This window comes from Podarcis cretensis (assembly GCF_951804945.1).
Source record: "Podarcis cretensis genome assembly, chromosome: 4".
NCBI classification, from domain to species: domain Eukaryota; kingdom Metazoa; phylum Chordata; class Lepidosauria; order Squamata; family Lacertidae; genus Podarcis; species Podarcis cretensis.
The window spans coordinates 21,598,617-21,663,759 of record NC_137173.1 but is presented as its reverse complement, the minus strand read 5'-3'; the positions used below and the strand labels follow the sequence as shown (position 1 = coordinate 21,663,759).

The window sequence follows — 65,143 nt, the reverse complement described above, 5'->3', positions numbered from 1 at the left end:
CAGGCTTTTTGGCTTATTAATATTCTACAGCTTTTAAAATGTGTTTGTGGGAGGGGGGTTCTTGTTTTGCTGTTTTTGTTTTACCTATTTATTTGTACTTTTGTATTTTTATCTTGTGAACCGCCCTGAGATCTTGTGATGAAGGGCGGTCTATAAATCTAATAAATAAGAGGATTTCCAAGAGTGATCACCCCTCACAGATTTGAATAACTGTTTTATTTATTTAAAACAATTATTTATTTTTCTAAGCCCACCCGTCGTCATTAAAAATTCTGCGGCACTTGGCAGGGTGCATGCATAAAAGTACAACATCATGCAATGTAATAAAACTTTATCATAAGATAATGAGAGCAATAAAACGCTAAGTCCAATCACAATTCTTATATACACCAATGTTGCAGACAGGATGTCTGATACGTAAGCCTATCTAATTACATAGCCGTAAATGAACAGAGAAGCCCTGAGCAAATCTCTTGAGTTTGCAGCTGGTGCCAGAATGCACAACATGATGGTGCCAACCAGGGGTAGTGCCTTCTGTTTTGCCGCCTAAGGTGAGATCTTGCCAGAAACCAGCACCCCTTCTGCAACGGAGGTGGTGTGTCCATGGTGGTACCACCTCTTGGGCTTCCTCTGACCAAGGTGGCTTCCTCACCCAATGGGAACGATTGTGGAATATGGATATAAAATTTACAGCATGTTATGGTCTAAGAAAAATGTATATGAAAATGATAGATCAACAGGTATCTAACACTGAGTAAATTGGCAAAAAATGTATAAATCTATATCAAATAAGTGCTGGAAATGTAAAGAGAAAGAAGGTTCTTTTCATCATATGTGGTGGTCCTTTAATAAGGTTAAAGCTTACTGGGAAATGCTATATAATGAATTATGTCCCCCGTTCCGTCTCCTTCTCCTTTTTATCATTACAAAGCCCTTAGTCTGGGTCATAAGGCATCACAAGGAAAACCAGGCACAAAGGTGCAAGCAACACATCTTAAAATATGACTCTCCACATTAAAGACCTATTGCGTTAAACACTGTTATTGCAGCACAAAACAGAAAACTCAGTCTCCAAAATGCTGGTTTTAATCCAAGAATCCAGCAATCTATCAGAATGCAAGACAAAATAGTCCAAGTCCAATGGTCCAAGACATTTCCCCTGGCTGCCCCCCTCCCCCAGCACATATTATTACTGTGGGAGTTTGGATTGCAGTAAAAAGTCATCAAATATTTAGGACTCTGGTTAGTCTCTAATCAAGTAGAAAACACGATCAAATTAAAACTAGGAAGTAAATAGGGGGGAAATCTGTTGGGTCTTAGAAAGATGGACAGTTCTCCAATTCAGTCTATGGGTCAGAGTTAATGTCCTTAAAACGAACATTACAAACACTACATTATACTTGGTGTACATGCTTAGTTGCCTCACTACCCCTATTCTGCAATATCTATATCTATCTCTCTATGTTTCTATGTTTCTATCTATCATCTATCTATCATCTATCATCCATCTATCTATCTATCTCTATCTATCTATCATCTATCTATCTATCTATCATCTATGTATCTATCATCTATCTATCTATCATCTATCATCTATCTATCTATCATCTATCTATCTATCTATCTATCTATCTATCTATCTATCTATCATCTATCTATCTATCTCTATCTCTCTCTCTCTCTCTCTCTCTCTCTCTATCATCTATCATCCATCATCCATCATCCATCATCTATCATCTATCATCTATCATCTATCATCTATCATCTATCTATCTATCATCTATCTATCTATCTATCATCTATCATCTATCATCTCCTGCCAACTGGACACAGTTTTCCTTTAAAATTGCTCTTGAACTGCACTCCATAAAAGACAAATGGCGTTGGGAGATGGAAGAGTCCAACAAAACAAAACAAAAAAAATTCATTTTCATAATGTTTTTCTTATATCACCATCTCAACACTGGTGTGTGGACTGAAGGCCACAAATATTTTTTTGAGTGAAGATTGAAAAGATTTGGTTTACCCTACCAAAGAATACTACGCTCAAAGCATGTCACTGCATTCCAGGAGAAAGCACCCACGAGTCATGCCCCTACAATAGCCCCACATTCAACTGCAGTACCCTTGCAGCACTTTGAATCATAGAATCTAGTCCAACTCCCTGAAATGCAGGAATCTCAGCTAAAGCATCCATGACATATGGCCATGGATGGCCTAACATTTACTGTGGCATAAAAGTTCATCAAATGTATGATGTGGTTGCTGCAATAGTTCCATGATCTGGTTGTCCTGTGTGGTGTCTGTTTTTATTGACTGGTTGGTTGGCTGGTTGAATTTCCTCCCACTCTTCCTTGGAGGCAGAGACCTCCATAAACCACCATACACACTGATGGTGCTATACACAGATGAATAGATAAAGCAAACTTCTCTTTAGAAATGCTTTGTAATTATGCCCAGGATCCATTTTTGATGTGTCTTTAAGAGAAAGTAATTGCATGACTGCTAGGAAGCCACTGATAACATCCTCCTATGCTTTCCTTATCCTCTGCAGAGCGGAATATACTTTCCCCCACCCACTGAGCCCACAACACCCCACACAGATGTCAGCATCACACACAGCTGTGCTGCCACCTGCCCAGCATGAAGGGTGTGTAGCACCATGAATGAGGCAGTGGTGGTATCTTGTCTCCCGACAAGCTGGAAACTTCAGTGGAATGGAGCGACAGCAGAAAAGTTACCACATTTAATAGGTCTGACAACATCCATCAGTATATTTCATGAAATAATCCATTTATCAACCTTTTGTCAACTGGAGCTCACATGGAAACTGATGAGCCTTGCGAAATAGTTTCAGCATGAAGGCTCCCTAAAACAAACAAACATATATGAAACTCTCAATTAAGGCAAGTTACCAAAGACAATTTGCAAAAGGGCACAATACTGCACTCAGATATCTGTGAGTATCCCCTGCTGTTTTAAGTGGGATTTCACACTTTGTGTGGCTGTCAAATTATTGTAGCCTTGTATTATTAAGGAGGGAACGCAGGTGGCGCTGTGGGTTAAAGCCTCAGCGCCTAGGGCTTACCGATCGAAAGGTCGGCGGTTCGAATCCCTGCGGCGGGGTGCGCTCCCGCTGCTCGGTCCCAGCGCCTGCCAACCTAGCAGTTCGAAAGCACCTCCGGGTAGATAAATAGGGACCGCTTACCAGCGGGAAGGTAAACGGTGTTTCCGTGTGCGGCTCTGGCTCGCCAGAGCAGCGATGTCACGCTGGCCACGTGACCCGGAAGTGTCTCCGGACAGCGCTGGCCCCTGGCCTATTAAGTGAGATGGGCGCACAACCCCAGAGTCTGTCAAGACTGGCCCGTACGGGCAGGGGTACCTTTACCTTTACCTATTATTAAGGAAGTTTGAGTTCCTTAACCATTCTCCAAATAACACCAGAGGTTTAGGATTCATGTTGGTCCTTCAGGACAAAGAGCTAGTGAACAGAAACCTCTATTAAACCAACTCTATCGGATGAACAGAAGACAACAAAACTTCCAGGATGTCTGTATTTTATTGTGAAGGGTCATGATGAGGTCGCATTTTGTAGTGTGATCCTACATGTAAAACTTCTTAGCAGCTTTCACTGCCATCTCCTAGGCCATGGGTAGGCAAACTAAGGCCTGCGGGCCGAATCCAGCACAATTGCCTTCTAAATCTGGCCTGCGGACGGTCTGGGAATCAGCGTGTTTTTAAATGTGTAGAATATGCCCTTTTATTTAAAATGCATCTCTGGGTTATTTGTGGGGCATAGGAATTCATTCATTTCTCCCAAAAAATATATAGTCCACCCCCCCCCCACAAGATCTGAGGGACAGTGGACCAGCCCCCTGCTGAAAAGGTTTCCTGACCCCTGTCCTAGGCTTTCATAAGCATCCTATAAGATGTTCTTGAGGCTCCGTCGCGAGCATGCCGCCATATTTGCTGTAGCTGTCTGAGGTCCCGTTTCATTTTCCAGAGCTCCTCGGTAAACCAGGGGGCCCAGTTTCGGTGGGGTCGCAGAGGGCGCTTAGATGCGATCTCATTGATGGCCGCTAAGAGCCGGTTATTCCAGTTCTTGACAAGCTCATCTAGTGAGCTGCCAGGGGGAGCAGGGTCCCGCAAGGCCTGACAAAATCTATCAGGATCCATCAGACTCCATGGGTGAGCCCAAATAGGTTCGCCACCCAAGCGAGAGGGGGGCAGGAAGTCAATCCTGGCTCTCAGAGCGTAGTGATCAGACCATGGCAATTCCACAAAGGGGGACATGATCACAGCTATACCTGCCCCAAAGATCAGAACCAGCATGCGGCCTGCTTGATTGTGGGACCCAAAACAAACTGGGAGAGCCCTAATGTCACCATGGAAGACACCAGGTCCAGAGCCCAAGAGGAAGGGATGACATCGACATGGACGGTGAAGTTCCCCAGAATCGATACGTTAGGGAACTCCAAGGCCCAGCCTGCCACCATCTCCAGCAGGCCTGACAGGGTGGCTGCTGGTGTGCTAGGTGGTTGGTACACCAGCCAGACAGCCAAACTCTCCTTGGTGCCCCACACCAGGCCAAAACATTCAATGCCAGAGATTGATGGTGCTGGCAGAGCTCTGAAAGAGCAATCCTCCCGGATTAACACTACTCCTCCCCTCTGACCCACAGTCCACGACTGGTGGAGGATGGAAAAACCCGGGGGTGCCATCTCATTCAAGGTGACTACTTCGCCTTCACACACCCAGGTCTCCGTCACACAAGCCAGGTCAACCCCCTGTGAGATAAAAAAAGTCTCATATGATGGTGGTTTTATTGCCTATAGACCTGGCATTGCACAACACCAGTGATGGAGGTGAGTAATCCCTGCTCACCCTACCCTCGTCCCTTGGGATGGGGTGTAGATTGGAAGGGGTTCGAGCATCTCCGCATCTCAAAACCTATAACATCTACCCCCCACCACCATACTTCCCTATCGCTTCAAAGGTGGTGATCCCAAACCCCGTACTGGCCTCCCCCATAAAGGAATGATATTCCCCCATATAACATATAAATATAACAGTATACAGTGGTGCCCCACAAGACGAATGCCTTGCAAGACGGAAAACCCGCTAGATGAAAGGGTTTTCCGTTTTGGAGGTGCTTCGCAAAACGAATGTCTTGTGAGTTCCTGCGGGGTTTTTTTCCCTCCCCCCCCCCCTTTCCTAAGCCCTAAGCCGCTTATCAGCTGTTCCACTGATAAGCCACTTATCAGCTGATCCGCTAAAAGCCGCTAAACCGCTAATAGCACTAATCCGCTAAGCTGTCAATGGGCTTGCTTCGCAAGACGAAAAAACCGCTATACGAAGAGCCTCACGGAACGGATTAATTTCGTCTTGTGAGGCACCACTGTAGCTTGTACTTCAAATAAGTAAGCAGGGCTCTGCATTCTGGCAGCCTTGAGGCCCAACTGTATTTAAACCCAGAAAATAATCTGAAGTAAAATGGCATGCTTAAGCCGGTCAGGTCAGGATGGGGGGGGGGGTCATAGAAAAAGTCTGAGCAAGCTACCTGACAACAAGATAGCCATGGATCGCTCTACTCCCTTGCCAAGCATGGGATTTGATGTGCTACCTTGTTCATGGTACAAAACAATGTAATAATTTTTTGGATGATCTTTGTACTGTTTGCACCTTGCCTGCTAATGTGGACATATAGGCTCAGGGACCTGGAACTTAATAAGAAACCTCAAAATGACTGGGTTGAAATTCAAAATTGCACTGATTACATAGAGTGCTTTGTCCAATTTGAAAAAGGCAGATCAGTGCATACATTAGATGTACCTGGTACATGCATGTTCCATGTATGGCACAGGAATTCTGTGCTTGCAGGTTCTTCATCCCCTTATTGTGTGGAGAGTAGTTACTGGATCTGGACGTCATTTTTCGGTTGAGACAGTCCCTAATGAAGGGGAAAGGTTGCTAAAGTAAGGAAAACCAGGAAATAAGGGGGAATAACTTTGTCCTGACCCTAATGGGCCTTAGAGGCTAACGAGAAGTCTATTAAAACATTCCGTTATCTCACTAACCAGGACTACCGCATGATTTATCCGACATTATTTTCAGTCCATCTAAAATAACTATAGGCCTTCCATCACTATCAAAATTCCATCCCATCTGTTCCACCTTAATCCTAAAATTATTCCTTTCTCCTTCCTGATTCCTATGAGTTTTAAATACAGCACATTACCCAGGCTTCTCTTTCAGGTTTAGTCTTTTATATCTTTCATGATCTTTTTCTTGTTTTTTGTGTTTGCTACATTGTTGGCCAACCACCATTAACTGGCACACATCACAAAGGCTTGTTCTGGTGATTATAGCCTTGATCTACCGACTGAGGTTCTTTAAAGGGCAATGTTTTCTTTCGGTTCATTCTCCTGAATCATATAAGATAGGCGAACGGCCAGAGGACATCTAATTTATATAGAAAGGCAGTTTGTCATGGTGGGAAAGACTGTGACCTGTGTGTGCCTGCTCATACGTTGCTAGTTGTTGATGGACAATTTCAAAATTTTCTTGCTCCCCTTTCACATGGTTCTTTATCTTTAAGCCAGTTTCTATATTTTGCATACATTTAAATGCTAATTGAATTGTCACAGAAAATACTTTTCATATTCCATAACTGACAACTGAGGATCATAACCCATCCACGGTATAAAGTTGCCTCATGTCCACTGACTGATGCCAAAATAAAACTTGTCAGTCCATGGGGACTGACTCCTTTTTTGCTCTTCTTTCTGCAACCCTCTCAGGCAGAAACTTCTTAGGAACCTTCTCTTGCTTGCTCTTCCTCTACCATTCTGTTCCATCTTTGATCCTCCAAGCTCCACCCCCATTCCACAGATGGAGCACACTGGCAGTTGCTAGGCAACGTATCTTCCTCCTCTTGTGATTCACATATAGCCTCCTTCCCATCTATCTACTAACCTGGTAACAACTGTTTGGGTCTTCCCTTTCAGGGAAAAGATGCCAGAAGTGGTGCTTCAAGAGCCTCTGACCTCTTTCTGGGAAAATGAGTGGCCACCTGGCATGGCTGCTCATTATGTTCTTGAGGAATCTCCTGAGTGAGACTGGTGGCCAGACACCACCTCAGGGCTTTAGGTATGCCTCTTATGAGGTGACCATCCCAAGGAAACTGAGCTTCAGGTATGGACTACAGGAAACCCAGGATGTCAGCTACCTGCTGCAGATTGAGGGAAAGGGCCAGGTGGTGCGCCTAAGGCAGAAGAAGGGCATTGTTCCTAAAGACTTCCCCATCTTCACGTACAATAAGGAAGGGGACCTCCAGGTTGACTATCATTACATCAGGGATGACTGTTTCTACAGTGGTTTCATACAAGACAAGCCTCTCTCTTCAGTCACTCTCAGCACTTGCTCAGGGGGACTCAGGGGCCTGTTACAACTTAACAATGAGACATATCAAATTGAACCTGTCCAGCCATCTGCTACCTTTCAGCATGTGGTGTTTCGGCTAGAAACGGAGGAGGGTGCCATGCACATGAGGTGTGGGTTGACGGAGGAAGAGCAAAGGCGTCAAGAGGCCATGATCCAAGACAGAAAGCATGTGGCTGTCAGAAGTCCTCCAGCAGATCTCTGGTGGCCACACAAGAGACATGCAGAAGTGGCATTTGTGGTGGAGCATGAACGATATGTTAAGTTTAATAAAAATGAAACTGATATAGCTATGAAACTTCTCGAGACCATCCACACAGTAAATTCATTTTTTGAGCCATTTTTGGTTGAAGTGTCTGTAGCAGGACTGGAGATATGGACAGAAAAGAACCTCATAGATATTGGTAAAACTTTAGGAAGGGCACTTAAAGCTTTTACTGTATGGAGACATGACATTCTACTTAACCATCTAAAGAATGATGCTGCTCACTTAATTGTATACAGGTCGTTTGGAAGGAATCTTGGACGAGCATATGTAGCACAAATTTGTAATAACAGGGCTACTGGTGTTGAAGTATCAAGAAACTTCAATTTGTTTGATTTTTCTGTACTTTTTGCCCATGAATTTGGACATAATCTTGGTATGAGCCATGATGAACCAGACTGTACATGTGATCGACGTGCCTGCATTATGTCTGCTTTGTACTCACGGACTGATAAGTTTAGCAACTGCAGTTACCAAAAATATTTCAATCTAAAGGACTCACCTTGCTTGTTGATTCCACCAAACCCTGATAAAATGTATAAACTGAAATACTGTGGGAACAAAGTAGTAGAAAAAGGAGAGCAATGTGACTGTGGTTCAGCTGTGCAGTGTCAATCGGATCGATGTTGCAGGCCAGACTGCACGTTGCGTCCATTTGCCAATTGTTCTTCTGGACTGTGCTGTGCCAGGTGCAAGTACCGTCCCGCTGGATCCATTTGCAGAAAGAGTATTAGCATCTGTGACCTGCCTGAGTTTTGCACTGGGACTTCGGACCAATGTCCAGAAGATGTTTATGTACAAGATGGTGCCCCTTGCGGTGATGGAGTCTTTTGCTATCACGGTCGTTGTATTACTCCCAATGGGCAGTGCGAAAAGATATTCGGCAAAAAAACCGTACGAGCTTCAGAGGATTGTTTCAGAGGACTGAATGCTCGAGGTGATCGCTTTGGCAATTGTGGCCTTGAACATGGTATTTTTAAGAAATGCAATGCTGAAAATATTCTATGTGGCCGAATGCAGTGTAGTAATATTTATGGGCTACCTACCTTGGAGGAACACCAAACCATCATTCAAACCACCGTTGGCAAAAGTAACTGCTGGGCTACCGACTACCACAGTGGAATGGAGGTAGCTGATATTGGAGCAGTGGAAGACGGTACACCTTGTGGCACTGGCATGATGTGTATGAATAGGGAATGCAAGAACGTGTCCCTCTTGCAGTATGATTGCAATGCCACAAAGTGCCATAATAGGGGAATATGCAACAACCACAAACACTGCCATTGTTCTTATGGTTGGGCCCCTCCTGACTGTCGAAAGAAAGGATATGGGGGCAGCATTGACAGTGGGCCAATTGCAAAAAACTGGAATGGTGTCAGTGTAGGTAGCATTGTAGGAAGCGTGTTGGTCCTTTCCACGGTGACTGCTGCTGTTGGCATGGGTGTGTATTACAGGTTTGTGCTACGTAACAAGGTTAGAAGAATGAGTTTAAGAATCTCTCCCTCAGAATCAACAGAGGAATGAAAACCACTCTAGATCACAGAAGCGAACACTGCAGAAAGTTTCAAAAGGGTATGATGGGTATAATGAGCACTATTATAGAACATATTTTTGACTCTGTAAGCATTGGTTCAGTTCATCTCAAAGGGAAATATTCACATATGAAAATATTTGCCTATACTTTCACTTTATGTTGAGAGTCTCTTTGTTGTTCAGGACAGAAGTCCTATCCTATGTTGAGTGGGAGAAATCTGTCCAGTGGAATGGAATGTTATCATACAGGAGGATACCATGCTAAAGAAATGCATGGAAGCCATGTTGGTATTTTGGATATCTCGTATTCTCTCCCAAAGTAACCTTGGGTGTACACAGAAAGAATCATAACCTAATCCTCTAATGCCATTGAAATGAAATATTGGTATGTTTGTGAAGTGAATTCACATCTGTATAGAAAGCCATTGCAAAAAATGAACTGATAATTATGTCGACACAAATGTTAAATGTTGAAATGAGACAGCTTATTAAAAATATTACAAAACCACCAACACATAATATTTCAAAAAGCTATAATGGAAATATTGGCGAATGTTACCGGTATGTAGCATATTTGAGGGTGCAATCTTTTCATTAAAGTTTTATTTTTGTTTAGCACCTTGTTTATAAAATTTGCCACACAGGATAATCTTTAATTTATCCACAAGGGTAAAATATTTCCATATATTTAGAGCATCTCTCTGTGCTTTAACACAGAATCATGTCCTTTAAGCCATTGGAAGGTGGTCAGTGGGTGGAAACCTGTCTTTTAAAAGGAATGCTACATCGTTAGAAGATCTTTTAAGAAGAAGAAGAAGAAGAAGAAGAAGAGTTTGGATTTGATATCCCGCTTTATCACTACCCGAAGGAGTCTCAAAGCGGCTAACATTCTCCTTTCCCTTCCTCCCCCACAACAAACACTCTGTGAGGTGAGTGAGGCTGAGAGACTTCAGAGAAGTGTGACTGGCCCAAGGTCACCCAGCAGCTGCAAGTGGAGTAGCGGAGACGCGAACCCGGTTCACCAGATTACGAGTCCACCGCTCTTAACCACTACACCATGCTGGCTCTTTTAAGAGAAGCCAAAGCACTTTTGGATAAAAGTAGCAGGTAAGGGTGCTCTCTGATAATGCTAGATCCCCTTTCTGAAATGTTTCACGTGCCCCTGAGAGTTTTAACTTCCCTTACCTAGTTAAGGACAGGAAGAACCATAGTTCAGTGCCAGAGCCCTTATTTTTTTAGGCAGAAGGTCCAGGATGAATGTATTTTTGTGACTCCAGTCCAAAGGTTCTCAGGTAGCAGAATGGCTAGGAGAGCCACTGAGATGCCAGAGATCCTGCGGGATCCTCCGGATGAGCTGCTTATTGAGCATTCATCTTGATCTGTTTGTGCCGAGGTTCTGCATTTCCCCATCAATCCTCTAATCACTAAAGAAAATCCATTTAAAAAACAAATTTGAAAGTGAGAGCACCCAAGTGCTTTTTAGTCCAGTTTAATTGCACAATCCCACTTGCAAAATACTGACAGTCTGAAAGTGACCTGTGTCCCTCGAGATCCTTTGCCATGTTGCACGATATTGGTTTGGATGGATGAAAGGTCTGACTCATTGTAAGGCAGTTTTGCTATTACAGGTTCGAAATAATGAAAATGGAGATTAAATGCATTAATGGAAACATTTATAATTTGCATCATTTATTCCAGTTACCAAATTGTGTTGCGTGTGTCCCAGAATGTTCAGTCTTGAATCATAAAAAAACCATGCTTCCCTAGAACACAGTGAACATCTTAAGATTTATTTTTCCATTCCAGGGATGAACATTTTTTGCAGGTAGACTGAACGCTTATCAAGGTTAACATGAAAGGTTATTGTATTCCTTTTGCAAGTTCTAGATTTTCTTACTCTGAGAAGCAAGCCCTTCTTAATACGTTAACTTGAAAGCTTAGGAGCTTAAATGCCAGTCCTTAATAATGTAGTCTCTGTGTAGCATTCTATGGAGAATTTTGTGTTTTTGGGGAAGAATACAGGAAAGATAATGCTCCAGGTCAGCATAAGCTGAATTAATTATTCCTTTAGAGAGTTGTTAGTAGAATATTCAGTGCAGCGCGTGTACCTACTACGCAGAACTTGTGTGAACTGAATTGAGATCTTTTCATATTCAAAGCAGGTAAACTTCACTTCTGAATATCACTGTAATTAATTCCCTCCAGGGGCATGTAGAAATGGTAGGTATAATTAGCTGTGAAGATACCTAACACTGCTGTCCTGTATCAGGGAAGTTAAATCGCTAAATGCTCCATTTACTTTTTTTTTTAATGACCTTGCATCAAACTATACTTTGAACTATCCTCTGCTAGTCCGTGTGCAAAACTACGCTCGTGCCAAATACACCCCCCCCCAGCCAAACAAAAATAAATTCACTTGAAGTTGCCATGGAGTTTTCAGTCGTATCAGTGCTCGTTTCAACTGCCTGTGAAACGGTTTGTCAGGATGAAGTCACTCATGGTTTTAATTAGAGCTACCACTGATTTTTCACCTGTTAGACAAATTCCAAGGTGGATTTGATCAGCTGAAACATCTAAAGGAATTCAAAGGAAGCTAGCTTATTGGGGAAGATTAGAAAGAGGCTCGTTTCTCTTTTAGCTTTACAACTACTACTAATAGTAAACTTAAGTGGTGAGTCCCAACAGGACTGTAGCCAAAGCAGAGGCAGAATAAAACAATTGGTGGGGGCAGGGTGAAGGTATCAGTGTGCTCAGTGAAGTCCCATGGACTTTAGAAGTGCGTTCCCACCCCCCAAAGCAAGAGCAATGCTCTCAGAAGCAGCCCAACGAGGACTGGACATGTCTAGTAGCCTTGGATTATGGAGTGACAGCTCACCCACTTCTGCCACTGGAATCTCAGGCAGCTCCTTTAACTGAGTTTGGCTGGTACACCAGCTGCAACAGCATAGGGAACCTCCCACATGCAGGCCAGAGTTGGCCCTCCAGGAGTTCAGATGTGGCCTATGAGGTCATTTCCCCCAAATCATGACCACCTGTCCCACACCTGTTGCCATATATCAGGTGTGGGACAGCTAGAGACATGGCTTCCAATGCACAACTGGGAGCTTTTACGTGCACTGCCAGTTGTGCATGTCTTTATAAATGACTTGGATGAAAGAACTGAGGGGATGCTCATCCGATATGCAGACGGCACAAAATTGGGAGGGGTGGCTATATTCTTGAGCTGCTGGAGGGGTGATGGAAAGAGTGAAGGAAGCCTCTGACTCTATCAGCAAACTTATTTCCCTGCACCTGGAGTCCTCCTTCTACCTTGTATTTGATGGAATCCTCATGTTTTAATTCAGGCATAGGCAATGTTTTGGGACTACAACTCACATAATCCCTGATCACTGGTCCTGTTAGCTAGGGATGATGGGAACATCTCCAAAACTTTTGTCTCCAAAACATCTGGAGGGCCAAGTTTGCCTATGCCTGCTTTAATTGCTACTGGGAACAGAATGTTAAGCTAAGAAGATCTAGATATAACCCAGAAAATAAACAAGCACATACATACATCATTTGCAAAGCTGGGTTTTGCACTTCTCTCAACTGCCAGTTAATTTACCCCAAAGTAAAACTTAAGTCATATTTGAAAAGTCCTATCCTATGTCGATGAAAATCTTCAGGAGACTCAGTAAGGATAATATCAGACAGGTAAAGCGGGACAGGGTAATTGCACAACCCTAGATAAGAGTCTAGTCAAGTACTCTCCCCCTCCCAGCTGAGGCTAACACCAGATGCTCACAGGATGATGAAAACTCACTGTTTTGCATGCCTGGAAGGACTTTGGAAGTCCACTGCTTGAAACTCCTAAAAGTTGCTGCCATCCAATAGCTATGGGCCAATGATCTGACTAAATTTAAGGCAAAGGTCTAAAGTCTGCACCACTGCAGAGTGCAGGCAGGGAGATTTGCAAGAGGAAGAAAGCAAGCAGAAAAAACTAATACATCAAGAAGCAGTCTGAGCCAGAAGTTCTCTCTGGTACACTTGTTTGCCTGTTAAGTTTGTGGCATTCCTTCTGTAGTCAGAACCTGGCTTACCCACTCTGCTCTCTGACAATTTTACTACCTCAACCCCCATATCCTGAGATTCAAAGGCAGAGCCTGAGAGCTCTCGAGTGTGGCACCAGTTCTTCAAAAAACAAACAAACAAAAATTCTAGTTACGATTCTAGTTTGTCTTGTTGCCTCATTTCTCCTGTGTTTACTCAAAGCACCTGCTTTTGGTGTTTACCTCTCTCAAAGAAACAGAGTGACACTGACTGTAAAAAAAAAAAAAAGGCTGGAGAAAGGAGATAATTTAAATTTTAGAATGTGTGTTAAGGCTAGAGACAATAACTTGCCCCATTGTGCTATGATTCCATGGTAGGGAGCTGAGTTCACTTTCCCCAGAGCCAAATCCAACACCTGCTTGCCGACAACTACAAAATTCCTGGCTTGGTTGGCTCATTTTAGAAACCAACAAATAAAGTATTTGCTATTCTAGCTCAAAGCAGCTTTGCAATTTCTAGATAGAGAAAAGAATATAAAAGAGTACACTTATTTTTAGCATTTTTCTTTTTCTTTTTCTTTTTCTTTTTTTGTTTTGCATCTGCCTCTTCTTGGAATCTCACCAGGGAAGCTTGTTCTGCAGTTTGACTTTCATTGCATCATACAAACAAACAAACAAAACAACCCACCTCTTAAATACATAATATATGTAGTTGAACACACAAAGGTACTGTGCTAATTTGAAGCATACGTCACTAATCAAACAAATGACAACAACATAGGTTATATCAACATCACTGTCGAACATTAGGCTGTCTGTCTGCTTACATCAGGGTTGGGGAATATATGATCCTCCAGATGTACTTGAACCCATCAGACCCAACCAGCGTGGCCAATGGTGAGGCAGGATGGTAGCTGTAGTCCAACCAGTTCTGGAGGACCACAAGATCCCCACTCAAAAAGTCAGCAAATTCAAGTACCTTAGGAAGGAGATTTTTTAAAACAACAACAACATACCTCTACCTGAGGCTTACTCAATACTACACAGCACACAAGTGGTGTGCCAAAAATTTCTCCTGTGTTTTTTCTTGACCATTCTCCATCCATTAATGAAAGCAGAAACTGCCTTCAAAAATTTCCCATGGCTGAAAGTGTGAAGTTTTGATGGACTTACCTTACTCTCAAGGTGGCCAAAGAGGTGTTTTGTGTGTGGGGTGGGTGTGTTTCTTTCATTCAACAAATTATCTCACCAGCAGTCTACACTTTTGAAGGCTTCTCAGGTGTCTCCAAAGTACTCTTAGAATGGCAATGATGACCACCTGAGATGTGCTGGAACACAACTGAGAGGTACCAGAACTGAGTTCTGGTGAGTTCCAACTGGAAAAGAAAATCCCTGTTTTCGGGTCTCACACAGACACCTTTCCCAGTCCCGTCTGGCATCAGGAATGACAGGAGTTGTAATCCAGCAACAGGTAGAGGGCTACAGGTTCCCTATGTCAGCTAGTCCAACCCTCCCGCAATGAAAGAATATGTAACTGGCCCATATGGGGATGAACCCACCACCTTGCTGCTATCAGAACCATGCTCTAACCAACTGAGCCACTAGAAGCGTCTAGTTTCTCTTATAAAGGATAGCAGGGACTTACAAAAAGCAAAGAACCTGCCCCCACCAACTGCAAGTCTAACCAAGTTCTCCTTTGGCTTCTGGGCTGTTTGTGTGCCAGTAACTATGAAAGATAAAACTGAAGCTTTCCCCTGATTATACGAACTAGCATAAATGCTCCAAAGTGCAGCAGCTGTCATGTGAATTTCTAGACACACCTATCATACCCCACGAGCTGTAGATAAAGTTAATCTTGGCACATTACATCATGCTTGGATATTTGCTAGAGAGGAGGCTTCCCTCCATATAATATCCCACTAATGCAGCAGTGAAACTGCCTTCATTAGGCAGAGAGAAGGTAATGCATGTGATAATCTTTTTGGGAGAAAGTTAGCTTTTATGGAGTGAGAGAGAGCCCTGCTCATTTCTATACAGGTACTTTATGATGCTGAATTGAGCTCCTCAATTAATAATTCCCCATATGGTATTTGCTCATTAATGCTGGAAATAATTCTTTTTTTGTTCTCTACTTTTGTTAGCTAATAAGGCTCGAGGGCATCTTCAATGATAGGCAATAGCTGAGGAAGAAAACAAATTATTACACAAGTGTGAATGCAGTAGTAATACATGAGTGCTTAGTGACAGCTATTTTCCTAGGAGTAAGCAACATGGATGGGCATCAGCTACCTGGAAAACCAGCTGTTGATTGCAATCCTAAATGCCTCTGAAAAGTACAAAAGATCCTATGCTTCAGAACATTGCATTGCAGAAGTAGGGGGGTGAATGGAACAGCAGTGTGTGTGTGTGCGTGTGCGCGCGCGCGTTGCAGAGCTAGAGCGTTTGTCCTGCCTTTGTGTTAATTAAACATACTTTTGAACACTGGCACATCACTTGGGCCAAGGCTGAGTTCTACATCTTTTACCGTATCTATGTCTTTTACTATAACAACATGAGCAGTAAGTGAGCTATGGCACTGAGGGGTAAGAAAGTCCCGAGAAGCCTTCAATTACCACCACTTCTGTCACCAATGTTGAGTTGAGTTGGCATTTGTATGTGATGGCAAAGTCACTTTAAAAAGGCAAGGGGAGAAGGAGGCAACAGCTACACACCACTAATTTGTGAGCCTGGTGAAGCCATGAACACTGGTAGCAACCCAAAATATTTATGAGGGGGAAAGGGGGTAAGCAGATTCCAAGGGGACAGACTTCACCTCACACATTAAACCAACTCTATTTCACACTAATGCTCCAATCCTAAAACATATTTATTCAGAAGTAAGGAACACTGATTTCAATAAAATTTACATCCAAGTAAATATGTATAAGATTGAAGACTTAATCAACATTTTAATTTATTTTTTATTAGCCACGTTCTCTTGGCGCTGCTAAAAATGCTTTGCTGCAATAATGAGAACAATAATGAGAATCCATCTCGATCTGATTTGTAGAAGTGGGCCTTGCACAATTGAACACCTTTCTTTCAGCAGCATTTGCTGACATTGAAATGCAGGGACAGAAAGCATTGCCTGTTGGGTTTCTGCCTGTGATGCTGCTGCAAAAAGTACAGGAGTCCTGAGGGAAATATATGGCAGTCACAGATATTGAGTTGTATGTCAAGAGGTCAGTCAATCCACACACTGCAGGATAGTGAAGTAAATATGGATAATATGAAGCCCTGGACACACAATATCAGTTCAGAGAGAGGTGGTCATTTCTGGGTTAGGATGGAAGGGTCTGTCAATTTCTGTTCTATTCTATTCATTATTTCATTTTAAATTTGGTTCTCAACATTACTGAATCAATTTGGAGAGAGATGTACGCCGGCTCCCTCAGCCAATAAAGCGAGATGAGCGCCACAACCCCAGAGTCGGCCACGACTGGACCTAATGGTCAGGAGTACCTTTACCTTTTATATATATTAATCCTCATGAAAATTCCTCAACATTTTAGTGTGAATTTCTCTGACTACATTTTTAATGCTGTTTTGACACAAGCACTCTCCAAATATAATGCATTTCCATATTTTATTGACACTAATATATTCATTTTTAGGCACACCTTGACCTTATATAATGCATTTTTGCAAACATTGGTTGCTTGGAGAACTGCCTTGCGAATTTCAGATAAGTGAGATTTGGAAGGATGGCTACATTTCAGTTCTCATACCATTTCAGAAAGTGTGAATTTGATCGATTCAGATTTAAATGTGAAGTGAATCGATTTTCTGTCTTTTTTTTTTTTAATAATATTTATTGAACATTTTCAAATATAACAGAAAAATGAAAAAAAGAAAAAGAAAAAAGAAAGAAGTTTTATATCCTTATTTTCATTAACATCCTTCCAGGACTTCCCCTCCCCACCCCCTCTTGTATTCCAATTCCTTCAAATAAATTCAACAAGTTCTTACCCCAAATTTTAAACTTATTACAATTAACCCAATGTTAAAAATGTTTTTCCCTCCCCTAAAAATCGACCTCGCTCCCTTCCACGAGTTCCCCTTTTAAATATGCAGAACAAATTAAATTAAAAGAAAATAGAAAAAAGAATAAAGTATAATTTAACACCCTTTGGATTCCAAATTTCCCTCCCCCCTTTTCCGATTGCGTTCCCCAATGTCCATCAATGCCTGTTGTCGTCCTGGAGATCCCACATCTAGGCCGAGATCCTTGCCAAGTCCACTTTGCCGTCTTTTTAATAGTCTTTGCCGTCTTTTAGATCATCTTTAGTTTCGAACGTCCAATCTTGGAAAGACTTTATCTCAAAAAGGACCATTTCTTCCATCCAGATCTCTATATTTAAGAGTAAAAACTCCAATTTTGTTTCTTTAGACCTTTCAAATCTGGATGTCCCAAATGTTCCCACTTCCAGCTTTATCCAATTCTTGTTGTTCATATTATTCTTATTATTCTCTCTCCTCACTTTTCTCCAATTTCTTTTCCTGCTCTCCTGCAAAAATGTTCCAATTCCAAAAGCTTCTAAATCCCCTACAGAGGCTTTGTTATTCAGGAACAAAACTTTACGTCAAGTCCCTTCCATTCTTCGATAGATAAGTCTATTGTCTCCTTTAGTGTAGAGACCTCTGTAGACAAAATAGTGTTCCATTTCTGCAGTTTCCCAGGAGATAAAAAGTCCAATTCAAATTCCATACCAGCAATGCTTGTAATGTCCCACAGCCCTTCTAGAGGGATTATAATAACTCAGTTTCCTTCCAGATCACACCCAACAGTCAAAATAGCTTGTTATTCCTTGTTTTAAACAATTCATATCTAATTTGTAACAAATGTAACCGGCAAAGTCCTCGTAACAAAGTTCTCTTTTTTTTTAATTCTTCAGCTTTGACAGCTCCTTTGACAGCTGTCAAAGCCTCTGTTTCTCCTCTCCCGGCACTCTCACAGTCCGCTCCCGGTTCCCGGGGGGGGGGGGGTTGCATTTTAGCTCAGGTTCTACTTTTCTCCCCCAGCCCAGTCTTATAATTTTCCATCGTGAAATTAATAACTTTATCAAACTTAGGTAGCACTCGATCTTAGTTGTTAAATCCTTTGCTTTAACTCCTCTACGACAGGGGGGAGGCTGACTTCCTTTTTGCACCTCCCCCACTCGCTCCGAATTTAAAATTTAAAATCTTTTCCCTTTTTAAGTCCAGTTTCCAATTACTCACGGGTTGTTCTTTTAATCCGAATTTTCAATAGAAGAAGTCAGCGCTCTCCGCCAAATGGCATGCGGCTTCACTCGGCAGGGGAAGCGGAGGACTCATGGCACCACACACCCCCCGGCACCCACTCCGTAGCCTTTAAAAAGGCTCCTTCATGAGTCGGGGGGGCGCAAACGGTGCCCGCCGAGTCACCATGCCCATGGGTTTCAGCGCCCATGGTTTTTGAGGGTCCCCGCGACGCCGACGCGGTAGAACCCAGCCCCTGCCGAGCAGGCTCCCTCCAGAGCTCGGAGGGAGTCCGCCATTCAGCGATGGCGCCAACCCGGAAGTCTGTGAATCGATTTTCTCCTCCATCCCTATTTCTGAAGTGAAAAAGAAAAAAGGCAGAAGAAGTGAATGAGAGTTAAGCATGCATTGCAAGAACAGAGAATCCGCCTCCATATGTAATCACATCATTTTACTTTGCATTCAGCCTGGAATAACTAACTACCTTGTTAGTGAGACACATTCATGTCTCAATTATTTCTGCATCCAGACCTTTAGAGACTTTTTATTGCTTCAGAGATTGAAGGGATCCAGACCGGAGCATCTCAGCTTTGAAGACAAACTGCTTAGGCAATCAGCTGAAGACAGGGGACGGGAAACATGAATTGAATTGCTGTAGGTTGTACCCACGGAAGTCATCCCATTAGGGCAAAGACTTACATCTGCACAATGAGACTTCCTCTCCCTATTTTCTCCATATGTCACCCTCCCAATCTGCTCTGATCCCCCATAATTGGGAAACAATAAACAGCACAGGTTTCCGGGGTGGCATTTGCCCATCTTTGCTCCCCATACTGTCACTTATGGCCAGGAACAGCGCAACTGGTCTAGCCTGACCTAGCTAGGATGCCTAAGTGCTTTAAGCCAAAAGGAATATTTGAGCCTTGGCTAATACTGGACCAGCACAATGCATTTGGGCTTTATCCTGTCCACTTTCCTTGGAGGGTAAGATTGGATCCTTATAGAATTGTGGAATTGAAAGGGACCACAAGGATAGTTAGTACAACCCAATGTGGGGCTTGAACCCACGATTCTGAGATTAAGAGTCTCATGCTTTACCAACTGAGATCACTGCACCTTGCTTGATTGCCCTGACCAGAGATGTATAAGTGAATATTTAGTTAATGAGCCTTTCTTTCTACAGGCCACTTTTAGTATCTATTGTAATTATGAGTCTACTGATAGATTGGGGAAAGGAAGTTGATTAAATAAATTAAGAGAGAGAGAAGCAGATGATAAATGGCAACAAACGGTATTAATGGAATGATATATTAAATGTAGACTTTGGGATGTATGCACATTTTGCAAGGAAATGAAGGCAAATCTGTTGGTTTCACAGAACTTGCTTCCAAATTCTTCATTCCGGTGGAAATGAAACAAAAGGCTTGTGTGGGTTGGAGATAAGGACTTATTTGGGTAAGAGAATGCTCCAGAGCAGGTGTGGGGAAGCTTTGGCCCTCCAATATGTTGTTGAACTACAACTCCCATCATCTCTGGCCATTGGCCATAGTTGCTGGGGCTGCTGGGAGTTGTAGTTCAGCAATAGGGTGAATACCTGATCTAGAAACCATGGTGGAGTGGTCTAGCACAGGCTTCCTCAACCTCAGCCCTCCAGATGTTTTTGGCCTACAACTCCCATGATCCCTAGCTAGCAGGACCAGTGGTTAGGGATGATGGGAATTGTATTCTCAAAGCATCTTGAGGGCCGAGGTTGCGGAAGCCTGGTCTAGCAGTTCTATAAGCCATGATGGCAAAATGGAGTGAGAAAGCATGTCACTGAATGGCTATTGCCATAATAGCTGTATGACAGTGTGGTGTATTATTGATTGATTGATTGATTGATTGATTGACCAATTTCATAACATTTATGATTGTTGGAACCTTGAAGCCATTTACAAAAAGAATAAAACAATAAAATCATCAGTAAAAAGGTTAAAACAACTGTTTTAAACATAAAAAAAATAAATCCAGCCATTAACTAAAAATGGATGTGCTTTAACACATCAACATTCCACACATCTGAGTCGACTTGTCTAAATAAAAAAGTTTTTACAGGTACCAAAAAGAGTTCTGTGAAGGTACCTGCCTGATGCCAAGTGTAGGTGCTACCTCACTAAAAAGACTGATTTCCTACAAATGTGGTAAAAGTGAGAGTGCCAGTTTCACCAATCAAAGCAGTGAAGTGGGTTGGTATGGAGTAAGCTGATCTCGCAGGTAAGCTGCTGCCAAGCTGTTCAGGGCTTTATACACTAAAAGTAACAACTTGAAGCGGGCCCAGCAGCAAATCAGCAATTGCTGCAGGTCTCTGAGCACAGGTGTTATATACGGACAAGATCTTGCTCTTACCAGCAATTGTGCTGCAGCACTCTGCACTAACTGCAGCTTCTGGATCAAGCACAAGGAAATTCCCACATAGAACACATTGCAGTAATCCAATCTTAAAACAACCAGTCCATGAACTGACTGATGGACAGGTTTCCCTGGTCCAGGAATGTCTGTAGCTGTTGTACCAGTTGCAGTTGGTAAAAGACACTTCTAACCACTGAGGCTACCTGGATCCAGAAACAACCTCAGTGTAGTGGTTAGTTAGAGTGTTGGATTAGGACCCAATAGACTGGGGTTCAAATTGCTCCCCATAAAGTCCAAAACATCTAGCGGGCACCAGGTTGGCAAAGGCTGCTTTAGATATTTTTTGCCTGATCTTTATATAGCGCTATACTGTTTCCCTTTATGGCAAATATTTGCATGAACCACCATGTGAAACTAGGTTGTGTGTATCCAGCTCTTACCAAGGAAGACTGGCACAGAACTCCAACCTTCAATGAGTGATCTAAAAATTGGACAGCCTGTAGGAGCCCCACACCTATGCCCAGTCTACTGTCACTGACATAATCTCTCTTTTCTCTCTTTGTTTTTAACGAACTAAAAACCATTTCAGAAATGATACCGATAATGTAGCAATAATCCTTAAGGCTTGGCAAACCACTGTGCCTGACTGTCTTTTCATTCCGAATGCGATCAGCAGCAGTCATTAAATGAGCAACCTAGTTTTGAGGGATTGCATAGTGTCCTAATGAGGGCTCATAAAATACCCTGTTTTGCTAGGTTGTTACAGAAATTAGTATTTATTTTATTTTGTTTTACTAAAAATAAAGCCCAACCAAATGCTACTGTTATTAAAAAGCATTTCCTCAATCTAGCGAACAATTGTATAGTCTTCTTGACTCAAAAACAATATTTAAAAAGCAAAGCTCGCCAAGGCCACTGGGCTTCAGCAAGGGAGCGCTTTCCATTTTAACAGCCCGGCACTTCCAATCATCTGTTACAAAGACCCACACCTGGGGATGAATAACAAAATGTCAGCATGGGGTCAGTGTGGGGACTGTACACTTCTACTTGCAAGGCAGGCATTCCTGATAGAATCCCCTTAATTTCTGTCACCCACCCTGCCTCTTAGTGAATCATATTCCCATTATTAAATATTCAAGGGAGGACTTCGCACTCAGTACAGCGGGACCATTCGTTTTCTGGTGGAGGCAGCAATCATGGCAGTCTTACTTTCCACTTCCAAAGCTTTTTGCAAAAGTCTCGCAAAGACCCATATTCCTGGATAAGATAAAACAGGCAAGTATTTATGTGACAGGGTGGATCAGAGATGTACACAGATGAATCTACCTCAGTTTTTCTAGCCAAATCCACTGCCACCAGACATGTCTATGGCAAGGGCTACAGTTCAGTGCTAAAGCAGTTGCATTGCATCCAGAAGGTCCTCGTTTCTGTCCCTGGCATTTCCACATAAGGCTGCAAAAGGCTCTGGTCTAAAATTCTGGGGAGTTTCTGCATGCCAGTGTAAACAATGCAGAGTGAGATGGTCTTAACCTGTATAAGGCAGATTCCTTTGCTCTTTTCTGCAGGCCAGCTATATTTAAAACAAAATGTAGCATAAGCAGTTGTGTTGTTTCTTGCACACAACCCCAACTCCTTACCTTTTTTAAAAGAATGCATATATTGCTGGAAGAATGTGTCCATTTTGTATTTACAGTTACTCTTGTAGTGGCAGGAAATATTACCCTTTTATTTGCACAACAGTACATTCGTACTTCCTGACACTTTATATAAAAGCTGGGGTTTGGGAGATGCTCTATTTCTATTATGTAAGAAAACGATCTTCTCTCTCCCCACCCAAACTGTTCCTGTCTTCTGTTATCAAGCTGTTCTGTCCTGCAAGCTCACAGGAAAGGCTGCAATGTGGTTGCTATGTGAATTTTGTGGATCGTGCAACCATCTGTGAATTTTAGCTGTTAAGAATATTAAAGAGAGCCGAGAAAGGAGGTGACTGCAGTAGACCAACTGCTGGAAGTAAACATTCTGGCAAGAAAGAGTCTGTCATGGAAGACAGTATGCCTTCTCTCTTATCCAAGGATTGTCAATGTGAAGTTATGAAGGTAAGAAGGAGCCCTGGCGGGTGAGACAAAAGGCCCATCTATTCTGTTTCCTCAATGGCCAACAATGGCATCTGCTTGTGGGAAGGACATCACTCATGGTCCCCAGCAATGGAGGGATAATGTGAAGCACCAGAAGCATGGTGGAATGGTATCATGTAGGGCTGCCATATTTTGAAGAGCAAAAAAAAGGGGACATATTTGCCGACATACTTTTAACTAGGAAGTGAGAGCTGGACCATAAAGAAGGCTGATCGCCGAAGAATTGATGCTTTTGAATTGTGGTGCTGGAGGAGACTCTTGAGAGTCCCATGGTCTGCAAGAAGATCAAACCTCTCCATTCTTAAGGAAATCAGCCCTGAGTGCTCACTGGAAGGACAGATCCTGAAGTTGAGGCTCCAATACTTTGGCCACCTCATGAGAAGAGAAGACTCCCTGGAAAAGACCCTGATGTTGGGAAAGATGGAGGGCACAAGGAGAGAGGGACGACAGAGGACGAGATGGCTGGACAGTGTTCTTGAAGCTACCAGCATGAGTTTGTCCAAACTGCGGGAGGCAGTGGAAGACAGGAGTGCCTGGCGTACTCTGGTCCATGGGGTCACAAAGAGTCGGACATGACTAAATGACTAAACAACAGCAACAACAACAACTTTTAACTATGGATTGCTTAGGATGAAAAAGAGGACATGTCCTGGAAAAAGAGGACATATGGCAACCCTAATCATTCATGCTATGATTTCCCTCACTCTTATATGGAGCCAGTCATACAGAGTGGAATAGGGGAAATTCCCAACAGGTCTTGAATTGGCAGCATGCCTTTGGTTTGGTATTTCTAGCACTTCACCAACCTGAAGTGGTACAGTTGATGAAGAACTTGAGATTTGTTTCTTTTTTGCAAAATTGTAAACTGGTCTTGAGTCCTTAGATATTATTCCCCCCATGCCACTAAGTTGCCTGACAAGGAAACTTACAATAAAAGTGTTAAGAACAAAAGAATTGAACATAAAGATGACATAAAAACAAAGCAATCGAAAAGATGACATCAAATAAAATGTTCCTTTTTAACCAGACCTTTGGTTGGTTTGATTGACATCCAATGCCCTTTTAAAATGTTTTTTTTTGGGGGGGGGGAGTTATTGGGTTGTTGTTTTTATTTTGATTATGTATTTTGTTGATTTATATTTTGATTTTATTCTGTGAACCGTCCTGAGACCTCTGGGTATAAATAATAAATCAGTTGCAAAACAACAACAACAACAACAAAACAAAAACAAAAAAAGCTTGGAAGAATCAGAAAGAATTTAGGGTCTTCTTAAAGGCCCCAGGAGATACTGGGACAAGTGGGAACTTTGGAAGGAAGGGGAGGGGATTCCACAAGAAACGTGGAAAAAATTGACGTGACTTTTGCTGGCTTGGGGGTGGGGTGGATCCCATCTTCAGCATTCACAGTCCTTTTTACTGTACCTGCACCTGGAGAACAGCAGCATGCCTAACTTACACAAATTCACTAGGTGAAGATATTCCCATCACTGCATCTCCATGCCAGGAAAAGCTTTAAAGGTAAAGGTAAAGGGACCCCTGACCATTAGGTCCAGTCCTGACCGACTCTGGGGTTGCAGCGCTCATCTCACTTTATTGGCCGACGGAGCCAGCTTGCAGCTTCCGGGTCATGTGGCCAGCATGAGTAAGCCGCTTCTGGTGAACCAGAGTAGCGCACGGAAACGCTGTTTATTTTCTCACCGGAGCGGTACCTATTTATCTACTTGCACTTTTGACGTGCTTTCGAACTGCTAGGTTGGCAGGAGCAGGGACCGAGCAACAGGAGCTCACCCCGTCGTGGGGATTCGAACAGCCGACTTCTGATCAGCAATCCTAGGCTCTGTGGTTTAACCCAAAGTGCCACCTATGTTCCTGGAAAAGCTTTACTTGCACATTTTAAACATATGTTTATTTTTGTAAGGAGCGGTACATTATTTTGCAGGAGCGGTACATTAAGGAAAGTTTCCAATCCTATAAAAGTTGAACATTTCCTTCTGCAAAACTCAATTTTTTAAAAAAATTGTTGGAGAAGAAAACTGAACGCAAAACACATATATTCCATGCTTGTCTTCTGGTTCCATCATTTCTTACTGAAGCTTCCTTCTGTGACTATCTTAAGGTGTGCAGGCTTCAGACATCAGAAATAGTGTACTGTAAGATAAGAATTTATTCTGCCAGAAATTCTTCCTTAAAGAAATAGCAGCCCCATGAGAGTGCACCAAGGAGGATTTTATTTATTTTTGGCAGCATATACGTATTTAGGTCTGATTAAATTACCAGCTCATGGACATCTTTAAGATGGACTCTTAAAATAATGTTCCTAGGCCAGGAATCAGGAATGGTCTTATTAATTTCTTGTCCATTGTAACAATTTTTGTCAACCTAGGTTGAGTGTGGCTGAACAGTTCACTAGTGGATTCAGATCCTGATTTAATGTGGCATGGTCAACAATCTCCCCCTTCTGAGCTTTTGTTGTGTGAAGCCTCCTGCATACAATGCTCACGTGTGTGTGTGTGTGTGTGTGTGTGTGTGTGTGTGTGTAGGCATCCTCTGCAGTACGGGGCTTGGTGAGAGAGACTTCCACATGTGGGCATGGGCAGTGGGGACAAGAGAAGCTTTGGCAGGGAATTGGAATGCATCCCCTAGTATAGGCATGCAGGTGGCGCTGTGAGTTAAACCACAGAGCCTAAGACTTGCCGATCAGAAGGTCAGCAGTTCAAATCCCTGCGACCGGGTGAGCTCCCGTTGCTCGGTCCCTGCTCCTACCAACCTAGCAGTTCGAAAGCACGTCAAAGTGCAAGTAAATAAATAGGTACCGCTCTGGCGGGAAGGGAAATGGTGTTTCTGTGCACTGCTCTGGTTCACCAGAAGCGGCTTAGTCATGCTGGCCACATGACCTAGAAGCTGTCTGCGGATAAACGCCGGCTCCCTCGGCCAATAAAGTGAGATGAGCGCCGCAACCCCAGAGTCGGTCACAACTGGACCTAATGGTCAGGGGTCCCTTTACCTTTAACTTCAAGTAGGCTGAGATCTACTATCCAGCATTAAAAACTGGCAGTGATCTACCACTATCCCATTGTCATTAGGTGCAAGGGGTAAGGTGTTGGTGGCCAGGAAAAAACCCTTTCTTTTCTTAGCATGGATCCACAGTCGATTCCATCGCCTTCTTCCACATATTGCCCAAATGGAGGTAACAGCTGATCAAACCACAGGTCACTCTGTATGGAGGAGGAAGGAAAAGCGCCCTTCTTTTATCCAGCCTCATCCCAAATGCGGAACATCGACAGCCCCACACCCCACTTCCCTTTGCTCCCGAGGGTGACCTCTGCACCCTCTGCCCGCCATGTGAGCACGGCCCTGCAGCACCCAGCAAGGGCTGCCCAGCCGAGGACGGCAAAAGTGGAGGCACAACTCTCTCCCTCCTGCAGCCGCCTCGCAAGCCCCATTTGGCCTTCCAGTGTGTGCTGTGGACCTCATGGGACTGTGGAAGCGGAGGCACAGTTCCCTCCCTCCTGCAGCCAAGCCCTGGCTGTGAGGGAGGAGCAAAGGCTGTCTGGCCATAGTGTGACTGACGGAAATCCATCCATCTACCTTGACGGAAACCAGCCGTCTGCAAATGGTGCACAGCATAGAAAAAACACAGAGAGACAGCGAGTATCTTCAGGGGTACCAGGTAGCAGCTCATTCAAACTTTCCTCCTCTCCGGTATTTTTATTTTACTACTCTTTGTCTAACAACCTGCGTGGCCATCTGCCAATGTCTCACATTACATCGCCCGATCATGGCTTTACAACACCCATCACCATATAAGGTAATACATCCTACCAGGAAAGAACACCCATATATGGTTATACTGCTGCATCACTGAGCTCAGTGAGGGACTATGTAGCATTACAAGCTACCACAGTGGCTGCATGGCTCCCACACTACCTGTTGATCATGATTGACATGTTGGACATGTCTGCCCTAGTATATTCAGTCAGTCAGTTTTATTGCACATACCCAAAGGCTGCAACAGTGTACATGGAGTCATTCAACAATTAAAAGAATATATACTGGATTGATACAAAAAACTTTAGCCCGGCTTCGGCTGGGGAGGGCGGGATATAAATAAAATTTATTATTATTTATTATTTAAACATTTATATTATCAAGACATTACCTACTCTAAACAGAGCTAAACAAGTACCTTATTATACAAGTTAAGACATTAAACAATAAAATTTATAAGCTAAAATTATCACATGACCACTAATATATTACAAAATAATGTTAATTAATACAATGTGCAATTATATTCAGAGTTTGGTGATAAAGATAGAATATAGCTTGATGTAAAGGTAAAGGTAAAGGGACCCCTGACCATTAGGTCCAGTCGTGGCCGACTCTGGGGTTGTGGCACTCATCTCGCTTTATTGGCTGAGGGAGCCGGTGTACAGCTTCCAGGTCATGTGGCCAGCATGACTAAGCCACTTCTGGCGAACCAGAGTAGCGCACGGAAATGCCATTTACCTTCCTGCTGGAGTGGTATCTATTTATCTACTTGCGCTTTGACGTGCTTTTGAACTGCTAGGTTGGCAGGAGCAGGGACCGAGCAACGGGAGCTCACCCCGTTGCAGGGATTCAAACCGCCGACCTTCTGATAGGCTCTGTGGTTTAACCCACAGCGCCACCCACGTCCCTTAGCTTGATGTAGATAGGGTGAAATAAATTCATGCCCTAGTATATTAAATTTGCAGCAACAATCCCTCAGGGGTGGGGTGAAGTGCGGCTTGATATGCACCTAATGCAAATACAAACAATGGCTTAGTGCAAGCGCTGGAGTATAAAGGACCTCACCAGAGAGAAGATTGCAGCCACTTTGCCTCTCCTCTGGCTCTGCTGCTGTTGAGAGCCAAGCCATGGTTTGGCTTGGTTCACAGCAGCATAACAACAGCAGGACTGGAGGAGGAGGAGGAGAAAAGCAGTTTCAATATTTCACCAGAGAACCCACACGCTGATGCTTCTGCACTAAGCCATGGATTGCTTTAGCATTACATATGAAGCACGTGCGTAGAGCTATCAACAATGGATTTGCCAGAAATCTAGCTACCTCCAGAATTAGTGATGCCATGTGAAATTGGGGGGGGGGGGCAACTTCTCCTGTACAACTTAAATGGTGCCCTTACACCTGTCTTCTACTGTAGGGTTCAAAAACTAAAGAACAGACATGAAATGTGTTGGCCTGTCAGGAAAGAGAGAACCAAAGAAAAATTATAATTGTGCTCTCACTTCATAAAGGTTCTGAGCCTGGCTCCTACCACATACCATTAGAAAAGATTACAGTATCCTAGGGTACATTGATTTTCAGACCCCCTTTTTTCTCTGGCAGCAACACTGCAGCAAAGCAAAGCCTCCTAGCTAATCTTTTCCATCAAAGGAAAACACTTTAGAGACATAGAGAGTGACTTGTTTTTTCCTACCTCCAAGAAGGACTTACATCACAACGTAAAGCAACACCTTCCTCTTATCTCTGCAACTTTGCTACCAAACTGATTAAAAAAACTATAACATGCATTTAAGAGAGCACATCTCTAGGCGAGAGGATGTTGAACCACTGAAATAACATTATAAATCACTTCACCTCTTTAGGGCAAAAAAAGTTTAAATAGTTGACAGAAATAAAATGGTAACAGCTAGACAGGGTGGAAAATGACATATTCTAATGTAGTTTGAAGAGTAGGCAGAGGTCGAATAAAGAAGGATGTGTGGTTTCTGTTTACTCTGTATATAGGTAAATTGCATTTTGCAGTAAATGAAGAATTGCTATCTTGTCTGCTGGTCTAATAAAGAGGAAAGCCGGGTACCCTGGAGTTGCCATTCTATTGGCTAAGCTCTTGTACTGTCATGGAATGTTTGTGAATGTTCTGAGTTGAATGGAAGGTTGAAAAGCACTGCCTGTCTTTGAGGGAAGTGGCAGGTTGCTTTTGATGGGGGAATTCAAGGAACTTAGGTGTGGTAGCTAGGTGCTATGGGCTGTATGTATGAAGAAGGGGTGTACCTGGGGGTTGACCAAGGTGGCCCCCACAGTAGACAAAGGCCTGGGGTGTGTGTGCAAAAATTGTGTTTCTGCTGCATCACCATGGGCTGGCTCCTGGATGGAAGGGGTTTTTCTGGGGTGGTATAGGCGGTATAGGGACGCAGGTGGCGCTGTGGGTTAAAGCCTCAGCGCCTAGGACTTGCCGATCGAAAGGTCGGCAGTTCGAATCCCTGCGGCGGGGTGCGCTCCCGCTGCTCGGTCCCAGCGCCTGCCAACCTAGCAGTTCGAAAGCACCTCCGGGTGCAAGTAGATAAATAGGGACCGCTTACCAGCGGGAAGGTAAACGGCGTTTCCGTGTGCGGCTCTGGCTCGCCAGAGCAGCGATGTCACGCTGGCCACGTGACCCGGAAGTGTCTCCGGACAGCGCTGGCCCCTGGCCTCTTAAGTGAGATGGGCGCACAACCCCAGAGTCTGTCAAGACTGGCCCGTACGGGCAGGGGTACCTTTACCTTTACTTTATAGGCCACCCAGCAACACCTCTTGGTCGACAAGCAGTGTGGTGAGACTGTGAGTCAGAGGTGCACACAGCCCCACCACCCACCTACCAGGTAAGGCACTCCACTTTCTTGAAATGGAGGGAGAAGGTTGGGGGGGAGTTTTGTGTCCTGCAGCAGCTGCCAGAATGAACCAAGTCAAACTGGAAATTGGGAGAGAACTGAGGTGATGGTGGTGAATTTGTGTGGGGGTGGGAAGAGGAGGGGAAGTCCAGTACTTGACAGAACAAATATGGTGCTGGAAAGTGAAGAGACCTAGAATCATAGAATCATAGAATCATAGAATCATAGAGTTGGAAGAGACCACAGGGCCATCAAGTCCAACCCCCTGCCAAGCAGGAAACACCATCAGAGCACTCCTGACATATGGTTGTCAAACCTCTGCTTAAAGACCTCCAAAGAAGGAGACTCCACCACACTCCTTGGCAGCAAATTCCACGGTTGAACAGTTCTTACTGTCAGGTGCCTATTGTGTGCCACTGAGGTGCTTCATTTGGGAAAGAAACTGTGGGAGATTTGGAACTCAAGGCCTGGAGCAGGAACTCATGGAAGCTCCCGTTGAGGGAGGCTGCAGCTTGGTGTGCGAAAAAGGAAGATGCTGAGGGGATTGGGAGGGATTAGAGGGGTCATTCACTCATCCGGGTGGTTTTGACTGAGCTGGTGGCCAGCACTCCCTGCTGGCTTCCCTTCTCTGAAGGAGGTGGACAAGTGAAAACTGTGGCCGGAAGAAGCACTTTGCTCACCTGGGCTTCTTCAACTGGCCAAGTGAAGAGGAGGTGTTGCCTCAGAGCTGATAAGGAACTCAGCAATGCAAAGAAGGTTGTGCTATCACCAGTTGTTTCTAGGTTTTGCATACATTTAAACTTTTGCATACATTTAAACAGAAAGTACTTTTCATATTCCATACTTGAAAACTAAGGATCATAACCCATCCACTATATGAAGTGACCTCATGTCAACAATTCTTAGTCCACAAGACTCTTTTTTCTCTTCTTCCTGCAACCCTCTCAGGCAGAAACTTCTTAGGAACCTTCTCTTCCTCTACCATTCTGTTCCATCTTGGATCCTCCAAGCTCCGCCCACATTCCACAGATGGAGCACACTGGCAGTTGTAGGCAACATATTTTCCTCCTCTTCTAATTCACATATAGCCTCCTTCTCATCTATCTACTAACCTGGTAACAACTGTTTAGAGCTTCCCTTTCAGGGATGAGATGCCAGAAGTGGTGCTTCAAGAGATAATTTCCTCTTGCTTGGAAAATGAGTGGCAGCCTGGCATGGCTGCTCATTATGTTCTTGAGGAATCTCCTGAGTGCGATTGGTGGCCAGACACCACCTCAGGGCTTTAGGTATGCCTCTTATGAGGTGACCATCCCAAGGAAACTGAGCTTCAGGTATGGACTACAGGAAACCCAGGATGTCAGCTACCTGCTGCAGGTTGAGGGGAAGGGCCAGGTAGTGCATCTCAAGCAGAAGAAGGGCATTGTTCCTAAACACTTCCCCATCTTCACGTACAATAAGGAAGGGGACCTCCAGGTTGACTATCATTACATCAGGGATGACTGTTTCTACAGTGGTTTCATACAAGACAAGCCTCTCTCTTCAGTCACTCTCAGCACTTGCTCAGGGGGACTCAGGGGCCTGTTACAACTTAACAATGAGACATATCAAATTGAACCTGTCCAGCCATCTGCTACCTTTCAGCATGTGGTGTATCGGCTGGAAATGGAGGAGGGTGCCATGCACATGAGGTGTGGGTTGACGGAGGAAGAGCAAAGGCGTCAAGAGGCCATGATCCAGGACGCAGAGCATGTGGCTGTCAGAAGTCCTCCAGCAGATCTCTGGTGGCCACACAAGAGACATGCAGAAGTGGCATTTGTGGTGGAGCATGAACGATATGTTAAGTTTAATAAAAATGAAACTGATATTGCTATGAAACTTCTTGAGACGATCCATATGGTAAATTCATTTTTTGAGCCATTTTTAGTTGAAGTGTCTATAGCAGGACTGGAGATATGGTCAGAAAAGAACCTCATAGATGTTGATGGTGGAATAGGTGCCACACTTAAAGCTTTTAGTATATGGAGCCGTAACACTCTACTTAACCATCTAAAGAATGATGCTGCTCACTTAATTGTATACAGGTCGTATGGAAGTACTATCGGACTAGCATATGTAGGACAAATTTGTAGTAAATATTGGGCCACTGCTCTTGAAGTATCAATATATTTCAATTTGTTTGATTTTTCTGTGCTATTTGCTCATGAATTTGGGCATAATCTTGGTATGCCCCATGATAGTTCGGACTGTAAATGTGATCGACGTGCCTGCATTATGGCCGCTTGGCACTCACGGACTGATAAGTTTAGCAACTGCAGTTACCATAGGTATTTCAATCAAAAGGACTCTCCTTGCTTGTTGATTCCACCAGACCCTGATCAAATGTATAACCTCGAATACTGTGGCAACAAAGTAGTGGAAAAAGGAGAGCAATGCGACTGTGGTACATTTGAGCAGTGTCGATTGGATCAGTGTTGCAGGCCAGATTGCACGTTGCGTCCGTGTGCCAATTGTTCTTCTGGACTGTGCTGTGACAGGTGCAAGTACCGTCCCGCTGGATCCATTTGCAGAAAGAGTATTGACATCTGTGACCTGCCTGAGTTTTGCACTGGGACTTCGGACCAATGTCCAGAAGATGTTTATGTACAAGATGGTGCTCCTTGCGGTGATGGAGTCCATTGCTATCATGGTCGTTGTAGTACTCCGAATGGGCAGTGTGAAAAGATATTTGGCAAGAAAACCGTACGAGCTTCAGAGGATTGTTTCAGAGGACTGAATGCTCAAGGTGATCGCTTTGGCAATTGTGGCCTTGAACATGGTATTTTAAAGAAATGCAATGCTGAAAATATTCTATGTGGCCGAATGCAGTGTAGTAATATCCATAGTGTACCTACCTTGGAGGAACACCAAACCATCATTCAAACCACCATTGGCAAAAGTAACTGCTGGGCTACAGATTACCACAGTGGAATGGAGGTAGCTGATCTTGGAGCAGTGGAAGACGGTACACCTTGTGGCACTGGCATGATGTGTATGAATAGGGAATGCAAGAACGTGTCCCTCTTGCAGTATGATTGTAATGCCACAAAGTGCCATAATAGGGGAATATGCAACAACCACAAACACTGCCATTGTTCTTATGGTTGGGCCCCTCCTGACTGTCGAAAGAAAGGATATGGAGGCAGCATTGACAGTGGGCCAATTGCAAAAAACTGGAATGGTGTGATTGGAGGTAGTATTGTAGGAAGTGTGTTGGTCCTTTCCACAGTGACTGCTGTTGTTGGCATGGGTGTGTATTACAGGTTTGTGCTAAGCAACAAGGTTAGAAGAAAGAGTTCAAGAATCTGTCCATCATAATGAACAGAGGAACTAAAACCTTTCTAGATGATAGAAGTGAACAATGCAGAAAGTTTCAAAAGGGTATGATGGGTATAATGAGGTGGATGTTATGTAACATATTTGAGGGAGCAATTTTTTCATTAAAGTTTTTTGTTTAACAGTTGGTTGATAAAATTTGTCACACAGGGTAATCTTTGGTTTATCCACAAACCATTTTTTGGGGGAAACCTTTTCATATATTTTGAGACCATCTCTGTATTTTAACGCAGAATATACGAATTCCCCCCTCTCACCATGGAAGAAGGGATGGGTGAAGAGCCACATCAGGGACAAGCAGGGAATGAAGCTCTACAAGTGTCTGGGTTCTGTCGGCAGCTGCGGCCGATTCCCAGGAAGGCTGCGAGATAAACAGCAAGTTTTTTTTAGTTCTGCTTATAATACAATTTGCAGAGAAGAATCCAAGATGCACCTAATGTTCCCCCCTTCTCCGTTACTTTCCTGTTCATCTAATTTCTCCTGCTGCATCCGACTGTGACTGGTATGAGACAGTTGCCTCTGAGCTCTCTGTTTCACTATTCTCAGTGAATGCCTGGCTTGGGGGGGGGGAGGGTACGGGTTCAGGATACTCTCCAGTGACAGGATCTCATTCAACTGCTGCTCAGCCTCCTTCTGCTGAATCCTGTCCACGTTCTCCTCTTCCTGCGCTCCCCTTTTGCCCTCATCTCCATTACATGTATGCTCTGTGCCAAACCACTCCTGGAGGTCTATGCTACCTGCCCATTTCTCCTCTCTAGTCAACACCTGCAGCGGCGGTCTCCACCATTCTTCCTCCTCTGCTCTGTCCATGACATCACTGGGAAGAAATGGGGGGGGGTGAGGATCTACATCACAAACAAGGTGGGGAAATTAAATCAACCTTACCTGAGGTGGTTGTCTCACCTTGCCCCATAGTTGGGCTGGCCCTGTTCAGAGCCATACTGGCTCCAGCACTGGACATCATACAGAGCCAGTGTGGTGTCGTGGTTAAGAGCGGTGGACACATAATCTGGTGAACCGGGTTTGTTTCCCTGCTCCTCCACATGCAGCTGCTGGGTGACCTTGGGCTAATCACACTTCTCTGAAGTCTCTCAGCCTCACTCATCTCACAGAGTGTTTGTTGTTGGAGAGGAAGGGAAAGGAGATGGTTAGCCGCTTTGAGACTCCTTAAGAGGAGTGAAAGGCAGGATATTAAGTCCAAACTCTTCTTCTTCTCTTCTTCTTCTTCTTCTTCTTCTTCTTCTTCTTCTTCTTCTTCTTCTTCTTCTTCTTCTATTGTGGCTAGTAAATGTTAATATCCTTACATGCTAGGAATTTGTCTAACTCTCTAAAAAGCAACCAAAGCTGCTGACCGTCACTGTAACTTTTGAGAACAAATTCTATAGTTTAAGTATGCACTATGTAAATGGTTCTGTCTGTCCTGAATCTTCCATCCTTCAGCTTCTTTGAATGTCTTCATGTTCTAGTCTTGTTTCTACATAGAATCATGGGTTGGAAGGGACTCAAGGTTCATCTAGTCCAACCCCTTGCAATGCAGGAATCTCAGCTAAAGCATCCATGACTGAGGGTCATCCAACCTCTGCTTAAAAACCTCCAAGGAAGGAAAGTCCACCACCTCCCGAGGGAGACTGTTTCATACTCCTCTATCATATCCTCTCTTGCATGCCTGTCTTTCTCACAGCATCAGGAACTGACAGCAAGCAGTGCTGATCATGTGAAAAAGACCAGGAAAATTGGCTCCATGCTCATGGCAACTGTCAAGGGAGCCAGTGAAGTAAAATCTGGCTTCAAAGGAGATATGAGCTTCATAAATCCCTTCAGCTGTCCTGAATCTTCCATCCTTCAGCATCACTGAATGTCTTCATGTTCTAGTCTTGTTTCTCCATAGAATCATGGAGATAGGAGATTTATAAAACCCTTGAGCTGGAGTCATACTCAGAGTAGACCTTTTGCAATTTATGGACAGGATTATGCCCATTGCTTTCCTTCGACTCTGAATTTCACTTAGTTGTCTACAATGCCCAGCTTACCCATGATCCTCTAGGCTTTTGCACCCTGGCATACTGTTGTCCAAGATGATTGCTGCCTTGTAATGTATATAAGAAAACCAAACTATTCCATCAAGAAGGTTGGCCTTAAAAACAACAACAACAACCTTGGTTATTCTTACTTTGTTTGCCAGTTTCCCCACTAGCACAATATTCCACATTTTGTTATACCAGTAGGCTGTCACCCCCCACAACTATGTAATGGTCAGTCTGGCTGATTCTAATAAGTAGCAAATTAGAGAATTGCTTTTTAGATCTTTGTAGCTTTGGGGAGAAAATATTCCACTAGCTGAACATCCAGCTCTATGTGCTGATTAGTTCTATCTTTCAATAAGATCTTCTGATTTTGGGGGAAGGTCTCAGAAAATTTTCAAGTTAATCTGAAGTGAGCTCAGAATAACTTGCCTACCTCTAATTCAAGTATTCAGACATGACACAACTGTGAGGGAGAATATTATGGGAAACCAGCTTTCACCAAGGTCAAAAGTTAGCCCTTAATTGTCCTCTGAGTTTATACAGGGTTTACAAATCCCCCTGTATTTAACTCCCATTACACGTAAAAATGGCTCAAGACTTGTGTATTTAAAAGACCAGTGCATATAAATGCAAAATATTTTTTGCACCTCACAGATTAAAGATTTTATAAATCTACGACCCGCGAAGGAGCCTTTTTAAAGGCTGCGGAGCGGGTGACGGGGTGTGTGTGCTGTGAGTCCTCCGCTTCCCCTGCCGAGCGAAGCCGAATGCCATTCGACGGAGAGCGCTGACTTCTTCCATTGAAAATTTGGTCTTTAGAAGAATAACCCGTGAGTAATTGGAACTTGGATTAAAAAAGGGGAAAAATTCTATTTAAATTCGGAGCGAGCGGGGGAGGTGCAAAAAGGAAGTCAGCCTCCCCCCTGTTGTAGAGGAGCTAAAGCAAAGGATTTGACAACTAACATCGAGTGTAACCTTTTTTTGATAAAGTCATTAACTTCGCAATGGAAAATTATAAGACTGGGCTGGAGGAGAAATGTGGAATGTGAATTAAAATGCAACCCCCCCCCCGGAAACCCCGGGAGCGATCTGAAAGAGCGCCGGGAGAGGAGAAATAGAGGTTTTGACAGCTGTCAAAGGAGCTGTCAAAGCGGAAGAACAAAAAGAGAACTTTGTTACGAGGACTTTGCTGGTCACATTTGTTACAAATTGGATATAAATTGTTTAAAACAAGGAATAATAAGTTACTTTGACTGTTGGGTGTGATCGGGAAGGAAACTGAGTTACTATAATCCCTCTAGAGGAGCTGTGGGACACTACAAGTATTGTTGGCATCGAATTTGAATAGGACTTTTTATCGCCTGGGAAACTGCAGAAATGGAACACTATTTTGTCTACAGAGGTCTACACACTAAAGGAGACAATAGATTTATCTATTGAAGAATGGAAGGGACTTGACGTAATGTTTTGTTCCTGAATAACAAAGCCTCTGCAGAGGAATTAGAAGCTTTTTGGAATTAGAACATTTGTGCAGGAGAGCAGGGGGGGGGGGAAGAGGAGGAGAGAGAACAACAAGAACAATAAGAATAACAAGAACTGGACAAAGTTGGAAGATAGACTCCTTCCAAGATTGGACATGTGAAACCAAAGATGACCAAAAGATGGCAAAGACTAATAAAAAGACGGCAAAGCGGACTGGTGAAGGACTGTGGTTTAGATGTGGGAGCTCCAGGATGACAGTAGACATTGATGGACATTGGGAACGCAACCGGGAAAGGGGGGAGGGAAATTTGGAATCCAAAGGGTGTTAAATTACATTTTATTCTTTTTTTTATCTTTCTGTTTATCTTAATCTGTATTGCATATTAAAGACGGGAACTCGTGGAAGGGAACAGGTCGATTTTAGGGGATGGGAAAATATTTTTTTTAAATTGGGCCAATGATAATAATTTTAAAATTTGGGGTAAGAATTTGTTGAATCTATTTGAAAGAATTGGAATACAAGAGGGGGAGGGGAGGGGAAGTCCTGGAAAGATGCCAATGAAAATAAGGTTTTAAATTTGGATGTTTTTCTTTTTCTGTTATATTTGAAAATCTTTAATAAATATTATTTAAAAAAAAAAGATAAAGACGGAAGCCAAAAAAAAAAAAAAAAGATTTTATAAATCTAATACAGGGAAACCAAGTAAAGAGTATTCTTTTGTTGTTGTTGTTTAGTCGTTTAGTCGTGTCCGACTCTTCATGACCCCATGGACCAGAGAACGCCAGGCACTCCTGTCCTCCACTGCCTCCCGCAGCTTGGTCAGACTCATGCTGGTAACCTCGAAAACACTATCCAACCATCTCGTCCTCTGTCGCCCCCTTCTCCTTGTGCCCTCCATCTTTCCCAACATCAGGGTCTTCTCCAGGGAGTCTTCTCTTCTCATGAGGTGGCCAAAGTACTGGAGCCTCAGCTTCACAATCTGTCCTTCCAGTGAGCACTCAGGGCTGATTTCCTTCAGAATGGAGAGGTTTGATCTTCTTGCAGTCCATGGGACTCTCAAGAGTCTCCTCCAGCACCATAATTCAAAAGCATCAATTCTTCGGCGATCAGCCTTCTTTATGGTCCAGCTCTCACTTCCATACATCACTACTGGGAAAACCATAGCTTTAACTATACGGACCTTTGTTTGCAAGGTGATGTCTCTACTTCTCAAGATGCTGTCTAGGCCTGTCATTGCCCTTCTCCCAAGAAGCAGGCGTCTTTTAATTTCGTGGCTGCTGTCACCATCTGCAGTGATCATGGAGCCCAAGAAAGTAAAATCTCTCACTGCCTCCATTTCTTCCCCTTCTATTTGCCAGGAGGTGATGGGACCAGTAGCCATGATCTTCGTTTTTTTGATGTTGAGCTTCAGACCATATTTTGCACTCTCCTCTTTCACCCTCAATAAAAGGTTCTTTAATTCCTCCTCACTTTCTGCCATCAAGGTTGTGTCATCTGCATATCTGAGGTTGTTGATATTTCTTCCGGCAATCTTAATTCCGGCTAGGGATTCATCCAGCCCAGCCTTTCGCATGATGAATTCTGCAGAGTATTCTAGATTATCTCAAATTCTCTTTTTAAAAAAATAATAATAATTTTTATTCATTTTTCAAACACATAATAGAAACAAAACACAAAACAAAAACATACAAAACATTTAAACAAGTATAACTTCATAATTGTATTTTCATACACCTTCTTTCCTTCGACTTCCCCATACCTCCCCATCCCTGCATCCTTGTTTTATGGTTCTTTAGCAACCCTTTGGTCAATTTATCTTGATTCCCTTTCATTAAATTTCCTTTACTTTTTTAGTTACAGCTGTAATTCTCTGTTTCTTACCCCTTGACATCTTAGCATTCCTCAATTTTACAACAGTTTTTAAGGTATATTTTAAATTTCTTCCAGTCCTCTTCCACTGTCTCCTTCCCCTGGTCACGGATTCTGCCCGTCATCTCAGCCAGTCCCATAAAATCCATCACCTTTGTTTGCCATTCTTCCAGAGTAGGTAGTTCTTGCCTCTTCCAATACTTTGCCAGTAGAATTCTTGCTGCTGTGGTAGCATACATAAAGAAAATCCTATCCTTCTTTAACACCAATTGGCCAACCATGCCCAAGAGAAAAGCCTCTGGTTTCTTAGGAAAAGTCCACTTAAGGACTTTCTTAATTTCATTATAGATCATTTCCCAAAAAGCTTTAATCTTCGGGCAGGTCCACCAAAGGTGATAAAAAGTACCTTCAGTCTCATTACATTTCCAACATTTATTATTGGGCAGATGATAGATTTTTGCAAGCTTGACTGGGGTCATGTACCACCTGTAGATCATTTTCATTATGTTTTCTTTTAAAGCATTACATGCAGTAAATTTAATACCGGTAGTCCATAACTGTTCCCGGTCAGCAAACATAATATCATGACCAATATCTTGTGCCCATTTAATCATAGCTGATTTCACCATCTCATCCTGTGTGTTCCATTTCAACAGCAAATTATACATTCTTGATAAGTTCTTAGTATTGGGTTCTAACAATTCTGTTTCTAGTTTTGACCTCTCTTTCTGAAATCCTATTTTCCTGTCCTGTTTGAATGTCTCATTTATCTGATGATAGTGCAACCAATCTCGAACTTTGGGCTTTAATTTCTCGTAACTCTGAAGTTTAACCCTTTAACCATCATGTTCTAAAATTTCCCAATATTTTGGCCATTTAGAGTCCATATTAAGCTTTTTCACTTCCTTAGCTTCCATTGGTGACACCCACCTGGGAGTTTTACTTTCCAACAAATCTTTATATCGAATCCAGACATTATACAATGCTTTCCTTACAATATGGTTTTTAAAGCCTTTATACACCTTTGCCTTATCATACCATAAGTATGCATGCCAACCAAAGCTATTATCATACCCTTCCAGATCCAAAATGTCTGTGTTCTCAAGAAGTAGCCAGTGTTTCAACCAGCAAAAAGCTGCCGATTCATAATAAAGTCTTAAGTCCGGCAGGGCAAACCCCCCTCTATCTTTTGCATCAGTTAAGATCTTAAATTTTTTTCTGGGCTTTTTGCCCTGCCAGACAAATTTTGATATATCTTTCTGCCACTTCTTGAAACAATCCATCTTGTCCAAAATCTGCAACGTCTGAAATAAAAATAGCATTCTAGGCAATACATTCATCTTAATAGTAGCGATCCGGCCTAACAAGGAAAGTTTCAACCTTGACCATATTTCTAGATCTTTCTTTACTTCTAACCAACATTTTTCATAATTATCCTTAAATAAATTCACATTCTTAGATGTTAAGTTTATCCCCAGGTATTTCACTTTTTTCATTATTTCCAAACCTGTTTCATTCTGAAATCTCTCTCTTTCCTCCATTGTTAAATTTTTTTCCAACACTTTCGTCTTTTGTTTGTTCAGTTTAAATCCTGCTACTCGACCAAATATTTCAATTAATTCTAATACTCTTTTAGTACTAGTGTCTGGCTGTTGCAGGGTCAATACTAGGTCATCTGCGAATGCTCTTAGTTTGTAGTGTCTAACTCCGACCTGAACTCCTTTAACCAACTGGTCCTTTCTAATCATGTTTAACAAAACCTCCAGGACTGATATAAAAAGCAAAGGGGATATTGGGCCACTGCTCTTGAAGTATCAATATATTTCAGTCTTTTTGCCAAAATGTCTGCAAAAAATTTATAATCCACATTAAGTAAAGATATAGGGCGGTAGTTTCTAACCTGGTTCTTTTCAGTCTCTGTTTTCGGTATAAGTGAGATGAAAGCCTCTTTCCACGATTCAGGTGCCTTTTTCCCCTCCATAATTTCATTACAAACTTCCTTCAATGGTTGTATTAGCCATTCCTTCAACACTTTATAATATCTAGCCGTCAAACCATCTGGTCCTGGTGATTTTCCCAACTGCATATTCTGAATGGCACCCTCTATTTCTTGTTCTGTTATTTTCTCATTCAGGATCATTTTACTTTGTTCTGAGATTTTTGGTAGACCATATCACTTTCAGGAACCAGTCTTAATTTCAAGTTTTTCTCCTTCCTCTGGAGTTCCAGTAAAGACAAGGTTGCATCATGTTCATTCACTTTTTTTATAATCGGCCCAAACTTTTCCCTTGTCTCCTCTGCAGTATTTTTTGCACTTTCAGCGATCTTTCGTGTTTCAGAACTCTCTTGAATTAATCTATTAATAGAATCTGTGTTAGATGTTACACTTGCTGTATTCACATCTAATCTTGCTGTCAACTCTGTCAATTTTTTGGAATTTTCTGTAGACAACTTTGTCAGTGCTTCCAAAGATTGATTTATTTTAAGCAGTGCCTGTGTCATAGGATCCATAGAGGCTGCTGCTGCTTTTTCCTGTGCAGCTGGTGTTGTGCCTGATATTGAGCCCCTTTTCTTCTGTGTTTGCTTTGCTTTAAGTCTAGTTACTATCTCTTCTGTTGGGCCACTCATATCCTCAAGGTCGTTCTCACAGAAAGAACTTGCAAGTGGAAAATCCCACTGTTTCTTTTTTGATGTAACAGTTTCTCTTAAAACCCTCTAGAGGGAGCATTCAATTGTATCCGAATGGAAAGGAGAAACAAAGGAACAAGGAAGCATAAAGCGGTAAACAACAAGTTCCAAAGTCCACACTGTAAATCCTCAGTTTTTCAATGTAACCAAAAATTCAGCAGGCTACTCCCATTAAAGTCCAGTAACTTTATTTCAGACAAACCCCCACTTTGTATCCAGTTTAGTCTGACAGTTCACTTTCCCGATTCCTTGCTTAGGCAGCCCGACCTGGGGGATTTGGCAGTGAAAGATCTTATTTTCTCCGTTTATTTTCACGCAGGTTATCAATGTCCAACTCTCTTCCCCCCTTCTCCTGCCTATCGGGGGGAAGTCTAAGTCTGATGTCAGGTTTGACAGCTTAAAAAGAGGTATTTTCCTTTCAAATGCAGCTTGCTTTTTTCGTTGCTTTGTTTATCATGCAGCTCGGGGGAGGCAGACTTCCTTAGTTTATGCCTTTCCCGTTTTCAGCCAAATTTCAAAATTTTAGTGCCCCGTCAGTCTCTCAATCTTACTCACGGGTGTTGTAGTCAATTTTCAGTTTCAGGAAGGAATCGGCGCTCTCCGTTCATGGCGACGCGGCTTCACTCCGCGGGCTGGGTGACGACTCTCAGCACTGCGCTTGCCCCGATGCCGCTCCGAAGCCTTTAAAAAGGCTCCTTCACAGTACCGGGGGGGGGGCAAAAGGTGCCCACCGAATCTCCTTTGTTCACAGGCTCCGCGCCGGTGATTTTAGGGGTCCCCCGCTCGCCGTAGCGGGTCAGACCCGAACTCGCGGAGCAGTCCTGCCTTGGAGCTCGAGGCAAAGACCGCCATTAAACGCTGGCGCTGACCGGAAGTCGATTATCTCAAATTCTCAGTTAGAGCAGATTTTGAAATAAATTGGGGTATTTCTCAAAATGAAATATATTTAGGGAAGCCAATACACTTTTTGATAAAACTAAGAAATATCAACAACCTCAGATATTCAGATGACACAACCTTGATGGCAGAAAGTGAGGAGGAATTAAAGAACCTTTTAATGAGGGTGAAAGAGGAGAGCGCAAAATACGGTATGAAGCTCAACATCAAAAAAACTAAGATCATGGTCACTGGGCCCATCACCTCCTGGCAAATAGAAGGGGAAGAAATGGAGGCAGTGAGAGATTTTACTTTCTTGGGCTCCATGATCACTGCAGATGGTGACAGCAGCCACGAAATTAAGAGACGCCTGCTTCTTGGTGAAAAACAATGAGAAACCTAGACAGCATCTTATAAACCAGAGACATCACCTTGCCAACAAAGGTCCATATAGTTAAAGCTATGGTTTTCCCAGTAGTGATGTATGGAAGTGAGAACTGGACCATAAAGAAGGCTGATCGCCGAAGAATTGATGCTTTTGAATTATGGTGCTGGAGGAGACTCTTGAGAGTCCCATGGACTGCCAAAAAATCAAACCTATCCATTCTGAAAGAAATCAGCCTTGAGTGCTCACTGGAAGGACAGATCCTGAAGCTGAGGCTCCAATACTTTGGCCACCTCATGAGAAGAGAAGACGCCCTGGAAAAGACCCTGATGCTGGGAAAGATTGAGGGCACAAGGAGAAGGGGACGACAGAGGACAAGATGGTTGGACAGTGTTATTGAAGCTTCTAGCATGAGTTAGACCAAACTGTGGAAGGCAGTGGAAGACAGGAGTGCTTGGCATGCTCTGGTCCATGAGTTCACAAAGAGTCGGACACGACTAAACGACTACACAACAACAAGATGCTTTCTGGTAATGCTAGATCCCCTTTCTAAAATATTTCACATGACCCTAAGAGTTTTCATTTCCCTTACTTATTTAAGGATGGGAACATCCATAGTTCAGTGCTGTACACCATATATTGTATGCAGAAGATCCAGAATGAATCTCTTGTTGTATCTCCAGTCAAAAGGGGCGCATGGAATCTCCCATTAAGGGAGACCACAGTTTGGTGTGCAAAAAAGGAAGATTCTGAGGGGATTGGGAGGGATTAGAGGGGCCATTCATTCTTTTGGGTGGTTTTGACTGAGCTGGTGGCCAGCACTCCTTGCTGGCTCCCCTTCTCTGAAGGAGGTGGACGAGTGAAAACTGTGACTGAAAGAAGCACTTAGCTCACCTGGGCTGCTTCACCTGGCCAAGTGAAGAGGAGGTGTTGCCTCAGAGCTGATAAGGAACTCAGCAATGCAAAGAAGGTTGTTCTATCACCAGCTATTTTTATGTTTTGCATACATTTAAACACTAGTTGAATTGTCACAGAAAGTACTTTTAATGTTCCATACCTGACAACTGAGGATTATAACCCATCCCTGTATAAAGTGGCCTCATGTTCACTGACTGATGCCGAAATAAATCATGTTAGTCCATGGGGTGCTATAAGACTCTGTCTTTTATTTTTTTGCTCTTCTTCCTGCAACCCTCCCAGGCAGAAACTTCTTAGGAATGTTTTCTTCCCTGCTCTTCCTCTGCCATTTTGTTTCTTCTTTGATCCTCCAAGCTCCGCCCCCATTCCACAGATGGAGCACACTGGCAGTTGCTAGGCAACACATCTTCCTCCTCTTCTAATTCACATATAGCCTCCTTCCTATCTATCTACTAACCTGGTAACAACTGTTTGGAGCTTCCCTTTCAAGGATGAAATGCCAGAGGTGGTGCTTCAAGAGCTTCTTTCCTCGTTCTGGGAAAATGAGTGGCAGCCTGGCATGGCTGCTCATTATGTTCTTGAGGAATCTCCTGATTGAGACCGGTGGCCAGACACCACCCCATGGCTTTAGGTATGCCTCTTATGAGGTGACCATCCCAAGGAAACTGAGCTTCAAGTATGGACTACAGGAAACCCAGGATGTCAGCTACCTGCTGCAGTTTGAGGGGAAGGGCCAAGTGGTGCATCTCAAGCAGAAGAAGGGCATTGTTCCTAAACACTTCCCCATCTTCACGTACAATAAGGAAGGGGACCTCCAGGTTGACTATCATTACATCAGGGATGATTGTTTCTACAGTGGTTTCATACAGGACAAGCCTCTCTCTTCAGCTACTCTCAGCACTTGCTCAGGGAGACTCAGGGGCCTGTTACAACTTAACAATGAGACATATCAAATTGAACCTGTCCAGCCATCTGCTACCTTTCAGCATGTGGTGTATCGGCTGGAAATGGAGGAGGGTGCCATGCACATGAGGTGTGGGTTGACGGAGGAAGAGCAAAGGCATCAAGGGGCCATGATCCAGGACGCAGAGCATGTGGCTGTCAAAAGTGCTCCAGCAGGACTCTGGTGGCCACACAAGAGATATGCAGAAGTGGCGTTTGTGGTGGAGCATGAACGATATGTTAAGTTTAATAAAAATGAAACTGATATTGCTATGAAACTTCTTGAGACGATCCATATGGTAAATTCATTTTTTGAGCCATTTTTCGTTGAAGTGTCTATAGCAGGACTGGAGATATGGTCAGAAAAGAACCTCATAGATGTTGACGGTGGAATACGTGCTACACTTAAAGCTTTTAGTATATGGAGCCGTAACACTCTACTTAACCATCTAAAGAATGATGCTGCTCACTTAATTGTATACAGGTCATATGGAAGTACTATTGGATTAGCTTATGTAGGACAAATTTGTAGTAAATATTGGGCCACTGCTCTTGAAGTATCAATATATTTCAATTTGTTTGATTTTTCTGTGCTATTTGCTCATGAATTTGGGCATAATCTTGGTATACCCCATGATAGTTCAGACTGTAAATGTGATCGACGTGCCTGCATTATGGCCGCTTGGCACTCACGGACTGATAAGTTTAGCAACTGCAGTTACCATAGGTATTCCAATCGAAAGGACTCACCTTGCTTGTTGATTCCACCAGACCCTGATCAAATCTATAACCTCGAATACTGTGGGAACAAAGTAGTGGAAAAAGGAGAGCAATGTGACTGTGGTTCAGCTGCACAGTGTCAATCGGATCAGTGTTGCAGGCCAGATTGCACGTTGCGTCCATGTGCCAATTGTTCTTCTGGACTGTGCTGTGCCATGTGCAAGTACCGTCCCCCTGGATCCATTTGCAGAAAGAGTATTGGCGTCTGTGACCTGCCTGAGTTTTGCACTGGGACTTCGGACCAATGTCCGGAAGATGTTTATATACAAGATGGTGCCCCTTGCGGTGATGGAGTCTATTGCTATCATGGTCGTTGTAGTACTCCGAATGGGCAGTGTGAAAAGATATTTGGCAAGAAAACTGTACGAGCTTCAGAGGATTGTTTCAGAGGACTGAATGCTCAAGGTGATCGCTTTGGCAACTGTGGCCTTGAACATGGTATTTTTAAGAAATGCAATGCTGAAAATATTCTATGTGGCCGAATGCAGTGTAGTAATATCCATAGTGTACCTACCTTGGAGGAACACCAAACCATCATTCAAACCACCATTGGCAAAAGTAACTGCTGGGCTACAGACTACCACAGTGGAATGGAGGTAGCTGATCTTGGAGCAGTGGAAGACGGTACACCTTGTGGCACTGGCATGATGTGTATGAATAGGGAATGCAAGAACGTGTCCCTCTTGCAGTATGATTGTAATGCCACAAAGTGCCATAATAGGGGAATATGCAACAACCACAAACACTGCCATTGTTCTTATGGTTGGGCCCCTCCTGACTGTCGAAAGAAAGGATATGGAGGCAGCATTGACAGTGGGCCAATTTCAAAAAACTGGAATGGTGTCATTGTAGGTAGTATTGTAGGAAGTGTGTTATTCCTTTCCACGGTGACTGCTGCTGTTGGCATGGGTGTATATTACAGGTTTGTGCTAAGCAACAATGTTGGAAGAAAGAGTTCAAGAATCTCTCCATCATAATGAACAGAGGAATGAAAACCACTCTAGATCACAGAAGCGAACAATGCAGAAAGTTTTAAAAGGGTATGATGGGTATAATGAGCACTATTATATAACATATATTTGACTCTGTAAGCATTGGTTCAGTTCATCTCAAGTGGAAATATTCACATATGAAAATCTTTGGTTATACTTTCACAGTATGTTGAGAGTCTCTTTGTTGTTCAAGACAGAAGTTCTATCCTATGTAAATGGGTGAAATCTGTCTAGTGGAATGGAATGTTATCATACAGGAGCATACCATGTTAAAGAAATGCATGGAAGCAGAGCTGGTATTTTGAATATCTCAGATTTTCTCTCAAAGTAACCTAGGGTGTACATGGATAGAATCACAACCCAATCCTCTCAGGCCATTGAAATGCAATATTTGTACGTTTGTGGAGTGAATTCACATCTGTCTAGAAAGCCATTGCAAACGTTATACCAAAAACTGTGTTGGCAGAAATGTAAATGTTGAAATGAGACAATATATTAAAAATATTATAAAACCACTAACACATAATATTTCAAAAAGCTATTATGGAAATAATGGTGGATGTTTTGTAACATATTTGAGGGTGCAATTTTTTCATTAAAGTTTTTTGTTTTAACAGTTTGTTGATAAAATGTGTCACACAGGGTAATCTTTGGTTTATCCACAAACCATTTTGGGGGAAACATTTTCATATATTTTGAGACCATCTCTGTATTTTAACGCAGAATATACAAATTCCCCCCTCTCACCATGGAAGAAGGGATGGGTGAAGAGCCACATCAGGGACAAGCAGGGAATGAAGTCAGGGTACTGACGGCAGCTGTGGTCGATTCCCAAGAAGGCTGCGAGATAGAGAAACAGCAAGCTTTTTCAGTTCTGCTTATAATACAATTTGCAGAGAAGAATTCAAGATGCACCTAATGTTGCCCTGAGTGAAGTTCCACCCCCCTTCTCAGTTACTTTCCTGTTCATCTAATTTCTTCTGTTGTATCCGACTGTGACTGGTATGAGACAGTTGCCTCTGAGCTCTCTATTCAACTATACTCAACGAATGCCTGGTTTTTTTTGGGGGGGGAAGCTACGGGTTCTGGGGTACTCTCCAGTGACAGGATCTCATTCAACTGCTGCTCAGCCTCCTTCTGCTGAATCCTGTCCACGTTCTCTTCTTCCTGCGCTCCCCTTTTGCCCTCATCTCCATTACATGTATGCTCTGTGCCAAACCACTCCTGGAGGTCTATGCTACCTGCCCTTTCCAACTCTCTAGTCAACGCCTGCAGCGGCCGTCTCCACCATTCTTCGTCCTCTGCCCTGTCCATGACACCACTGGGAAGAAATGGGAGAGTGAAGATCTACATCACAAACAAGGTGGGGAAATCAAATCAACCTTACCTGAGGTGGTCGCCTCACCTTGCCCCATAGGTGGGATGGCCCTGTTCAGAGCCATACTGGCTCCAACACTGGACATCATACAGAGCCAGTGTGGTGTCGTGGTTAAGAGCGGTGGACACATAATCTGGTGAACCAGGTTCGCTTCCCCGCTCCTCCACATGCAGCTGCTGGGTGACCTTGGGCTAATCACACTTCTCTGAAGTCTCTCAGCCTGACTCACAGAGTGTTTGTTGTTGCGGAGGAAGGGAAAGGAGATGGTTAGCCGCTTTGAGACTCCTTAAGGGGAGTGAAGGGTGGCTTACAAGTTGAAACTCTTCTTCTTCTTCTCTTCTTCTTCTTCTATTGTGGCTAGTAGATGTTAATATCCTTACGTGCTAGGAATTTGTCTAACTCTCTAAAAAGCAACCAAAGCTGGTGACCGTCAATGTAACTTTTGAGAACAAATTCTATAGTTTAAGTATGCACTATGTAAATGGTTCTGTCTGTCCTGAATCTTCCATCCTTCAGCTTCTATGAATGTCTTCATGTTCTAGTCTTGTTTCTACATAGAATCATGGGTTGGAAGGGACTCAAGGTTCATCTAGTCCAACCCCTTGCAATGCAGGAATCTCAGCTAAAGCATCCATGACAGAGGGTCATCCAACCTCTGCTTAAAAACCTCCAAGGAAGGAAAGTCCACCACCTCCCGAGAGAGACTGTTTCATACTCCTCTATCATATCCTCATCTTGCAAGCCTGTCTTTCTCACACCATCAGCAACTGACACCAAGCAGTGCTGACCACGTGGGAAAGACCAGGAGAATTGACTCCATGCTCATGGCAACTGTCATGGGAGCCAGTGTAGTAAAATCTGGCTTCAAAGGAGATATGAGATTTATAAATCCCTTCAGCTGTCCTGAGTCATATTGTTGGCACACATATTTTTTCTAGAATCATGTAATGGTCAGTCTGGCTGTCTCTAATAAGTAGCTAATTAGCGCTTTGCTTTTTAGATCTTCGTAGCTCTGGGGAGAAAATATTCCACTAGCTGAACATCCAGCTCTATGTGCTGATTAGTTTTATCTTTCAATAAGATCTTCTGATTTTGGGGGAAGGTCTCAGAAAATTTTCAGGATAATTTGAAGTGAGCTCAGAATAACTTGCTTATCTCTAATTCAAGTATTCAGACACAACTGTGAGGGAGAATATTATGGGAAACCTGCTTTCACCCAGGTCAAAAGTAGCCCTTACTTGCCCTCTGAGTTTATACAGGGTTTACAAATCCCCCTGTATTTAACTCCCATTACATGTAAAAATGGTTCAAGACTTGTGTATTTAAAACGCCAGTGCATATAAATGCAAAATATTTTATGCACTTCACACATTAAAGATTTTATAAATCTAATACTGGGAAACCAAGTAAACAGTATTCTAGCATATTTCTAATTAACAGTTAGAGCAAATTTTGAAATAAATTGGGGTTTTCCTTAAAATGAACTATTTTTAGGGAAGCCAATACACTTTTTGATAAAACTAAGAAATATCAACAACCTCAGATATTCAGATGACACAACCTTGATGACAGAAAGTGAGGAGGAATTAAAGAACCTTTTAATGAGGGTGAAAGAGGAGAGCGCAAAATACGGTATGAAGCTCAACATCAAAAAAACTAAGATCATGGTCACTGGGCCCATCAACTCCTGGCAAATAGAAGGGGAAGAAATGGAGGCAGTGAGAGATTTTACTTTCTTGGGCTCCATGATCACTGCAGATGGTGACAGCAGCCACGAAATTGAGAGGCACTTACTGGAATGGCAAACAAAGGACGAAGAAGTTAAATCAGTTATGATACACTGGGCCAGGGATTTTGGTTATAATATACAGTTAGCAGATTGGGAGAAGGTGTGGAAGGAAAATATGAAATTCACTGCATGTATGACGATAAAGGAAAATATTATGAAAATGGTATACCGATGGTATATCACTCCCGTAAAATTAGCAAAAATGTATAAGACATGTAACAAATGTTGGAAGTGTAAAGAGAGGGAAGGGACATTTTATCATATGTGGTGGGAGTGTAAGAAAGTAAAAGGCTTCTGGGAAATGATATATAATGAGTTGAAAAGGATGTTTAAATACACGTTTGTGAAGAAACCAGAAGCTTTCTTGCTAGGAATTACAGGAAGAGAAATTAACAGAAGTGATTATAAACTCTTTCAATATGCGGTGACTGCGGCAAGAATTTTAATGGCTCAAAAATGGAAACAAGAAGAATTACCAACATTGGAAGAATGGAGACGGAAATTGATGGACTTTGCTGAACTTGATAAACTGACAGGAAAAATTAGATACCAGAAAGATCACAAGTTCACACAGGACTGGAGAAAGTTTACGATTTATCTGGAAAATATTTGTGATGAACAGACAACGCTAGTTGGATTTAAAGAGGCTTTGTGATGAGAAAGGGTATTGTGAGAGGGATAAGAGTTGTAAAGATTTATTAACTGGCAATACAATTATAAAGGAAATGTGAAATAAATATAAAATTATGAGGATTGTGGAGGGAGCGGGGGGAAGTCCAAAAGAATTTGGCATTATAGTGGATGTGAATGTGTTATTTAAATCTGTAAAAGAAAATTTTTCTAAAAAATTAATAAAAAAAAAAAAAGAAATTGAGAGGCACTTGCTTCTTGGGGAAAACCAATGAGATACCTAGACAGCATCTTATAAACCAGGGACATCACCTTGCCAACAAAGGTCCATATAGTTAAAGCTATGGTTTTCCCAGTAGTGATGTATGGAAGTGAGAGCTGGACCATAAAGAAGGCTGATCGCTGAAGAATTGATGCTTTTGAATTATGGTGCTGGAGGAGACTCTTGAGAGTCCCATGGACTGCCAAAAAATCAAACCTATCCATTCTGAAAGAAATCAGCCCTGAGTGCTCACTGGAAGGACAGATCGTGAAGCTGAGGCTCCAATACTTTGGCCACCTCATGAGAAGAGAAGATTCCCTGGAAAGACCCTGATGCTGGGAAAGATTGAGGGCACAAGGAGAAGGGGACGACAGAGGACAAGATGGTTGGACAGTGTTATTGAAGCTACTAGCATGAGTTAGACCAAACTGTGGAAGGCAGTGGAAGACAGGAGTGCTTGGCATGCTCTGGTCCATGAGTTCACAAAGAGTCGGACACGACTAAACGATTACACAACAACAAGATGCTCTCTGGTAATGCTAGATCCCCTTTCTAAAATATTTCACATGACCCTAAGAGTTTTCATTTCCTTTACTTATTTAAGGATGGGAAGATCCAGAGTTCAGTGCTGTACACCATATATTGTATGCAGAAGATCTAGAATGAATCTCTTGTTGTATGAAGTGAGCTCATGTCCACTGACTGATGCTGAAATAGAACTTGTTTGTCCAAGGGGTGCTATAAGACTCTCTCTTTTTTTGCTTTTCTTCATGCAACCCTCTCAGGCAGAAACTTCTTAGGAATGTTTTCTTCCCTACTCTTCCTCTGCCATTCTGTTCCATCTTTGATCCTCCAAGCTCCGCCCACATTCCACAGACGGAGTACACTGGCAGTTGCTAGGCAACATATCTTCCTCCTCTTCTAATTCACATATAGCCTACTTCCCATCTATCTACTAACCTGGTAACAACTGTTTGGGGCTTCCCTTTCAGGGATGAGATGCCAGAAGTGGTGCTTCAAGAGATAATTTCCTCTTGCTTGGAAAATGAGTGGCAGCCTGGCATGGCTGTTCATTATGTTCTTGAGGAATGTCCTGAGTGCGATTGGTGGCCAGACACCACCTCTTGGCTTTAGGTATGCCTCTTATGAGGTGACCATCCCAAGGAAACTGAGCTTCAGGTATGGACTACAGAAAACCCAGGATGTCAGCTACCTGCTGCAGATTGAGGGGAAGGGCCAGGTAGTGCATCTCAAGCAGAAGAAGGGCATTGTTCCTAAACACTTCCCCATCTTCACGTACAATAAGGAAGGGGACCTCCAGGTTGACTATCATTACATCAGGGATGACTGTTTCTACAGTGGTTTCATACAAGACAAGCCTCTCTCTTCAGTCACTCTCAGCACTTGCTCAGGGGGACTCAGGGGCCTGTTACAACTTAACAATGAGACATATCAAATTGAACCTGTCCAGCCATCTGCTACCTTTCAGCATGTGGTGTATCGGCTGGAAATGGAGGAGGGTGCCATGCACATGAGGTGTGGGTTGACGGAGGAAGAGCAAAGGCGTCAAGAGGCCATGATCCAGGACGCAGAGCATGTGGCTGTCAAAAGTGCTCCAGCAGGACTCTGGTGGCCACACAAGAGACATGCAGAAGTGGCATTTGTGGTGGAGCATGAACGATATGTTAAGTTTAATAAAAATGAAACTGATATTGCTCTGAAAATTCTTGAGGCCACCCATGTTATAAATTCATTTTTTGAGCCACTGTTTCTTGACGTGTCTGTAGCAGGACTGGAGATATGGACGGAAAAGAACCTCATAGATGTTGATAAAAGTATCGGAGCCACACTTAATGCTTTCAGTATATGGAGACGTAACACTCTACTTAACCATCTAAAGAATGATGCTGCTCACTTAATTGTATACAGGTCGTATAGAGGTGCTATTGGAATAGCATTTGTAGGACAAATTTGTAGTGAAAAATTCGCTACTGGTGTTGAAGTATCAAAGAATTTCAATTTGTTTGATTTTTCTGTGCTATTTGCTCATGAATTTGGACATAATCTTGGTATGAACCATGATGATCTTGTCTGTAAATGTGATCGACGTGCCTGCATTATGTCTGCTTGGCACTCAGATGTTGATAAGTTTAGCAACTGCAGTTACTATGAGTATTTCAATCGAAGGAACTCACCTTGCTTGTTGATTCCACCAGACCCTGATCAAATGTATAACCTCGAATACTGTGGGAACAAAGTAGTGGAAAAAGGAGAGCAATGCGACTGTGGTACAACTGAACAGTGTCGATTGGATTATTGTTGCAGGCCAGATTGCACGTTGCGTCCGTGTGCCAATTGTTCTTCTGGATTGTGCTGTGACAGGTGCAAGTACCGTCCCCCTGGATCCATTTGCAGAAAGAGTATTAGTATGTGTGATCTTCCTGAATTTTGCACTGGAACTTCAGACCAGTGTCCGGAAGATGTTTATGTACAAGATGGTGCCCCTTGCGGTGATGGAGTCTATTGCTATCATGGTCATTGTAGTACTCCGAATGGGCAGTGCAAAAAGGTATTTGGCAAGAAAACCGTACGAGCTTCAGAGGATTGTTTCAGAGGACTGAATGCTCGAGGTGATCGCTTTGGCAACTGTGGCCTAAAACATGGTATTTTTAAGAAATGCAATGCTGAAAATATTCTATGTGGCCGAATGCAGTGTAGTAATATTTATGGGTTACCTACCTTGGAGGAACACCAAACCATCATTCAAACCACTATTGGCAAAAGTAACTGCTGGGCTACAGATTACCACAGTGGAATGGAGGTAGCTGATCTTGGAGCAGTGGAAGACGGTACACCTTGTGGCACTGGCATGATGTGTATGAATAGGGAATGCAAGAACGTGTCCCTCTTGCAGTATGATTGTAATGCCACAAATTGCCATAATAGGGGAATATGCAACAACCACAAACACTGCCATTGTTCTTATGGTTGGGCCCCTCCTGACTGTCGAAAGAAAGGATATGGAGGCAGCATTGACAGTGGGCCAATTGCAAAAAACTGGAATGGTGTCATTGTAGGTAGTATTGTAGGAAGTGTGTTGGTCCTTTCCACGGTGACTGCTGCTGTTGGCATGGGTGTGTATTACAGGTTTGTGCTAAGCAACAAGGTTAGAAGAAAGAGTTCAAGAATCTCTCCATCATAATGAACAGAGGAACTAAAACCATTCTAGATCAAAGTGAACAATGCAGGAAGTTTTAAAAGGGTATGATGGGTATAATGAGCACTATTATATAACATACATTTGACTCTGTAAGCATTGGTTCAGTTCATCTGAAAGGGAAATATTCACATATGAAAATCTTTGGCAATACTTTCACAGTATGTTGAGAGTCTCTTTGTTGTTCAAGACATAAGTCCTACCCTATGTCAAATGGGAGAAATCTGTCCAGTGGAATGGAATATTATCATATAGGAGGATACCATGCTAAAGAAATGCATGGATGTAGTGCTGGTATTTTGGATATCTCTGATCCTCTCCCAAAGTAACCTAGGGTGTACAGGAATAGAATCACAACCCAATCTTCTAAAGCCATTGAAATGCAATATTTGTACGTTTGTGGAGTGGATTCACATCTGTCTAGAAAGCCATTGCAAACATTATACCTATAACTGTGCTGGCAGAAATGTTAGTGTTGAAATGAGAAAATATATTAAAAATATTATAAAACCACTAACACATAATATTTCAAAAAGCTATGATGGAAATAATGGTGAATGTTATGTAACATATTTGAGGGTGCAATCTTTTCATTAAAGCTTTTTTTCTTTTTTTAACTTTTATTTTGCTTTAAACAGGTACATATAAATATAGACAAACAAAATTACAAAGGAAAATTCCTTAATAGTAATGAATTTTTTTAAAAAAAAACCTACAAAAAATATTGAAGTACATGACACAGAACATAAGCAACTATAGGAAAGATATAAGAAAAGAAAATAGGAAAAAAAAAAAGATAAAGATAAAGGAAGATGAGCCAAAGCAGGAAAGCTCATCTATTGTACACTTCCGTCAAGCTCACAACAGATCATTATTCTTATCAATTATCTCTATCTGCATTCCAAAGGAATCCCTCATCTTGGTATCAGGGAACATTTCTCTATGAGGTATCAATCTTAACATAGCCAGATCTTTCTTGCTGAGCCCTTGTCCCTTAAATAATTATTAAAACATTCCCATTCTTCTTTCACCAATTTTTTAGGTTTATCTCTTATTGCATCTGTCAGCTTTGCGAGCTCCAAGTACTAGCACAATTTGACTACCCATTCCTCTTTAGTGGGTGTATTTTTATCTTTCCAGTGTTTTGCCACTATAACCCTTGCTGCTGACATTGCACACATAAATAGCCTAGTTTTGTTTTTGGGAATATTATCTGAAACCATTCCTAGTAAAAATTCTTCCGGTTTATTGCTATATGTAGTTTTTATCAATCTCTGAGTTTATACACGGTTTACAAATGCCCCTGTATTTAACTTCTATTGCATGTAAAAATGGCTCAAGATTTGTGTATTTAAAACACCAGTGCATATAAATGCAAAATAATTTTTGCACCTCACAGATTAAAGATTTTATAAATCTAATACTGGGAAACCAAGTAAACAGTATTTTATCTTATTTCTAATTCTCAGTTAGAGAAGATTTTGAAATAAATTGGGGTATTCCTCAAAATGAACTATTTTTAGGGAAGCCAATACACTTCTTGATAAAACTAAGAAATATCAACAACCTCAGATATGCAGATGACACAACCTTGATGGCAGAAAGTGAGGAAGAATTAAAGAACCTTTTAATGAGGGTGAAAGAGGAGAGCGCAAAATACGGTATGAAGCTCAACATCAAAAAAACAAAGATCATGGCCACTGGGCCCTTCACCTCCTGGCAAATAGAAGAGGAAGAAATGGAGGCAGTGAGAGATTTTACTTTCTTGGGCTCCATGATCACTGCAGATGGTGAAAGCAGTCACAAAATTAAAAGACACCTGCTTCTTGGGAGAAAACCAATGAGAAACCTAGACATCATTTTATAAACCAGAGACATCACCTTGCCAACAAAGGTCCGTATAGTTAAAGCCATGGTTTTCCCATTAGTGATGTATGGAAGTGAGAGCTGAACCATAAAGAAGGCTAATTGCTGAAGAATTGATGCGTTTGAATTATGGTGCTGGAGGAGACTCTTGAGAGTCCCATGGACGGCAAGAAAATCAAACCTATCCATTCTGAAAGAAATCAGCCCTGAGTGCTCACTGGAAGGACAGATCATGAAGCTGAGGCACCAATATTTTGGCCACCTCATGAGACGAGAAGACTCCCTGGAAAAGACCCTGATGCTGGGAAAGGTTGAGGGCACAAGGAGAAGGGGACGGCAGAGCACAAGATGGCTGGACAGTGTTATCAAAGCATGGGTTTGACCAAACTGCGGGAGGCAGTGGAAGACAGGAGTGCTTGGCATGCTCTGGTCCATGAGTTCACAAAGAGTCAGACACGACTAAACGACTACACAACAACAAGATGCTCTCTGATAATGCTAGATCTTCTTTCTAAAATGTTTCACATGCCCCAAGAGTTTTAATTTCCCTTACTTATTTAAGGATGGGAACATCCATAGTTCAGTGCTGTACACCATATATTGTATGCAGAAGATCCAGAATGAATCTCTTGTTGTATCTCCAGTCAAAAGGGGTGCATGGAATCTCCCATTAAGGGAGACCATAGTTTGGTGTGCAAAAAAAGGAAGATTCTGAGGGGATTGGGATCATTCTTTTGGGTGGTTTTGACTGAGCTGGTGGCCAGCACTCCTGGCTCCCCTTCTCTGAAGGAGGTGGACGAGTGAAAACTGTGACCGAAAGAAGCACTTAGCTCACCTGGGCTTCTTCACCTGGCCAAGTGAAGAGGAGGTGTTGCCTCAGAGCTGAAAAGGAACTCAGCAATGCAAAGACGATTGTGCTATCACCAGCTATTTTTATGTTTTGCATACATTTAAACACTAGTTGAATTGTCACAGAAAGTACTTTTAATGTTCCATACCTGACAACTGAGGATTATAACCCATCCCTGTATAAAGTGGCCTCATGTTCACTGACTGATGCCGAAATAAATCATGTTAGTCCATGGCATGCTATAAGACTAATTTTTTTGCTCTTCTTCCTGCAACCCTCCCAGGCAGAAACTTCTTAGGAATGTTTTCGTCCCTGTTCTTCCTCTGCCATTCTGTTCCATCTTTGATCCTCCAAGCTCCACCCCCATTCCACAGATGGAACACCCTGGCAGTTGATAGGCAACGTATCTTCCTCCTCTTCTGATTCACATATAGCCTCCTTCCCATCTATCTACTAACCTGGTAACAAATGTTTGGGGCTTCCCTTACAGGGATGAGATGCCAGAAGTGGTGCTTCAAGAGATAATTTCCTCTTGCTTGGAAAATGAGTGGCAGCCTGGCATGGCTGTTCATTATGTTCTTGAGGAATCTCTTGAGTGCGATTGGTGGCCAGACACCACCTCAGGGCTTTAGGTATGCCTCTTATGAGGTGACCATCCCAAGGAAACTGAGCTTCAGGTATGGACTACAGGAAACCCAGGATGTCAGCTACCTGCTGCAGATTGAGGGGAAGAGCCAGGTGGTGCGCCTAAGGCGGAAGAAGGGCATTGTTCCTAAACAATTCCCCATCTTCACGTACAATAAGGAAGGGGACCTCCAGGTTGACTATCATTACATCAGGGATGATTGTTTCTACAGTGGTTTCATACAAGTCAAGCCTCTTTCTTCAGTCACTCTCAGCACTTGCTCAGGGGGACTCAGGGGCCTGTTACAACTTAACAATGAGACATATCAAATTGAACCTGTCCAGCCATCTGCTACCTTTCAGCATGTGGTGTATCGGCTGGAAATGGAGGAGGGTGCCATGCACATGAGGTGTGGGTTGACAGAGGAAGAGCAAAGGCGTCAAGAGGCCATGATCCAGGATGCAGAGCATGTGGCTGTCAAAAGTGCTCCAGCAGGACTCTGGTGGCCACACAAGAGACATGCAGAAGTGGCATTTGTGGTGGAGCATGAACGATATGTTAAGTTTAATAAAAATGAAACTGATATTGCTATGAAAATTCTTGAGGCCACCCATGTTATAAATTCATTTTTTGAGCCACTTTTTCTTGACGTGTCTGTCGCAGGACTGGAGATATGGACGGAAAAGAACCTCATATATGTTGATGACGGTATAGGAGCCACACTTAATGCTTTTAGTATATGGAGACATAACACTCTACTTAACCATCTAAAGAATGATGCTGCTCACTTAATTGTATACAGGTCATTTATAGGTGCTATTGGAATAGCATATGTAGGACAAATTTGTAGTGAGTATTGGGCTACTGGTGTTATAGTATCAAAGAATTTCAATTTGTTTGATTTTTCTGTGCTATTTGCCCATGAATTTGGACATAATCTTGGTATGAACCATGATGATTTGGTCTGTAAATGTGATCGACGTGCCTGCATTATGTCTGCTTGGCACTCAGATGTTGATAAGTTTAGCAACTGCAGTTACTATGAGTATTTCAATCAAAAGGACTCACCTTGCTTGTTGATTCCACCAGACCCTGATCAAATGTATAACCTCGAATACTGTGGGAACAAAGTAGTGGAAAAAGGAGAGCAATGCGACTGTGGTACAACTGAACAGTGTCGATTGGATTATTGTTGCAGGCCAGATTGCACGTTGCGTCCATGTGCCAACTGTTCTTCTGGATTGTGCTGTGACAGGTGCAAGTACCGTCCCCCTGGATCCATTTGCAGAAAGAGTATTAGTATGTGTGATCTTCCTGAATTTTGCACTGGGACCTCAGGTCAGTGTCCAGAAGATGTTTATGTACAAGATGGTGCCCCTTGTGGTGATGGAGTCTATTGCTATCATGGTCGTTGTAGTACTCCGAATGGGCAGTGCGAAAAGATATTTGGCAAGAAAACTGTACAAGCTTCAGAGGATTGTTTCAGAGGACTTAATGCTCGAGGTGATCGCTTTGGCAACTGTGGCCTAAAACATGGTATTTTTAAGAAATGCAATGCTGAAAATATTCTATGTGGCCGAATGCAGTGTAGTAATATCCATAGTGTACCTACCTTGGAGGAACACCAAACCATCATTCAAACCACCATTGGCAAAAGTAATTGCTGGGCTACAGACTACCACAGTGGAATGGAGGTAGCTGATCTTGGAGCAGTGGAAGACGGTACACCTTGTGGCACTGGCATGATGTGTATGAATAGGGAATGCAAGAACGTGTCCCTCTTGCAGTATGATTGTAATGCCACAAAGTGCCATAATAGGGGAATATGCAACAACCACAAACACTGCCATTGTTCTTATGGTTGGGCCCCTCCCGACTGTCTAAAGGAAGGATATGGGGGCAGCATTGACAGTGGGCCAATTTCAAAAAACTGGAATGGTGTCATTGTAGGTAGTATTGTAGGAAGTGTGTTATTCCTTTCCACGGTGACTGCTGCTGTTGGCATGGGTGTATATTACAGGTTTGTGCTAAGCAACAAGGTTAGGAGAAAGAGTTCAACAATCTGTCCATCATAATGAACAGAGGAACTAAAACCATTCTAGATCACAGAAGTGAACAATGCAGAAAGTTTTAAAAGGGTATGATGGGTATAATGAGCACTATTATATAACATATATTTGACTCTGTAAGCATTGGTTCAGTTCATCTCAAAGGGAAATATTCACATATGAAAATCTTTGGTTATACTTTCACAGTATGTTGAGAGTCTCTTTGTTGTTCAGGACAGAAGTCCTATCCTATGTTGAGTGAGAGAAATCTGTCCAGTGCCATGGAATGTTATCATACAGGAGGATACCATGCTAAAGAAATGCATGGAAGCAGTGCTGGTATTTTGAATATCTCATATTTTCTCCCAATGTAACCTTGACTGTACAGGGATAGAATTACAACCCAATCCTCTAAAGCCATTCAAATGTAATAGTTGTACGTTTGTGAAGTGAATTCACATCTGTCTAGAAAGCCATTGCAAAAATTATACCGATAGCTGTGTCGGCACATATATTTTTTCTAGAATCATGTAATGGTCAGTCTGGCTGTCTCTAATAAGTAGCTAATTAGCGCTTTGCTTTTTAGATCTTTGTAGCTTTGGGGAGAAAATATTCCACTAGCTGAGCGTCCAGCTCAATGTGCTGATTAGTTCTATCTTTCAATAAGATCTTCTGATTTGGGGGGAAGGTCTCAGAAAATTTTCAAGTTAATATGAAGTGATCTCAGAATAACTTGCCTATCTCTAATTGAAGTATTCGGACACAACACAACTGTGAGGGAGAATATTATGGGAAACCAGCTTTGACCCAAGTTAAAAGGTGGCTCTTACTTGCCCTCTGTCTTTATACTGGGTTTACAAATGCCTCTGCATATAACTCCTATTGCACATAAAAATTGCTCAAGACTTGTGTATTTAAAAGACCAGTGCATATAAATGCAAAATATTATTAGCACTTCACACATTAAAGAGTTTATAAACCCATTACTAGGAAACCATGTAAGCAGGAGTTTATATTACAGTAAAACATAGACAATAAAAGGATTATTTATAATGAATATCAGTGAACATGGTAGATGCAGAACAACATATTTATTGGACTTGGCTTGATTACATTTGCAGCATTACTCAAGTTGAGTGATTAGTATATACAGCCTTCTCATTTTATGTCTAAATGTATGGAATACGGAAGGCCATGTTTCTGTACTGGAACAAGGAGAATGCAAAACGATGTTGAGAAAGTGGCTAGACTATCTAATATAAAATATAGAGGTTTATAAAAAGAGCTTTCAGGGCCTTAAATTCTGGAGGCTGCGAAACTGAGGCATAAAAGTGTATAAATTCCCCCTTACCCAGCCGCAACAATGTCATATAATTTTTATAAAGACTCTCTACTGTACAGTTTAGGTTGTCTACTCATTCTGCACTATGAACAAGCATTACGTTCCTTTTACAAATATTAGAGAAATTAATGGAAGGACAGCCTAGTGAAGATAGCTAAATGGAACACCCATTGTAAGAAGACAAATACCTCTAATTACCAGATGATGGGAAAACCATCCCCAAATGGCTGTGTGTGTGAAGGGTGTGTGTGTGCCACTGGAGTAAATCTGAGTTTTTGAAGTACCAAAGTTTAAGACAGCCATTCTGTGCCCATGTACCCTGGGAGAAAGCTAGACTAAATTCAACGGACTTGCCTCTTTATACGGTAGATTGTTTGAGGAGCAGGTACAGTGGTACCTTGGGTTACATACACTTCAGGGTACATACACTTCAGGTTACAGACTCAGCTAACCCAGAAATAGTATCCTGGGTTAAGAACTTTGCTTCAGGATGAGAACTGAAATCGTGCTCCTGCGCCGCGGCAGCAGCAGGAGGCCCCATTAGCTAAAGTGGTGCTTCAGGTTAAGAACACTTTCAGGTTAAGAACGGACCTCCGGAACGAATTAAGTACTTAACCCGAGGTACCACTGCATAAGCTGCGGGAGGTCCGCTTCATATACTTAGGGAATCGTAACTCATTCTGCTCACCCAGTCACTTTGAGCCCTGAACTTGATAAATTGGTTTGCAAAATCATCAGATCAAGAGAATTATCAGCTGCTTGGAATCACAAGCAGGGAGAGGACAATTGCAGTTAGGTTCACTGCAAGAACAAGGTGCTGGACTGTGCTGAGCCTTTGATCTGATCCAGCCAGGCTCTTCTTATGAAAAATGTAGGGAAATTCGAAGCCAACGTGTCAATGCACTATAGGCTCACAATGGCCAGTCGCACGCCGGCAGGAAGCCTGCAAGCAACACTTGAGTGCAACTGTGCTCTCCACCCCATGTGATGCCCAGCACCTGGTATTCAAATGCATTTTATCTCCAACAGTGTCCTGCTTCTGAACTTCCCAGAGGAAGTCATGGTGGCCTACATAGACTTTTGCTCTGATCTAGCGTGGTTCTCATTTTCTAAGCTCTGAGATTTATTGCTCTGCAATTCATCCTTTTCTCACAGGACATTTTGTCAAGATCAGGTGGTGGTTGCTCTTTTTAAAATGCCATTAAGATCCCCCAAATAAATTCAAGCACAGCATGCTTACAGCTTTCATGATTACACATTTTATGCATGGAGTTATAATTAAAAAACAGGTTTTTTTCAAAAATGCTTACAATTATAATATGTAGAACTGAAGCCCTATGTAGGAGAGGGGGGGGGAATGTTATTTTGCATGTTGAATCGAACAAATGGTTCAGAGAACGAAGATTGGACAACCTTCTGCCAAGTCAGTTTGTAACATATGTGCAGACAGACACCACTGGCTTCTCTAAATGTTTTGGCATAAAACATGATTGGGAATATTAAGAATGAGGAAAATATTTCTGTGAGTCTAAGAAATATTTAATGTTGTGAGTCATTGCTTGAGGAATAGTTGGGAAAAAACGGCTTCATGGTACTGTTGGCAGGAGCACCAAAGCAGAAAATCAATAGAAATAACAGAAGTATATCTTCAGTAGTGACGGTGAGAGGACGAATGAGCAGGAATGTACAAATCAGTATCACAGAGCTGGCCCCAGGCTTTCGGGACTTACTGGGCACCCTCCTAACTTCACCCTACTATGTATTTGGTGACATCCAGCACCTCAGGACTTCAGGGCATCCTAGACTGGTGCTGCTGTGATTGATGTGTGGTGTTTAATGCAGGGATAGGGAACCTGTGGCCCTCCAGATCCCAGTTTTTTGGAGGAGGACTGTAGCTCAGTGGTAGAGCAACTGCTTTGCACGTGGAAAGTTCCAACTTCAATTCCTAGCATCTGGAGGTAGGAGGGCTGCGGCCAGTTGTGGTATGCAATATTCAGCAAGGTGGACCAAAGGTCTGATTCGGTATGAGGCAGCTTCCTATGTTCCCAAATCTCATCAGCCCCAGCCAACATGGTCAATGATGATGGGACTTGGAGAACAGCAACATCTGGAGGTCTTTCTTTCTTTCTTTCTTTCTTTCTTTCTTTCTTTCTTTCTTTCTTTCTTTCTTCTTTCTTTCTTTCTTTCTGATACAGTGGTACCTCGGGTTACATACGCTTCACGTTACAGACTCTGCTAACCCAGAAATAGTACCTCGGGTTAAGAACTTTGCTTCAGGATGAGAACAGAAATTGTGCTCCGGCAGCGCAGCAACAGCAGGAGGCCCCATTAGCTAAAGTAGTGCTTCAGGTTAAGAACAGTTTCAGGTTAAGAACGGACCTTCGGAATGAATTAAGTACTTAACCCGAGGTACCACTGTACATACTTTAATAACACGTATCAAAGCAGCTCACAATATATGAAAGCAGCTCTCTCTCACACAAAAAATCAATCAATATCTGTAAAGCATAATTTAGGTAAAGGTAAAGGTACCCCTGCCCGTACGGGCCAGTCTTGACAGACTCTGGGGTTGTGCGCCCATCTCACTTAAGAGGCCAGGGGCCAGCGCTGTCCGAAGACACTTCCGGGTCACGTGGCCAGCGTGACATCGCTGCTCTGGCGAGCCAGAGCCGCACACGGAAACGCCGTTTACCTTCCCGCTGGTAAGCGGTCCCTATTTATCTACTTGCACCCGGAGGTGCTTTCGAACTGCTAGGTTGGCAGGCGCTGGGACCGAGCAGCGGGAGCGCACCCCGCCGCAGGGATTCGAACCGCCGACCTTTCGATCAGCAAGCCCTAGGCGCTGAGGCTTTTAACCCACAGCGCCACCTGCGTCCCAAGCATAATTTAATGCATCAATAAAAAAGCAGCAATATGCACTGACTATGTTGATAATAGTTCAGCTTGCACATATTATTGCACACCACCCAAATCACTGAGTGGTGTGACACCCCTGGGGTTCCAGGCAAGCCCAGGGTTTGGTTTCCTCAGAATGAAGGTCAGATAACAGTGTCTTTATGATACATGTCTTATTTACACATATATACAGCCCATGCCCATGACGGAGGGGCTCACAGCATTAACACCCCAGAATACCTTGCTTCTCTCATAGCCGCAGCCTTGAATTCAAGCAGAAATCAAACATTCCTCTTCCTCACAGGCTTCTGCCTGCCTCCTGCTTCTAGTTTCTAGCTCTCTCACACAAACTCTGCTCTGACCTTCTAACTACCAGCCAGTTGAAAGAGGGGATCCACTCATTTGTTCCCCTTCACAGAGTCACTTGCTTTGTTACCCTTACGTAACTTACGTAAAGGTAAAGGGACCCCTGACCATAAGGTCCAGTCATGGCTGACTCTGGGGTTGTGGCGCTCATCTCACTTAATTGGCCGAGGAAACCAGTGTACAGCTTCCGGGTCATGTGTCCAGCATGACTAAGCTGCTTCTGGCGAATCAGATCAGCGCACGGAAACGCTGTTTACCTTCCCACCAGAGCAGTACCTATTTATCTACTTGCACTTTGATGTGCTTTCGAACTGCTAGGTTGGCAGGAGCAGGGACTGAGCAACGGGAGCTCACCCCGTCGTGGGGATTCAAACCGCCGACCTTCTGATTGGTAAGTCCTAGCCTGTTTTGTGTTCCCTCAGATAGCCTGCTACCCTCAGGTATGGTGGAGGATGCTGCCAGTGTTAAGTGACAATCTGGTCATCTCCTGGAGCATGGAATATGTGTATATGGTTGTAGCGAGCACCATTTTGTCCTTTTTCTGAGAAAGGAAAATGTCTTGGGTAAACCCTGTTGAGCAATCAAGTTGAGAAGGGTCATGAAGTTAAGCGATAGACCATTGTTTTTCCATACAGAAGACCTTAGGATCCCCTGGTCGGGCTGAGAGAAACTCCAGTCTGAAGACTCAATGCTAGTTTCCAAGATGAACCAGTAGTCTGACTTGGTATATGGCAGCTTCATATCTTTCAAGTCTTAAGTGACGTCTGACAAGCCTTTAAAGCAGAGGTTTTCAACCTGAGTCCATGGCTCCCTTGACCAACTACATTCTTTCTGCAGTACCCTGTGGGACTCAGGAGCCCAGTTATGTCACCCCTTGCCTGTAGAGCTGGCAGCCCCTCACCCCTTTTTGAACACCCTCTTTTGTGGAGTGTTCCCTCATCCTCCTCTCCCCTCTGCTTGGGAGTCCTCTGGACAGCCACTGCTGCCACTCCTGGTCTCTGAGCTGCCCCCCTACCCCAAAGAAAGGTGCCTCCTCACACTGCCCCACAGGGGCTGGGGCTGTCCATTCCCAACAGCAAGGGCTGGTGGACTGGCTGGCTTGGCTCCCTCACCCACTTGCTTGCTTACTCCAAGGCCACATCAGCTCCTGGCAACCAGCACCCCCTGGCCAGCCCCAGAGGCACCACTCACCTGCAGAGCTTGGAGCCAGGGCTACTGCAACAAACAGCCATGCAAGCCTTTGGGAAGCAGAGAAGTGAGAAGGCATCAGAGGAAGGGAGGGAGGGAAAGAGGGACAGAGGTCCACTGTTGCCCACTGCACCCCTGACCATCCTTCAAGGCACTCCAGGGTGCCACAGCACACTGGTTGAAAACCACTGCTTTAAAGGGACACAACCTCCTAGGATCTGGGCATGCATATTAGGGTAGGACTTCTACCCTACCCTCAAACAACACCTGCCTGAGGATGGAAACCATTGACTCAAACGGAGAACTTTCCATTCAATGTTTGCTGTGTTTGCTATGCCTGTTTCCACTTGCTGTTTCTGATCTGTTTTCTATGGCCCTTTTAACATGGAGAGGAAGGCAGAGAGCATTCAGTGATACAATGCATTTATGAAAACAAGGTCTTCCTGGGGAAATCTGATTAACTTCCTTGAGTAAGTGTCAATAAGAGTCTACAGGGAAGGGAGCAGCGATATAATCTGGTTGGGCACCAGGTTTTTCCTACAGAGCTACATAAAATAAAAGGGCAATATATGTTATCAGTGGTGAAATTCTCAGCTGGGTAAGCACTGTTTTAAGTGAGAAAGGTCTCTGTGCAGGAGGACAAAACATGAAAAAATATAAAGTGAAGAGAAAAGACA

The 65,143-nt window shown here is 43.0% G+C and overlaps 5 pseudogenes across 5 annotated transcripts; all 5 read left to right on the top strand.

Annotated features, from left to right (window-relative positions):
- The first annotated feature begins 6,909 nt into the window (after positions 1–6,909).
- On the top strand, positions 6,910–46,584 carry LOC307214746 (disintegrin and metalloproteinase domain-containing protein 20 pseudogene; annotated as a pseudogene). The gene is made up of 2 exons (XR_013843991.1): positions 6,910–9,522; positions 46,304–46,584. The product of XR_013843991.1 is annotated as a disintegrin and metalloproteinase domain-containing protein 20 pseudogene (transcript).
- LOC307214747 (disintegrin and metalloproteinase domain-containing protein 20 pseudogene) lies at positions 30,750–33,177 on the top strand (annotated as a pseudogene). Its single transcript has one exon. The product of its transcript is annotated as a disintegrin and metalloproteinase domain-containing protein 20 pseudogene (transcript).
- LOC307214739 (disintegrin and metalloproteinase domain-containing protein 20 pseudogene) lies at positions 43,670–46,172 on the top strand (annotated as a pseudogene). The gene has a single exon. The product of its transcript is annotated as a disintegrin and metalloproteinase domain-containing protein 20 pseudogene (transcript).
- A 4,166-nt stretch (positions 46,585–50,750) lies between the features above and the next one.
- LOC307215419 (disintegrin and metalloproteinase domain-containing protein 20 pseudogene) lies at positions 50,751–53,858 on the top strand (annotated as a pseudogene). The gene has a single exon. The product of its transcript is annotated as a disintegrin and metalloproteinase domain-containing protein 20 pseudogene (transcript).
- Positions 53,859–56,444: 2,586 nt separating this feature from the next.
- LOC307215383 (disintegrin and metalloproteinase domain-containing protein 21 pseudogene) lies at positions 56,445–60,656 on the top strand (annotated as a pseudogene). The gene has a single exon. The product of its transcript is annotated as a disintegrin and metalloproteinase domain-containing protein 21 pseudogene (transcript).
- Positions 60,657–65,143: the final 4,487 nt, after the last annotated feature.